The sequence below is a fragment of the Notamacropus eugenii genome, chromosome 5, assembly GCF_028372415.1.
Source record: "Notamacropus eugenii isolate mMacEug1 chromosome 5, mMacEug1.pri_v2, whole genome shotgun sequence".
Taxonomy (NCBI): domain Eukaryota; kingdom Metazoa; phylum Chordata; class Mammalia; order Diprotodontia; family Macropodidae; genus Notamacropus; species Notamacropus eugenii.
In genome coordinates, this window is record NC_092876.1 from 79353617 (window position 1) to 79425522 (window position 71906).

Below are 71906 nucleotides of genomic sequence, written 5' to 3' on the forward strand. Positions count from 1 at the left end.
GAATCACCTAGAACACAAAGGACCATCCCTCATTGCTTTCTGGGAACAACCCCTTACTCCCTCAGGAACAGTTTCCCACTTAGCCAAACCACAGGAAGGTCCCTCCATGTGTCATACTTGCTGGAAAATGGGCTTGAAAAGGCTACCCGCATTCCACTAAGAACAGATTAAGTGTCATTTTATTTCACACAAAAATGTACAAAACAACAGGTGAGTGATTTTAATAGTTTATATTAAAAATCTAAAAGATGTAGCTGAACCATTTCCCTTGGAGTCCAGGTGGGAGTTCTTAAAAACAAGGTTATTTATTGTCTTTGGGTGGACCCCCATTGAGGACTCCCTTATCTTATTTACATGAACATATCATGGTCTTAATAAAGAAGGCTTTTCCTCTTCTACAAACACTTCAATTCAAGCCCAGACCAGAATCCCAAAGCCTCAAAGCCAGAGTCCTCCCAGGTCCACTGCCCAGGGTCCGGACAGTACCAGTCCAAATTCGAGAGAGTACCCAGGCCTTCTATAACATGAGAATCACCATCATGGGTCCAGGAAGAACTGGGAAAGGCCAGGTGAAGGCTGGCAGACAACCTTATCTCAGTTTCCTGGAAAGGCAGGCATAAACCAGTCATATCATCTTCATGGGAAAAAGGGGTGGAGGTCCAGTGGTTCACCCCTGGAGTTCAGTGGGATCAGGACTGGGGGAGACAGGCAGGAGGGGAGATGGTTAAGAGGTGGAGGTGGTGGTGGGGAACTGTTTTTGTTTTTTAAAAGTTTTCCCTTTCTTTATAAAATGAGAAATATGGTCATGGTTTTTTATATTCACATTATGGCAACATTAAAATTCAGCTGAAATTCAAGGTTAAGCCTGGAACTTTGGAGTCAGGACCCTATTCCCCACAAATGCCTCACTGCAGCAGGGCTCGGACCTGTTTGGAGGTGGTGTCATCGTTCAGGTGCCTGGTGGTGTACCTGGGGGAAGATCATAGAATCATGGGATTTAGAATCAGAAAGGATGTGAGACTTCATTGAGTCTAACCCATTCATTTTTCAGATGGGGAAACTGAGGCCCAAAGAGATGGAAGGACTTGCCCAAGGTCATATGAGTAGTAAGCATCAGAACTGTGATTTGAACTCATGTCCTCCTGTCATCAATTCCTGGACCCTGATATCAATTCTTGCCATCGAGGTGGTATAGTAGAGTGCTGGGCCTGGAAATCAGGGAGATCTGAGTTCAAGTGTGACCTCAGGCACGTCCTAGCTGTGTGATCCTGGGCAAGTCACTTAACCTCTGTTTGCCTCAGTTTTCTTAGTTGTAAAATGGAGATAATAATAGTACCTACCTCACAGGGTTGTTGTGAAGATCAAATGAGAGAGTATTTGCAAAGTGTCTGGCATATAGTAGGTGCTCTATAAATGCTTATTCTCTCCCTCCCCCTTTTTCCACTGGATGCCAAAGCCTGGGGAATTATGCTTAAGCACATGTGGTACCTGCCTCCTCTCCATCATAGCATTTCTCTAGAACTTCTCCAAGAATCGAGTGCATGATATAGTCCAAGAGGAGAGGGTGACTTGTAGTCTGTAGTAGTAGTTTATCGTTTGGCCTTACCAGCTCATCCCATTGGAACTGTGGGCAAAGCGCTTCTCTACCAGCCTCAGTTTCCTTCTCTGTTAGGTTGGAAGAAGTCAGCCTATGAGCTGCAGAATCTTAGAGCTAGGAGGAACCTTCATCTGATTCTCTCATTTTTATAGAGAGAGGAAATTCAGCTACAGAAGGGGAGGGGACTTATCTATAGTCACACAGTGGCAAAGCCAGGACCAGACTCTGTTGTCCTGGTCTCATTCCATTGTCTCTGCCTCTCTAGACATCCCTACCCCATATTTACCAGACCTCTGTGCTCTCCCTTGGAGGAGTGATGGGATGGGGGAGAAGATGGACTACTGTATTGTAAACCTTCATTACTATTTCATTAAATTCTTTGAACAAATTGTGTTTTCTAGTTGACTAGAAAAAATAAACTCATTGGTGGGGGCCCATCAGCTAGAATGCATGTAGACTCATAGAGAACCTTAAACTTGGAGTAGCTATTGGGGCACTTCACATGTAAGTGGCATGGAGGAGGGAAGAGGGAAGAGGTACATTAAGTGTCATGATTTTCGGGAACTCAATGGGAATTCCATTTGCCAGTCCCCATCTGGAGTGGAGGATCTGTTTGCCTAGTCAATACTCACCTAAGTGCATTCAGAAGTCCCTCGGTGCTGTTGGAAGGTTGATCCTTTAGAACTTTAATACAGCCTTTCATCTGAGGAGGTAAGCAGTGACACAGTCAGGCCCTGGTGCAGGGGGGAGATGCCCAGTTATCTGGGCACAGATGTGTTTCACAAAGTGTTTCACCCCAATTCTTAAGCCTCAAACAAATCTACAGGCAAATGTGGTGCTAAATGTGGCCCTAAGGGCCCCTCCCGCTAGCATCATCCCCTTTGGCTCCTGTCCCAGCCCTGTTGTCCCCCATCTTGGAATCCTAGACTGCGGGGGGAGCTCACGTCAATCTTGGATGTCTTGGCAAAAGCCCCAACTGGGTGCACGTGGTCGTAGAGGATGATGACGCCCACCATGACACGCATACAGAACAGCAGGGTCTCGGTGTTAGTGAACCGGCTCCTATACTCTCTGTCCAGGGGGGAAGAGGAGGATAAATAACTTGGAAGGCAAGAAGCTAAGTCTTGTCCTGGCCTGACACTGACCCTTCCTGTGGTCCTCAACAATTGTCTTCTCCTCTCTAGGCCTCAATTTTCCCAGCTACACAATGAAAGATGATAAGATCTTGAAAAATTGAAATTGAAGATTTCTAAGTTATTTTTCAACTCTTACATTCTACCAGAAAGTCCTTTTGTCTCTAACATTTTATGCCCTGTGTCTTAATGTTTCCATATTCTAACATATTCTCATAGTTTACGCTCTATGTCTTAACAGTCTAAGTGCTGTAATAGTTAAAATATTGTGCTGTTGTATGATGATAATATAATATGATACAATAATGATAATAGCAATAATAATTTTTATATATTGCTGTCTCATTGGGCCATCACAACAACTGTATAAGGCAGGTTATTATTATCCCCACCTTATAGAAGAGGAGACCGAGGATGATTTACCTAGGATCACACAGCTAGCAAATATTCAAGGTGAGATTTGAACTCAGATCCAACAGTTTTATTTATTGTACCACCTGTTCTAAGTTCTAAGGTTCCTTCTAGCTCTGATATTCAGTGATCTAATGTTTCTGCCAGTTCTGACATTCTATATTCTGAAGTCTTTTTTAACTTGAACATTCTAGCTTCTAAGATCCTGTCCAGCTCTGAAAGTCTGAAATTCAGTGACACTGGAGAGTTAGATGTCAGGGTGTGAGTTCTGTTAAAGACCTTCTACTTCTAGTCCTACCCACTGTGTAGCTCTCTGCTGCTTGGCTGTGGTGGCCAGGCTGACTGAGGGTGGAGGGTGTGGGGTGGGAAGATTGGGTGCTGGCTCTACTCACGGCGTCTCCAACATCACCCGACAGACACAGGCCATGGTACTCAGACAGTCTGTAGTGTCCTCAATGGGGAGCGTCTTGTTCTGGGAGGAGAGAACAGGACTCAGCCACTCCCCCAATTTGTGTCACTCTCCTATTCCCCACCAAATAGTTCTCCCCCCTTTAGGCTCCACACTCTGACCAGGCTGAGGTAATTAATCCACTAGATTGTGAGCACCCTGAGGACAGGGACTGTTTCTGCCTTTCTTTGTATCCCCAGTGGTTAGTACAGTGCCCTCACACAGTAGGCACTTAAGGAAATCCTTGTTGACTTGGCCTTATCCTCTAAAAGCTTCCTCATCACCTCCAACAGTTTCCAACCTGTTGACTCCACCATCTTGTTTCTCTGCCTCTATAGCGCAGTTTTACAATTCACTCCTCCCTGAAAAGGTGTGGCTGTTGATGCCTCCTTGGAAGGGGACAAAAGGTGGTGAGGGGATGTGTGTGTGTGTGTGTGTGTGTGTGTGTGTGTGTGTGTGTGTGTTTATGAACATTATTCAAAAAGAGACAGGGAAATATCTCTTAGTCTCCCAAGGTAGCACCATGCCTGCCCTGGGACCTGTAGTCTTGCCCCAGTGGTCTCCTCTACTCCAAAGACTTTCTTCTTGTTCAGAGATTTTCAACTTTCCCCACCTGATTCAGTGGAGCTCTTACCTCCGATACAAACTTGGTGGTTGCGTTGCTTAGGGTTTTGAGCATGGGGGTGGCTTCTGCGTAGAAGAGAGACATCCGGTTGGCCATTTCATTGTTGACTTCACTCTCAGCATCCAGCTGCAAGACCCAAAAGGGGACGGTGCAAGGTGCAGGTCACACCATGAGACTGGCCTGGGATGAGAGACCATGTAGATCCACCACTTCCAACCCTCCTTCCCCAGGCTTCCTTAGTGGCTCAGTGCTCTGTCCCCAAGGCAAAGAACCAAGCTGTGTCCAACCAATCCAAGGTGAGAAAGGACTCAAGGACATGGATAGATGGGCTAAGTGACTTAGAAGCACAGAACATCAAACCTGAGAGAGACCTTAGAACAGGCAATGTCAGAGCTGGGAGTGCCTTTAGAACCTAGATTATCAGAGTTTGGAGGGGTCTTAGAACACAGAATGTCAGTACTCTAAGAGACCTTGGAGATTATCTCCAACTGCCTCATTTTACAGGTGAGAAAACCAGGCCTAGGAGGGAAGTGGACTTGTCCAAAGTGACTGACACAATGACAGAGCTGAGAATGGAGCTCTCCTGGTCTTTCTCTGACTTTCGTAACAGCTCGACAGGTCTCCGAAGATTCATTCTATGAGTCCCTTCCCCAGCTGACCCTGCCATACTTTTCTCTGCCGTCCTTGGCCTCCTCTCACCTGCAAGTTATTAATGCGGTTTCGGCTGATAGTTCTTCTGTAGTAACTGAAGTCATTCTGAATGGCAGGGTTTGTCATCTGAGAAAAAGAGCAAAGCTTAATGGCCGTTGGTGCCCAGGCCTATGTTCCCTAAAGTACCAGTTTGATCAGACAAAACACCCAACAGCATTGGGACTGGAGTGGAGAGGGGCACATTTGGCTCCATTTTTCAAGGTGAAAAACAAGCAAACACACTATGTGTGTCCAACAGGCCTCTGGGCAGGGCCAGAAAGTTTGCCTTGTTGAACCCTGAGACTATATTAGAGGGTCACACTTAGCATCAGAGCTAGGAGAGACTTTGAAACATAGGCAAGTGATTGTTTCTGGAAAAGACCTTAGAACCCAGAATCTCAGAACTAGTAGAGGTCTTAGAACATATAATATCAGGGATAGGAGGGGTCTTAGAACACACACTGTCAGCATTGGAGAGGACCTTAGGTCACCGAACATCAGAGCTAGAGAGAACCTAAGATAAAACATTAGAATATAGAAAACTAAGGTTAGGAGAGTGCTTTAAGATCTCCTAGCAATTCTAGCTCAGCCTCTTCATTTTATGGGGGAAGCTGAGAGGTCACACACCTAATCAGTAGGGGAGGCTGGGCTAGAACCCAGGTCTCTTGGCCTTAGCCAGGATTCCTTCCACCATGCTGCTGACCCTTCAGTCCAGGGTCCCTCCAGAAGAATGTTGCAGGCACTCAGTATTCCCAGCAAGGGCTGGAGAAGTAGGTTCAGAATGGGTTATTTCAGGGCAGTTTTCTCTAGAAAACTCTGCCCATCCCCCTCTTGGTATTCTCCCCCATGCTCAGGGTCCCCAAGCTTACCTTGAGCTCATCAAAACTGAGCGTGAAGTGTAGGATTTCAGCAAACTGCTTGGCAAGGGCTTGCTCTCTCTCAAGGTGCTGCGTTGGGGCATAAGGGGGGCTGGTGAGGGCTTCCAGGAGGCTCCTCAGGGCATTCTCTGGGCATGGGGAGCATGGGGAGAAGGGAGAACGAGACTGTGTCAGGCTGTTACAGCTCCCTCCCTCCGGACGTCCCCAGCATCGTGGAATCCTCAAACTGGGTGGGTTCCTGGAGGTCCAGGTTCCAGCACCCTCTCTGAGTAGGAATCCATCAGGGGCCACCCACTTTAACTGAGATGGTCAGAACCCTGGGCCAAGGATCATGGACTTTCACTTTAAGCACTGGTTTGCAAGACACTTTACATACATTACCTCATTGGATCCTCACAACTGTGGAAAAAGACGCTATTATTAGCCCCATTTTACAAATGAGGAAACTGAGGCTGAAAGAGATGAAATGACTTATCCAGAGTCATCCACCTAGCAAGCGTCTGGGTCAGGATTTGAACTGAGGTCTTCCTGATTACAAGTCCAGCGCTCTATCACTTTGCAAATCACAAAGCACTATCTAAACACTAGCTCTTACGAGTTGTAAGGAATCTGTCTCAGATGGAACCATCAGTTTATCCATCTTTACTTATCTCAGCCTTCCACCTGCATCTCTTGCACTCCTTTTTACTGTAACAAACACATAGTCTTATTTTGTATACAGCACTATGTTAGGCACAGTGAGGGAAATATAGAGAAAATATAGAGTTTGTTGAAGAGTTCAGAGGGCAGCTAGGCAGCTCCATAGTGCACAGAGCACTGGGCATGGAGTCAGGAAGACTCATCTTCCTGAGTTCAAATCTGGCCTGAGACACTTACTAGCTGTGTGACCCTGGGCATGTCACTTCACCCTATTTACCTCAGTTTCCTCATCTGTAAAATGAGCTAGAAAAGAAAATGACAATAGTTCAGAGCCTGGTAGAGGGACTGTCACAAATACATGCTGTTATTCAGTCATTTCAATTGTGTCTGACTCTGGGTGACCCCATTTGGGGTTTTCTTATCAAAGATACTGGAGTGATTTGCCATTTCCTTCTCCACCCCTCTTACAGATGAGAAAATTGAGGCAAACAGCTGTAAGTGACTTACCCGGAGTCACACAGCTAGTAAGTGTCTGAGGTCACATTTGAATTCAGGTCTGCCTGCTTCCAGGTCCTGCACTCTATCCACTGTGCCACCTATCTGCCCATGACACATAGATGGAAAATGATAATATGTAACATTATGTGAACTAAAAAAAAAGGCAGGGGTAGCAATCATAATCTCAGACAAAGCAAAAGCAAAAATAGGCTTAATTCAAAGGGATAACCAGTAATTACTAAATAGTAATTGTTTCTTTTTTACCCAGGAACCCTGAGGGTCTTCCCCTCCCAGTTTGATTTTTTTTTTATTGAAGGGGCCATCCCTTGAGTAACTATTTAAAGAAGCCTGTTCATTGAATGGGTGCATTTCACTCAAAGTGAGAATGTGATAAGACCTTATCCTGAAAAGGCTAGGGTCTCCCATTGCATCCTGGGCTATCTCCAGTCCTCCTGATGAACATCAGATCACTGAACCCAGATGGCTCAGGAGAAGAAAGTGAGTTTGGTGATCTTGTACAGCCCTCTCTCAAATCAAAGTCAACTGAAACTCATGTCATCATTTAGATGTCATGGTCTTCTCTGAGAATGAGCCTGTGTGATTTTGCTAAATGGTATCATAGACAATGAAGTGATATAAAAAAAAATTTACATCAGTGCCATACCAATCAAACTACCAAATAATTATTTCCTAGAGCTAGAAAAAATAATATCAAAATTCATCTAGGAGAACAAAAGGTCCAGGGAATTAATGAAAGAAATGCTAGGGAAGGTGGCCTAGCCCTACCAGATCTCAAATTGTATTATAAAGCTGCAATCATCAAAACCACTTGGCACTGGCTAAGAAACAAAGGGGAAGACCAGTGGAATAGCTTAGGTACTCAAGACACAGTAGTCAATGAATATAGCAATCTATTATTTGATAAACCCAAGAACCCCAGCTTCTGGGATAAGAACTCACTGTTTGATAAAAATTGCTGCGAAAACTGAATAACAGAGTGGCGGAAATTGGGCATAGACCAACGTCTGACACCGTACACAAGAATAAAAGTATAAAGACTGATACTATAAACAAATTAGGGGAGCAAGGAATAGTGTATTTGTCAAATTTATGGAGAATGGAGAAAGTTTTGACCAAATGAGATAGAGAACATTATGAAGTGCAAAATGGATAATTCTGATTACATTAAATTTGAAAAGTTTTTGCACAAAGCCAATGCAACCAAGATTAAGAGGGAAGCAGAAAACTGGGAAAGAACTTTTGCAACTAGTGTCTGTGATAAAAGCCTCATTTCTAAACTATATAGAGAACTGAGTCAAATGTACAAGAATACAAGTCATTCCCCAATTGATAAATGGTCAAAGGATATGAACAGGCAGTTTTCAGAGGAAGAAATTAAAGCTATCTATAGTTATATGAAAAAATGCTCTAAATCACTATTGATTAGAGAGACACAAATCAAAACAACTCTGAGATGCCACATCACACCTATCAGGTTGGCTAACATGACAAAACAGGAAGTTGATAAATGTTGGAAAAGATGTGGGAGAACTGGAACACTAATTCATTGCTGGTGGAACTGTGAGTTGATCCAACCATTCTGGAGAGTAATTTGGAACTATGCCCAAAGGACTACAAAAATTTGCATACCCTTTGACCCAACAACATCACTTCTAGGACTGTATCCCAAAGAGATCATAAAAATGGGAAAGGGTCCCACATGTACAAAAATATTTATAGCAGCACTCTTTGTAGTGATCAAAAACTGGAAATCAAGGGGATGCCTATCAGTTGGGGAATGGTTGAACAAGTTGTGGTATATGAATGTAATGGAATACTATTGTGCTATAAGAAATGATGAACAGGAAGACTTCAGAGAGGCCTGAAAGGACTTACATGAACTGATGCTGAATGAAAAGAGTGGAACCAGGAGAACTTTGTACACAGCAACAACCACAGTGTGTGAGGAATTTTTCTGGTAGAGTGAGTCCTTCACAACAATGCAAAGAACTAAAAAAATTCCCAATGGACTCTTGGAGCAAAACATCTTCCACATCCAGAGAAAGAACTCTGGAATTGGATCAGAGAATGAAGCAGATCATTTTCTCTTGCACTTTGTTTTGTTTTGTTTTATGGTTTCTCCCATTCATTTTAATTTGTGTAAGCAACATGACTGAGGTGAAAATGTATTTAATAGGAATGCATGTGTAGAACCTATATAAGATTGCATACTGTCTTGGGGAGGGAATGAGGAAGGAGGGAGAGGGAGAGGAAAAAATCCAAGATATGTGGAAGTGATTGCAGAAAACTGAAAACAAATAAAATAATTTAAAATTTAAAAAAAGAAAGAAAAAGGTAGTTCTCAAGGGAAGAAACCCAAGTTGGCTATACTACATGAAAAACAAAAAGTTGCAAATTATGATTAGAGAAATACAAATTAAAGCCATTCTAAAATTCTACTTTTTCATGAGATTGACACAGATGAGAAAAAAAGGAAAATGGATAAATGTTGGACTTTGAGAAAACAGGAATATCCTATTGGTAGACCTGTTTATTTGTTATTTATCTATTCATTTTATAATTAATAGTATTTTCCCAATTGCATGTGTAAAGATAGTTTTCAATATTCATGTTTATAGGATTTTGAGTTCCAAATTTTTCTCCCTCCCTCTCCCCACTCCCTGCTTTCCAATATAGCAGGCAATCTGATATAGATTTTATATGTACAGTCATGTTAAATGTATTTCCATATACGTCATGTTGTGACAGGAAAATCAGAACAAAGAAACAAAAAACATGAAAAGAAAAAAAGTGAAAGTAGTATGCTTTGAAAAAAAATTTACAGTGAATTTCTCTGATGAAGATCTCATTTCTCAAATATATACTGAGTATGGAATTGAGTCAAATTTATAAAACTAAGAACCATTCCCCAATTGATAAATGATCAAAGGATATGAAGAGGCAGTCTCCAGAAGAAGAAATCAAAACTCTCTATAGTCATATGAAAACATACTCTAAATCGCAATTGATTAGAGAAAGGTAAGTTAAAACAACTCTGAGGTGCCAACTCACACCTATCAGGAATGGCAAATACTGAAGTTGTGAACTGCTCCAACCACTCTGGAGAATAATTTGGAACTATGCCCAAAGGGTCATAAAACTGTACATACCCTTTGACCCAGCAATACCACTACTAAAGGAAAAAGAGAAAGGCTTATATGTACAAAAATATTTATAGTAGTTCTTTTTGTGGTGGCAAAGAATTGGAAATGGAGAAGATGCCCATCAATTGGGGAATGGCTGAACAAGTTGTGGTATATGATTGTGATGGAATACTGCTGTGCTATAATAATACTGTAATAAATGATATGCTATAATATATAATATAAATGCTATCATATATAACACATATATCACATATGTTATATATAAAACATATAAATGCTATAATAGAGCTATAAGAAAAGAAGAACAGGATGGTTTCAGAAAAACATGTCAAGACCTATATGAACTGATGCAAAGTGAAATGAGCAGAACCAGGAGAACATTGTACACAGTAACAACAATGTTGCAAGGGTGATCAACTGTGAAAGACTTCGCTACTCTGATCAATGCAATGATCTGAGCCAATTCCAAAAGATTCGTGATGAGAAATGAGAGAACTGACGAACTCTGAGTGCAAATTCAAGTATAACTTTCTTCTTTTATTTTATTGCTTTTTTGGGGGAAATATATTTAATATGAAAATGTTTTGCATGATTTCACATGCATAATTGATATCATATGACTTGCCCTCTCAGTGGAAGTGGGAGGGATTGGGAGGGTAGGAGAGAATATGGAATTCAAAATTTATAAAGAAAAGAATATAAAAAATAAATATTTTTTAAAAAGAAAAAAAATAAGTTTATCAGAGAAGTGCAAATGAAGTGTTTCTGAGGTTGAGGAGGGTATATTGTTACCAAAGAGGGAAATAGAAAAGGCTTTTTGGTCCTGAAGAAAAGAAGACAAAATGAGGTCAGAGGAGTTGGAGCCCAGGCAGGCATGGGAGCATGAGGGATCAATCAAAGCAAGCTGAGCAAAGGCAAAGAGTAACACAGGGAGTGAGAGAGGCAGAAGAAAAGGAGACTGTGGTCAGAGTGGCGTTTCCAAGATCACAGTCTTGGAGGTGACCCAATTCTGATAGCTGACAGTCATGTTGCTGAAATGGGACGGAGAAGGAGGATAAAGAGGTTGGGGAATTGGGATTTCAGGTTGTTCAGGGAGTTGTCCAAACAAATCATGAAGTGCCCAGTATGATGGTAGGGGACAGGGTGGAAAGTCTTTGTGAAAGTTGACCTGGGGGTTGGTAAGTGAGAGCAACCAGAATGAGATACCAGAACATGACAGTATGGGCTTTGAAAGGTTAAGGTTTGATGGAGGGATGGAAATGGAAAAATGGCCTGTCCATTTGACTGTAGAGAGCAAAGAGTGTATCCAGATCTCTCCTACTGGCCTGGGTGGTGGGAGAGGGGAGTGATGGTAGGAGGAGTGGTCTCTTATGAGGTGGAATGTGATAGCCTTAGAGAAAAATAGGTTTCCATCAAAGGAAAACCAGATTGAACAACATATTGGTCCCTAAAACACATCTTGACTTTTCTGTCCTTATACCCTTTGCTCATTCTGTTCCTTCAACAGAGGCAACTAGACAGTGCAGGGGGTAGAGCCCTGGACCTAGAGTCAGGAAAAACTGAGTTCAAATCCTGCCTCAGACACTCACTAACTGTGTAATTCTGGTCAAGTCACTTAACCTCTGTTTGCCTCAATTTCTTCAACTGTAAAATGGAGAATAGTAGTATCTACTGCCTAGGGTTGTTGTGAGAAGCAAATGAGATAATATTTCTAAAGCACTTTGCCAACTTTAAAGTACTCTATGAATGCTAGCTATGATTAAACCAGGAATGACCTTCCCCTACATCCCATCTATGCTGATAGAAATTCTCATCATCCACTGAGGCCCATATCAAATGTCACATTCTCCAGGAACATTTTCCCTGCTCCCTCCCTTAGAAAGTTGAGGTTCGTAGCTTTAGAAGCTATAAGGGACCTTGGGAACAATCCCTTCATCTTACAGATGAGGAAACTGAGGCTTGGAGAGGGGAGAGGCAGCCTCTTGGTTAAGTCCATGTGGGTGGGAAGTGACAGAGCTGGGATGTGAATGAGCCCCTGGTGTCAGACTCTGAAGCCAGCTTTCTTGCCACTGAATCAAGACACCTCCTCCCTCTGACCATCCATAGCAGGGCGTTTCCTCTCCTCGTTACCTTAGTCACATTCACTTTCAGTCTCCTAGTGTGGTTGTGTCCGTGTGGGACCCCCAGCCCCAGTTCTGTTCCCCAACTCCACCCCAATTCACATCCCAGGGCACAGTAGGAGCTCATGGTACAGGTGCTAAATGCCATTCAGTTCATCTGTTGGGTGCCTTCTATGTATTAGGCGTGTAAATGAACTCAATGAGGTTGGCTGGCCCGGACACCAGACATGGAGAGGTTAGAGGGGTACAAGTTCTTGTGTGAAGCTTTCTGGGCTGCTTGGATCCTTACCCAATCGAAGGGAGAATTCATAGAAACGTTTGAGCTTGACCACGAGTGGGCACACTGCGTTCCATGCCTTCTCCTGAAGGGGGAGGTCAGTCGGGTTTTGGATGGCCTGTGAATAGACAGTGAGGAACATGAGGTAGCTTGACTAGGCCCCTCCAAATCCAAGGTTCTGCTTCCCCAGTCACTACGCTTCCACTGTGTGAGCAAGCTGACAGCCCTCTCCATTAGCTACCAAGTACATCCTGAAAGATAAAGCCATTTTCCTCTACTAAACTTTGCCTCGGACCTCTGCAGACAGCAGGCCCCAGAGCCAGGACAGGCTGGAGGGAGCCCATACCTCCCGAATCTCCTGGCCAGCTCCGGTATAGGACTGCAGTTCTGCCAAGATGCCCTGGGCTTCCTCCAGGACGGCGCTGACCTGGTTCCACACAACTGTCTCCGCTTCAGTGGGCTGTGCATCTGTGAGGACCACCCAGAAAGAGTTGCTTCAGTTTCTGGTGCTGTGGGCCCAGAAGGCCAGGCTGCTCAGTCACTAGTGCCAGCATTTTTTTCAGGAGTTAGTGATGTACAGTAGCAAGGTCCCCTAGACCCCCTTTCTTCGCTCACCCCCCAAGTCTGGACTTTAGATGGTTCCCGTGGTTGGGAAGAGCAGTTATGGTAGCTTGGTGGCTCACACCCTGTCCAGAGCTGAGCCCACCTTGTCCTCTGAGAATGTAGGCAGTACCTTCCCCTAGGCTTCCTGCCTGAAAGTGTGGGAGCTATGTCTACAAAGGTCCCCTCCTCTGACCAGGCACTCTCACCATCCCTTCCCTCCTCTGTCGTTACTTAGAGCAGCCCCCCCAACCTGTGGACTGAAAATGGGAAAGGAAACCCTGAAAAATAAATGGAACTGAACAGATTCATGAGGAAGGAACTCAAGTGGCTGGGGAACGTATTTGCTTAGAATGAACCTTCTATCCTCCTACCTCCCCATCTGATGGGATCCTGAAGCCTGCCCCTCTCCCTACAAAGTATCACAGTATTCAACCTCCCTCATCCCACCTCCTCAATCCTCATTACCGCATTGCCACTAAACCTTACTTCCTGCCCAGCCCTGGCTCTGCTTCTCTGGAACAGAACTCTAGGCAGGAGGAAATGAGTTGTGCCTTGCCTTCTGAGGCTCCTACATGGAGAATTAAGTGAAGAACCAAGAGATTAAGAACCTCTTCACAGGAACTCAGTGTTCTTTCTGGAAGGATCTTCCTTTGCCAATTTTCCTCAGTGGGAGTGCCAGGCAGCAAAAAGTATGCTGGCCTGGAGGTCTAGAGGCCTGGGTTCTAATCCTAGTTCTGGCAAGCTTTATGACCTTGGGCAAACCTTTTCCCCATCTGATCTCAATTTCCTTATCTACAAAAAGAAGGTGCTTGTTCTCTCTAAGGTCCTTCTCAGCTCTAACTTTCTGTGTTCTAAGATCCCTCTCAGCTCTGACATCCTGTGTTCTAAGGGCCCTCCCAGTCCTGACATCCTGGGTTCTAAGGGTGCTCCCAACTTTAGCATTCTACATTAGGAATTTGGCTTCCTACTGGATAGAGAACACACTGGTCTGGAGCCTTGGCTACAGTCAGGAAGGGGAAAGAGCCCCTGTCTGGGTACTGGGGAGTCCTTGCCACATGCCATAAGGACCACAGTGACCTAGTTACTTTCCCTTTCTGGGCCTTAGTCTCTTCATCTGTAAAATGATATAATAGTCCTTGCCCATTCACAAGATTGTTGGGAGGCTCTTAAAACCATTACCGTGAAATAGGGGGTTTGAAATTTGGAAATTGTAAAACAATTGTAAATAGCCAGCTTATAGCATGGTCCTGTGGCCCTGAGAAGCTTCTTGAGAAAGTGGCATTGCAGTGGATGGATTGGGGGCACTGCTGACACTCAAGAGGCCTGAGGTGGCAAAGTCTGTCCATCCCTCCATCTGCCCATTCATCTGTCTGGTGGCTTCAGTCCCTTCCTGTCCCTGGGATGGCAGTGAGCATTGGCAGATGAGAACAATGAAAACCCAGAGCTGATAAAGAAGGGAGAGCCACTCTTCTCCTCCAAAGGGGGTAGCCCTCATTCCTTCCCTTTTCCCCGTGGACCCTACCCTACACCCACCAAGATCACTGGAAGTGGGATGACTCTGCTCTGAGACCTTGAGATGGAAGTTAGAGGAAGGCCCAAGTCTTGACCTTGGCACTGATTCACTGTGCGGCCAAGCCAAGTTGTTTGCCCTCAGTGGACCTCACTTTCTGACCCTGTAAAAGTGGGACAAACCCCACTGCATTTTCTGCCTCACAGGATTATTGTGAGGAAAGTGCTTCTGTAAATTTTTAAAAGGACTAAAGAAATAGGAGTTGTTATTTTTGTTAATGACCTGCTTCTTTTCTGGCTCTTGATAAAGAAATCTGTGTGAATTTAAGGAAGTTCTTTCCCTTCTGTGGCTTAGTTTTCTCAGCTGTAAAATGGGGCTAATGACATTTGTCTTATCTGCTTTTGGTGTTGTTAAAAGGGGAAGAGTTTTGTAAACCTTAAAAGTGCCATAGAAATACAAGCTGTGATTATTTGTTTTTATTCAGAGACTGGAGAACAGGTGTCACCCTCAGGTGTGGGGAACCAATGGCCTGGAGGCCACATGTGGCCTAGGTCCTCAAGGGCAGCCCTTTGGCTGAATTCAGACTTCACAGAACAAATCCTCTTCATAAAAGTATTTGTTCTGTAAAAACTTGGATGCAGTCAAAAAGCCACACCCAAGGACCTAGAGGACCAGAGGCCAAAGGCTGCCCACCCCTAAGTCTTGACTGTAATGTGCCTGATTCAGCAGATAGCCCTGCTGATTTATTGGGAGCAGAAAGCCATGCCAGGATCCTGTCTCTGTGGCTCCCCATCCTCATTCCCACCCTTGGGACCTGGGGTGATGTCTGGGTGGGGCTGTAGGAGGCAGGAGAGGCCAGATCTAAAAGCCTGACTGCGATGCTCTGACGTCTTCCCACAGAGAGTGGGCCAAGCAGATGGGGGGAAGCTGTGCAGGGAGGCATTTGGGGTGGGGGGAAGGAAAAGAGCATTAGGCAGGAGTTGGGATGCCTGGGCTCTAGCGCCAGCTCTGCCACTGTCTCGGTGGAGGTCCCTGGGCAGGTGGAGCCCTGCTTCTCTCTGGTTCTCAGTCTACCTTTAAATGAGGGGTCTGGATTAGAAGGTCCTCAGTTAAGGCACCTTCCACTTCCGTCATTCTGGGAAGACTTGATCTCTGGTCTTGGCGCTGCTCTTTTCACTGTGGAGAACATCTTGGGCAAATTCCTTCCCCTCTTTGGTCTTGTGTTTCCTGCTCTGGTCAATGCTGGGGTCAGATTAGATGATCTTTTCCAGTACCAGGGTGCATCCAACCCTAATACATTTTAGCCCCCAAGCGAGTTTCCAAGGCTTCATCTTTATTCAGCAAAACCAAAGCTGTGACTGGTCGTAAAGCACAGCCTTTTAACAAACCTAAGACCTTGTGAGAGGGTTGGACAAAGCAGGAATTCTTTACCATTTTTGTGTGTTTGCTGGACCCATTCTCAGAATGATTTTTAGATTCATAAACTAAATGCTTAGGATGGTTTTGGAATCTTTCCAATGTCAGGTCCACCCTTCAAGGACGAAGATTTGCTGCCATTTCAAAGGGGGTCATGGGGAGAGTCTTGGACAAAGACACAGGTTCTAGTCCTGTCTCTGAGATTCTCTGGTCACATGACCTTTCCCTCCCTAGGCCCCAGTTTCCTTCTCTGCAAAACAAGGGATTGGTCTAGGACCTATATAATTAAGGATCCCTTAATAAAAGAATTTGTTCTGTGAAGTTTGGATTCAGTAAAAGAGCCACACTTGAGGACCTAGAGGGCCACATGTAGCCTCAAGGCCACAGGTTTAGGCGATGCCTCAAGTCTATCTATCTCTACATCTATGATGCTATGAACTACCAAGTCTAACATTCAAGGCCTTCCATGAGGAAAAGAAAGAACAGACTGATAGAGTATTCGGGACCTCTCTGCAGCACTCAGTGATGATGTCAGCTACTTTCTTTATCCCCAGTTCCCTCTTTCTTCTCCTTCCCCTTGGCTTCCCCTTCTTTCTCTCCCGCCCACTTTCGGCCCCTTCCTGATTCCTGCCCCCCCCCCCCCAAGACTGTGGATCTCAGCCTTTGGTTTGGGGAGGAGAGAGAGTTGGACAGAGGAGAGAGAAGAGAGAGAAGGGGCCTGGCGTTCACGTTGCTATAATCCTGGTAGTGGGTGATGGACACAGGGAGAGGATGGACGGTGATCCTTGGGCTCTGTCGTCAGTAAATATCTGGACTCCCCCATCTCTTACCACACCAGTATTATAAAGACCCTGAGGGACTGAGATTCCAAGAAGTAGGGATCTCCTCCCAAAAGCCTTCAGTAACCTTGTTCAAAATAAGACAAGCAGCATTTTTGCTGTGATATAGAAAACAGACTGGAGGCATCTAGGTGGTACCATAGTGCACAGAGCTCTGGGCCTGGAATCAGAATGACCTGAGTTCAAATTCAGTCTCAGATACTTACTAGCTGTGTGACCCTGGGCAAGTCACTTAATCTCTGTTTGCCTTAATGTACTGGAGAAGGAAATGGCAAACCACACTAGTATCTTTACCAAGAAAGCCCCATGGACAGTAGAGTCCATAGGGTCATAAAGAGTTAGACACAACTGAATGATTGAACAATAACAAAGAAAACAGGTAAAAAAGAAACTTACCTAAGATATTAGGACAAACTTCCTAACCATCAAGACAGAATGGTACAGTGGAAAGGTCACTGTATTTGGAGCCAAAAGGGCCTGGGTTCAAGTCCTAGCCCCATCACTTATGACTTATAGGATCCTGAGCCAACTGCTCCTCCTCTCAGGTTTCCTCCTGTGTAAAATGGGGCTGGGAGCTGAGACTAGATGACCTCAGTTCTAGATGGAGGATCCTAGAACCTGCCAGAGGTGTCTCGAAAGACTTCCTCAGGAGGTGATGAGTTATTTCAGAGTGCTTTAGAGGTTGTAGACTGTCTTACATACAAGATCTTGCTTAAACCTCCCAACATCCCTATGAAGTCCTCCAACGTAGGGACCAGACTGGCCCAAGCTGATTCTAGCAAAGGAAAGCAACACCCCAGGGCCTCAGGCCCTGCCATGAGGCTAGGATTCCTCCCTTGGCAAGGAGAGGCTCTCCTCCTCCCTCCTGCCTCCAAGAACCTCTCCAACTTACTTTCAAAATCCAGGAAAAAATGGGGACAGTTCTCGAAATCTTTGCCCAATACCTTTATGAGATTTCCCATGGCCAGCACACCTGAGGGATAAAAAGAAAACAGAGTGGGATAGCAGGCATGGCAGATACTGTCCTGCTCCTCCTCCCTTGTTCCACCCCAGGACTCCCTACCCACACTCTCCAGGGCCCAGCCACACTCCCTCTGTCATAAGGGGACCAAGGATACCACTCTAAGGAGAGATAGTATGGTAAGACACACAGAGCTCTGGACCCTGATCTCCTGTGTATCCTTAGGGAATTACTGGACTCCTTTCAGCCTCAGTTTCCCCATGTGTAAAATGAGGAGTGTTGTCCAGGGTCATCTCTAAGATCTGTCCACCTCTGATATTTCAATCTTTTCTTTGCTACAAACTAGCTGATGACTTGAGGCAGGTCACTTGAATCGCCTTGGCCCTCAGTTTTCCCATTGTAAAATGAACACCCATAAAGTCCCTTTTAGGGATAAATCCTATAAGTCTCTGACTTACGTGTTTTGTCCTCCTGGCCCCTCTTGCCCAGGCACTTTGGGGAGTCACCCACCAGGGTTTTTCCTGTGTCCCCCAAGAACCAGCCTTCCCTGACTTGGGCTGGGAGTTGTACTGGGGAGAGGAGAGGGTGGCTTCCACCACCACTGATGTCTGCCCCACTGACCAAGCCCAGCTCGGAAGGGAAGCTGAGTGCCCCAGGGAGTCGCTGGGCATTTCCTGTGTGACTGTCTCTCCCTCCCCACCCCCCCAACCTCAGCTCCTGATACCTCCCTCCTCACTTCCTCCTGGCCGAATTGAGATGGTGCCTCTGCCTCTGAGACCTGACCAGCCCCTTCTCTCTCAAATCCCTTGGACTAGTTTAGCTTCTGCTGTCTCTCAGACACCTAGGGCCAAGGAGATTGTGAGAGAAAGCCTCCTTCCTCCCTGCCCTTCTGGGCCTCAGAGAGATGAGAGCAATGGGCTCTTAGTGTTTCCTTCCAACTCCCAATCTCTAGGAAATCGTCACCAATCTCAGGGCGGGGAGACACAGGGGAAGGGTGTTGAAAGAGGCGGACTCTGCTCTTTCTCTGTCCTTACTCCAAGAGTCTCCTGGGTCCTCTGAGTCATAAGTGCCAGGAAACCTAGTGTTACATTTTCATGACCTGAGGATACCAGTGTAGTCCATGGAAGAGAGCCCTGGTAGGGCTATAGAAGGTGGGAAACCAGGATTTTAGGGCAACTCTGTTACTGATGCATTCTCTGTGTGACCTTGAGCAAGCCCTTTCCCATCTGTAAAATGAGGGAGCTGGACTAGATATCGACTGGGTCACTTTCAGCTCTGACATTCTATGATTCTAATCTTAATGTGTACCTTAAGTTAAATTCTGCATTTATTACACACCTACTGTGTACAAGGCACCATTGTAGGTACAAAGTACATAAAGACAAACTCTTGGCCATGTCATTCCCCTGATTAAGCAGCTTCCGTGGCTCCATATTACTTCTAGGACAGAATACATGTGCCTTAGTTTGCTATTTAAAACCATTCACAATCTGGCCCCAACCCATCTTTCTAGATTTATTTTCCATTACTCTTCCTTACTCATTCTCTATTATGGCAGTCAACCTGGTCTATTGACTGTTGCCAACATACAACATTTCATTTCCCATACCTGATGTGCTCTGACTTCTCACTTCCATTCAAAACCCAGCTTCAGCTCAGGCCACCAGGTCTTTTCTTCAAACCATTCTACCCCTGCCCTACCCCAAATTTCTCTATAGGTTGTTTGTATATATTTTGGGCAAGTCACTTAACTCTGTTTGCCTCAGTTTCCCTATCTGTAAAATGAGCTGGTGAAGAAAATGGCAAAACCACCGTATCTTTGCCAAGAAAATCCAAAATGGGGTCATGAAAAGTCAGATACAACTGAATGCCAACAATAACAAATACTTATTGATTTGAATTAAACTGAAAAATTTTTAAAAAGCACCCCTGCCCCTCCAGAAGTTTCTGCTCTACCTTATTCCTGATTTTCCTAGCTTCACAGAGACAGCACAGTTTAGCGGTAGGAGCCTTGGGCTAGGAGGCTTGGCCACTTGGGTAGCAGTCCTAGTTCTGTTTCCTCAGTTTCCCCATATGTCCGGGGGATAATAATAATCATTGCACTCTAAATCTCGTGAGGTTGCTGTGGGAAAAAGAGTTTTGTCGATGGTAAACCCTTACCATTTCGAGGTGTGAATCACTACAAATGAGAGTTAATTAGCATCCCTGACAATTACTACCTCTCATAGTAACAACTAGGTTATCACGCCTCCCTCTCAGGGGTGAGACAATGAATGGGGAAGTTGCAAGGTGCTGTGTATGTGTGTGCCCATGTGTGTATACCTGTGTGTGTGTATACCTGTGTGCGCACCTGCCCATGGTATCATCAGGAGCTGTTGGTAATATGAAATGACTGGAGGATCTGGGGATAGAAATATGCTCACCTCTTCATTGGCCACATCTGGATGCACCCCTTTAGATATGATAGGTGAAATACCTGGAATCCTGGTCTGGCTTCCTTCTGTCTCCACTCATGCTGGTGGGCTACCTTTCCAGGAAGCAACAGACTCCTCAGTCTCTGGGGTGGGTCATTGTGGATCGTGGAATTGGGAGCAAGCAGAGCTGAACGCTTTCCACAGACCTTTCCTATCTCCCACCTGGAGGGTGACTTAGGGTATAATATTTTTAAAGCATTTATTATACGAATGCCATGTGCCAGGCACTGTGGTGAGGGCTTTACAAATATTATCTCATTTGATCCTCACAATAACTCTGAGAGGCAGGTGCTATGGTTATCTCCATTTTACAGCAGAGGAAACTGAGGCAAGCAGGTTAAATAACAGTAAGTTTCTGAGTGCAGACTTTAATTCAGATTTCTTTGTCCTAGGACTACCCTTCCTTTCCTTGCTCTCCCTGGAGATTTAACCAGCCAGCCCTAATTATGACAGTTAGCTTACTTTTTAGTCCAGGGGCAACAGAAAGGATCTAGGGTCCACCGTGGTTCCCTTCTCTATTCTATAAAGTTTCTGTCCGACCAAAAGTTATTAAGGCAAATTCAATAACTCTGAGTCCCCAGTTAAGACAATTCCTAACATTCAGACAGAGGTGTGGTTCTGTGCCCTAATTAAAATTTTAATTTAAATTTTGGGGGACTCTTTCTGCTTGATTTTGAATCCTAGACTTGTCACTCAACTCGCTGTGTGATTGTGGACCAGGACCTTCCATTCTGGGCTTCAGAAATTTCCCCTCTAGAGAATGAAGGGATTGGACCTGCTGTGATATTAAAATGGAGAGAATAATCCCTTCCTGGCCTCCCTCGCTTAGCTGTTGTGAAAATGGTGAATAAATAAAGGACCTAGAACCAGAGTCTTTCACCTGGCGTTTGCGAAATTAAAAAAAAAAAAAGATTTGGATCACTGTATTTCAATAGATTTGGCTTCCTTTGTGGTACTCTTTCTTTTATCTTATATATTTTAAAACACCATTCTGAGAAGGGATTCATAGGTTTCGCTTGACTGCCAAAGGGGTCCATGACACACAAAAAAGGTCAAGATGCTCTGAGTTAGAGCAAGGAAAGGCTTAGAGGTCATGCCATCCTCATTTTACAGATGAAGACACTGAAGACCAAGGACTTGTTTAAGATACCTTGGCTAATAAGTGACAAAGGAAAGAGTCAGACTCAGGTCTTCGGACTCCAAGTCCAGGGTTCTTTCCATTGCACCACACTACCTCTCATAAATGTGAGCTCTCAGTGTGACTGCTTTGGAGGAGGCTAATTTGTCCCTTCCTTCTTCTCTGCAGTTGAGGAAAGGGCAATATATTAGTCTTCATTCATCTCTCATCTCAGCCAGTCCCTTCTTATGTCTGGTTCCTCTTACACAATGCTTTCTTTCTTTTCTTCTTTTTTTTGTTGAGACAATTAGGGTCAAGTGACTTGCCCAGGGTCACACTGCTAGTAAGTGTCTGAGGCTGGATTGGAACTCAGATCCTTCTGAATCCAGGACTGGTACTCTATCCATTGTACCACCTATTCCTAATTAATATTCCCTCCTCGTTGATTTCCAGTCTCCCTCCTTTCTGATCAGTTCCTCTACCTGGCTATTCTCTGTCCTTCCTACCCAGTCTCAGTTCTTAGCTCGATGCTCTTTCCTATTTTTGGTTAGTTCCTCCTCCTGGTCAGTCACCTCTTCTGACCCATCCCTCCTGGCTAGTATCTCCTCCTAGTTTATCTATGTCCCTTTCCCTGGCTATTCTCTTCTCTTGGGCAGTTCTCCCTGCTACCAGTATCTTCTGGCTGCTCTCTGTTCCTCCTGGATAACCTTCCTTCAAGATAATTGTCCTCCAGCCCAATCTCTGTCCCTCCTGGGCAATTCCTCCTCTCCTACCTATCCCTCTCCCTGGCTGATCCCTGCCCTCCTGGCCATTCCCTGCTCCTGAGCACTCTCTGTTCCTCCTGGGCAGTCCCTCTTAGTCTGCCCTTCTTCCTGACTGGTGTCTTCCCACCTTGGTTTTCCCTCTGCATGGCCATTCTCTGTTCCTGGATGCTCTCTGTCCGTCTTGGCCAATCACCGCTTCTGACCCATTCCTCTGACTTAGTGCCCTCTTCCTGGCACATCAGGCCCCCAGTGTTTGTTGAAATGAATTAAGACATAAAATTATTTGTTGTTTCCTTGTATCCTGATTCCTCTTCCTCCTCCTTGGAAAGCCATAGCCTGCCTTGGTGTCCCCTCCCCATAACCTGCCTTTACCCCTGCTGCCTACTCCTCCTCCAGGTCTCACCTCAACAGAAGCCACTTCACACAGACACGACAGCGACAGGGAACCCAGCTGTATGCCCAGCATTCACCACTTCCTCCGTTGACAGGGGGCTGGGGAAAGAGCAGAGGGGAGGGCGTCATCACAAACCATCCTGCTTAGAGGTGGGTCTGTGCACAGACACACACATGGCACACATGCATATATGCATGCATATACACATGTATAATGTGTGCATTACATACATATGTATATATTTCATATTACATTATATAATATAATGTAAGGTAAGGTAATATACAATTACCTTACCTTACCTTACATGAATGACATTATTATATTATATTATACTGGATTATATTGTATTATATCATATTATATTACATATCTCCCACTCAAACATGTCTAATTACATACTTATATTTATACACACACAGGGTGTTCCTGAGCTGAAGGTCTTAATACTTAAAGCTGCACTAAGACTTTTGGGACACCTTGTATTTCTATGCACACATGCATGGGTGCATACACACATGTACATATGCATACACACAAATATATTTATGCATGTATACATGCACATATATGACTCCTATAGCTCTTTTGAGTTCACCAAACCCTTGCCTCCAGGGTTGTACAGTTAGGGAGGCAGTCAAGATTGAGATCCAGGGTATCTGATCCCTACCTCCATCACACCCCAGGGGAGCTAAAAGGCTGCTGGCCAATCAGCGGACCCACACTGGGAAGGGGGATGGGCAGTGCTTCCAGACCTGAGGCATTCCCATCCATCCCTCAGGGTCAGTTGAGATGCTCCGGCAGGCAGATGTAAGGTGTTCTGGGGAGCTGAAACCGCAACGACCAGGTGAACGCTGGTCAGGGATGCTGGAGAGGGGATCACTCCTTAGGGTTGGCCTGGACTAGACCCCCTGTGAGGTCCCTTCCAACTCTGAGATTCTGATTCTAGGGCCAACTCTGTTTGACCTTGGCCAAGTCCCTGCCTTCTCCCTGGAACTCAGTTTCCTTTTCTATTTTTTTTTTAAAAGGAGAGGTGTGGCATGCCACATATAGTGCCAGATATGTTCGCTGGTTTTGTTTAACTTTTTTTTTAAGGAAAAGGAGATGAATGTAACTAGAAGACATGACTGCTATAAAACCAAAAAACATCAGTAAAATGTAAAAAGCTATAGAAAAAAGGGGAAGTTGGAGAGTAAAATGATTCCTAAGGACCCTTCCCACTCTGAAGTTCTTGAAGTCCTTTCATGTTGATTTCCAGTCTCCACTTTTCTGGCCAGTTTCCCTACTTTGCTGCTTCTGGAGGTTCAGGATCTTACTGGTGTATGCATTCTCTACATGCCCCTGTCTTAGGTCTTGGTAGATGGGCTTCATGAGTAATAGTGGAAGAAAGCATCGGTAATTAATAATGATGATGATGATAGCTGATATATATGTAAAATATAACATCTTTAAGACTTGCACTTTATAGATATTTCAGTTGATCCATATATAATCCTTGAGATGTAGTTGCTTCCCATTTTACAGATGAGAAAACTGAGACAGAGGTTAAGTTACTTGTCCAAGGTCACACAGCTAATAAATGTCTGAAGCTGGATTTGGACTCAAGTCTTTCTTACTCAGGGTTCAGTCCTCTATCCACTGTGTCATCTAACTATCTAAATCCTGCCATGGGCAGCCTTTGGTTTATTGACCTCTCAGAAATTGGTCAGGCTGCTCCTGGGGGTCCAGATAGCTCCAAGGCTAAAAGTCTAACAAGACTTGGGTTCCCCTGGCAGAACCAGAGAACCCAGAATCACCTCCACATCATAATGAGGCATCGGAGGAAGATTGAAGTGACTTTTTTTTTTAATGCTCGAAAAAACTTGAGCCAGGTGCTCTAAACTGGGACACAGCTAGAGCCTCAGTTTTTCTCCTCTATAAAATGGATCTAATGAATGATTATCTTTTTCTGCCTCCAACTAGAGGTAGAAGAATCCCCTCGGCCAATGAAATTGGCCTCCTTGTCATCCTCCACATACACCCTGAACCTTCCCCTGCTGGTCTCATGACTTTTCCTGTTCCAAAGCCACTCCTTTTTGATATATGCCAAGGGAGTTGAAAAGATACCCTGTGCCATGGGAGATAGCAGTTTGGGAGGCTGGGGTGCGGAATTAGGAAAACATTCACAGAAGAGGGGGAGATCTGAACTTTGAAAAACAGAAAGGTTTTTTAACTGCTCAGCCCAAACTGTAACTTTGCCCTAGATTTCCCAGCTCTCCATATCCCACTCCAGACTCAGGTTGAGAAAAACCAGCCTTGGTGGAGAGTAGAAACAGGGGAATGAAAGGTGCGCCCTGACTTGGGGGAAACAGTTAAGGGGTCACAGGCAGATTCCCAATCAGTTCTGCCTTGTTCCTCAACTTTATAACTCCCCTCCCACCATCCACATAGCCTCTATGTTATGAGTTTATAATTTGGGGTCACAGACACCCAAGTGACCCATGGATAAATTTCAGGGTGAGATATGTGAACATGGGAAAAAATTACATCTTTATTTTCACAAACGTCTAACTGAAATTTAGCGTTTCCTTCAATGATTTAAAAACATGATTCTGAAAAGAGTGCCATAGGCTTCACTGCCCAAGGGCTCTAGGACCCCTAAATGCTTCAGAATCCCTGCTCTAAGTTTGATTCCCTCTCCACAAGGTTGCTTGTCTCCAGCCCTTCCTCTCTGCTCCTACATCGAGCACCCTACTATCTCAGGTCCTCATCTCATCACTTCACACCTCAATATGGCAGCCCTCACTTTGGAGGGATATTGACCAACAGAAGCATGATCTGAGGAGGTTAACCAGGATGGATCATACTTAGATAAAACTTAGAGATGGAAGAGATTTTAAGGATCCAAAGCAATCACATAACTATTAAGAAGAGCCAGAATTCAAACCCAGCTCTTTGGATTTCAGATCCAGAGGTCTTTCTACCACATTGCATTAATGATGTCATGGGAGAATCAACTACGGGATCTAGGGATGTTCTAAGAAGATGAAAAGGTTGGTTGTGACAGAAAAGGCGAGGGAGGGGGCCCCGTGATCCATCTGAATGTGAATAAGAGAAGGAACTTTTCTTGAATGAGAAGCCCATACCTTTCTCCCCATCCCCTGCCCTCCCTGGCTTCCTCAACCCCTCCTCCTTTCCTCTACTCTCTCCTGGCTTCCTTCAAGACTCAGATAATACCCCACCTTCTGCAAGAAGTCTCTTTGGACTTCCCTTAACGTTAGTGCTTTCCCTCTGTGGATTCTCTCCAGTTTACCCTCAGCATATCCTGTTTGTACAGAGTTGTCTGCATGTTGTCTGCTCCATTAGACTGTGAGCTCTCAGTAGGCAAGGATTGTCTTTTGCCTTTCTTTGTACCCCCAGCACTTAGCTCAGGGCTTAGCACATAGTGGGTACTTAGTAAACACTTATTGATTAACTGACCGACCATAGGGAAAGGAAGTATGACTGTGTATTCATACACCAAACATTTACTGATTCCCTATTGCATGCAAGGGTTTATGTTGGACTCTGCCATGGTGAGGGCAGAGATGTTATGATCAGATTTTCTCTTTTTGGAAACTGAAATTCTAATAACAATGAAATAATGATTCCTTAGTGCGTTTAGACTTACAAAGCACTTTTTCCACGACAACTTGGTGAGTGATAATGTAAGTTAAATTATTCTCATGTAAAAGGTAAAGAAGGTGAAAACAATAAATGCTCCATATGGGGTCTAACTAGGGCAGAGGGTGAGGGGTTTGGCATTTCTCTGGTGTGAGATACTATGTCTCTATTAATGCAGTCTACTGCATTTAATTACAAATTTTACCTGCTATATTGCACTGTTGACTATATAGGACACTAGGACCCTCAGATCTTTCTCTCAGGAACTGTCTAGTCATATCTGTTTCAATCTGTACTTTGGCAGTTGATTTTTTAAAAAAAAACTCACAGGTAGGACTTTGCATTTTTAACTAATATGTTTCTTCTTAGATTTGGCTCACTGTTCTTGCCACATGAGCGTTTCTGGATCTGTCTGTGTCATCTTCCAATGAGTTAGCTACCCTTTCCAGTTTAATGTTCTCTGAAAATTTGATAAGCATGGCACTTATGCCTTTATCCAAGTCACTGATAAAAACGTTGATTAACCCAGGGCAGAGGACACATTACTGGGGCGCTCCATTAGAAACATCCCTCTGGCTTATGAAAGGACTTTATTAACCTTAATGCATTATATGAATGTGAGTTGTTACCCATTAATTGTGATTTCTTTTGGTCTAGTCATTCACCCAGTTTCCAGTTCACCTAACTGGACTATCATCTGTGTCCCATCTGCTCCATATTGTCCACAAATCTCATGAGAGATTTTGTCAAATGACATTGAAATCCACACAGACTCTACCTAAGATAATTCTCTTATCTATCACTCTACTAACTCTGGGGAGAAAAGGAGGTGTGGTTATTCTGGGATGACCTTTTCCTGATGAAAACTCTTAGTGATGACTGCTTCCCTTTCCAAATATTCAAAAACAATCCTTTTGCTATCGTATCCTGGAATTCTATTGCAATCAAATTGGCTTAGAGCACTTCATCAGGATCTCTCCTTTGGCACAATCCCATTCTGTCTCATCATACTTATCTGTGTATATGCCATACTGCAACTCCCTGCCACACCTCCATTTCATTCATTCATTTATCAACAAAGTCAATTTGAGGAAGGAAAGGAGGGCAAAGGAGTAAACATTTATATAGCTCTTACTATGTGCCAGGTTCTGTGCTAAGGGCTCTACAAATACTACTTTATTTGATCTTTACAACAACCTTCTGAGGTAGGTGCTAGTATTATCCCCATTTTACAGTTGAGAACACTGAGGCAGAGGTTAAATTACTTGCCCAAGGTCACACAGCTAATAAGTGTTGGAGACTAGCGACATCTGAGTGTTACAGAGGGAAGTTATCAGTTTGGAGAAGGGATCTGTTAAGGAAGGGGACATATATAATGGGGGAGAGGGTTTCTAATACTGGATAATTAGAAACAAATCTCTTGTATTGGGCTTATGGGAGAAAAAAATCATATGAAGGAACCTCAAAGATTGTTTAGTCTAATGATCCAGGGAGCCTGCGACCTCGAGGCAAAGCAGAGGTTCTTACCCCTGGCTCTAATCCTTACCTCTTCCACCCTCCCCCCCCCCACTTTTTTTTAATAGTTGAGGATATTGGAGGTCTGGCAAGGAGAAGAAATTTGTTGAAGATCAGACAGGATTTGAGCCCAGGTCACTTGACATCCAATCTTATGCCCTTCCCACTCTAGCCCAATGGACCCCACTGTGTTGGCTCATTGTCGGAGTAGAGGAGGGTCCTTCTCTGGGTCTCTGGTGCTCAGAGGTATTTTCGGTTCATTAGGAAAGGAGAATAGGGGAAATAGCTTTGATAATGAATATAGAGTTGGAAGAGAATTCAGAGTTTACCTGGTTCACCTCTCTCATTTTTACTGATGAGAATGTGAGTTACCTTTGGGTCAAATCAGTGGAAGGAGGAGACCCTAGCGTTTGAGACACGGTGAGTCTCCAGCTGTCTTGGGGTATGGAGGGAAGTCATTGGAGGAGAAGCAATTCCAGAGGAAACCCAGGACCGCCAAGGGGCATTTAGCATTGAGAAGGAACAAACCTCAGAGCCCAGTCTCAGGGCTACCAGGGTGGATGCCCTGTCAGTCCCTCATCTTACCAGCCTCAGCCCCACCTTGGAGCTTTGCCTCCTGTGGGCAAAAGGCAGCAGTGATGACCTCTGATTCCTCCCTGACACCTGCAGAGACTGAGACCATCCTCCTCCAGACAGACAGGCAACCTCCTGGAGGCTAGCTAAAGGACAGCTTCTCCCTCGGTCACCTAATAATAACGAGAAGAATTCAGTCCTTTCTAAAGCACCTGAAGGTTACAAGCCTCTTCTGGTGAGACAGCATGTAGTGGTCAGAATCTTGGCCTTAAGTCATAAGCTCATAGGATTTAAGATTGTAAGAGACTTTAGACCTCATCTAGCCTATCCCATTTTATGGAGGAGAAAACTGAGACCCAGAGAGGTCATGGGATTTGCTCAAGGTCACACAGATAGCAAGAAGCATAGCTAGGATCTTAGGATCATAGAATTTAGGGCTGGGAGGGTCCTTAATCCCCCTTCCCCTTTTTGAAAAAAGATTAAATGACTGGCCCAAGGTCATACAGGTATTCAGTAGCAGAGTTGAGATACTAATCTAATGATTTCCAAAGCTTCTTTCTAGTACATCTTGTTACTCTTTCAAGAGACTGGGGTTCAAATGTTGGCTTTAATACTTCCAAGCTGGGTGAACTTGCATGAGGCATTTAACTTTTGTAGGCCTCAGTTTACTTATATGTAAAATGGGATAATAATATCTTATGCTATTCCCTTCCTCCCCCTTCAAGACTGTTGTGGGGGGAGGGGAAGGAAGTACTTAAAAAAATCTTAAAGTGCAAAAGAAATTCATGATTTTTTTCCTGAGCATCCCCTATGGGTGTTTGATCAGACGCCACCCCACGGGAACCAGCTGTCTGCAAAGGCAATCTTCAAAAGCAGGAATGCAATGACAGTAGACTCCACCTGGAAATGTTGGGTGGGGGGTGGGGACAGGATGGTTCCCATTGAATTGGGCACCTCCCACCCCTGGGTCACTGGACCCAGCTCTGGCCCTCTCCTACTCCAAGGGAAGACCTTGCCTGAACCCAAAGACAGCTAGGTCAGCAGGTAGGCAAGGTCCTAAATGAAGGAACCTGGACCTGAGATATCAGCTCAGAGCAGGCAGTAGGGTGAGGATACAGCCTTCGATGGCAGAGAGAAAGGAGAACTACCACCACTGCTGAAGATAAGCTCCAAGAACCCATGGGGAGGACTACTTTGGGGGGACAAGCTTGAGGACCCCTTCTTTGTGCCTCTGGAGCAGGACCCAACCTCTAGCCACCTTTTATCCCTTCATATTTCACCCTCCAATCCTTATCCCTCCATCACTGCATCCCTTACACCCTATCCCTCCACCCTCCATTCATCAGCCCCCTACTCTCCATCCTTCCTCCCTCCATTCCTCCTTCAACCCCTTAATCCTCCATCCCTCCACCCTTCATCCTTTCATTCTTCATTCTTTCATTCATCCATTCTCATTCCCTCCATCTCTCATCCCTATACTTCTCTGTCCCTCCACCCTTCCAATCCCTCCCCTTCATCCCTCCATTCCTATACCCCTGTATCCCACCATCCCTCATCTCTCTATGCCTTCACTCCTCCATCCCTCCACTCCTCTCTATCCCTTCCCTTTATCCCTCCATCCCTCATTTCTCCATTCCTATACTCCTCTCTCCTCCACCCTCATTCCTCTACCTTTTATCCATTCTTCTATCCTTTATCCCTCCACCCTTCCATTTTCCATCCTTCCATCCCTCCATCCCTGCCTGCCTCTGGACACTCAGTAGCTGTTCATGCACCTTCAGTCACCTTCAGGACCTGCAGTAGATCCAAGCTTCTTTTGACTTGGGGCAGAAAGCATGGCTGGTTACTGTTCCCAGTGAATCTGAGCCAAGCCCTTCCAAGTAAGTGGCAAGAGTTGTCTCCGGGAGCTAAATATAGCAGAGGGACCAGTGGGTGGGTGGATAGGTGGATGGGTGGGTGGATGGATGCATGCACAGATGATGAGATGGATGGATGGATAGATGGTTGGGAGGATGGATGAATGGATGGAGAGATGGGTACACGGATGGATGGATGGATGGATAGATGGATGGATGGGAGGATGGATGGATGAAGCGGCAGACTGCTATAGATCATGAATGGAAAAACTCGAATGTGACAGTCCCAGAGATGTAGCGGCATGTTTCTCCTTCCAGAACAGAGAAGCAATTTTCCGCAGCTCCAGGTTTCCGACGGCCCCATTTCTCACCAAGCTCCTAGCACTGGGCACAGACAGACCCTCTGGTGCCTGGGACCCTGTCCCCGTCCCTGGCTCCTACCCTCCTTTCTCACCCACCTCCCAGGAATAGGTGAGCTCCTCACCGCGTTGTTCTGGGGGGTGGGCAGCGTCCAGGACCCGGGCGGGGAAGACACAGGCTTCCTACCGGCTCTCCTCCTGCCCCTCTGCAGATCCTGAGAGGAGTGTCTGCGAATGGCAGCGCTGCTGAGCTCGCGTATGTGTGTGAGTGTGTGTGTGTGTGTGTGTGTGAGCGTGTGTGTGTGTGTGCGCGCGCGTGTGTGCCCCGGGCTAAGCAAGCGCCCGCCCCGCACCCCGCACCCCGCACCACCACAGCGCGCTAGGAGAGGGCTCCCCACCCCTTCTCTCCCTCTGACGCTGCCTCTCCCACTTTCCCTCCTAGACGCAGCCTCTGCGAGCAGCTGCTGCCCTCCCTGGAAGATGCCTCACAAAGCCCCCATAGACCTCGGCTCCCCACCCCCCACTCCCCAAAACAACCAGCCGCGACGCGCGCTGCTTAACTCTTGCGGTGCCAGGAGGACCTAGGGCTTGGGACCACCGCACAGACTTGAGGGGGCGGCTGGCCCACTCCCCAGATTTGAACGCCTAATGCATGAAAGGAACTCTGGGCTTGGAGTCTGGACTCTGAGGGTTCGAGTCCTGTCTGTGACATTCACGGGCGGTGTGACCTTGACCCTCTCTGAGCCTCAGTTTCCCCATCTGTGAAATGAAGAAGAGATTTGTACTACCTACTTCACAAGTAGAGAGAGATAAAGATTACTCCTAGTCAGACTAGGAAAACCTGTGCATTGGGAGGGGAAAAGAAGGATGCTCATCAGTGCTTTTCTTTAGAAAATTTCATTTAATTTTCACAACTTTAGAAAGTAGGTACTACAAATTTTACAAATGAGGAAACTGAGGTAGAGGTTAAGGTACTTGCCTAGAGTCAAATGATTAGTGTCTGGAGTAGAATTTGAATTCAAGTCTTCCTGACTCCAGGCCCCAGTACTCTTCTCTACTGTGTCTCCAATCTGGCTGTCTCATCCTTTGCACTGGGATTGATTTTCTGCAGACCTTTGGGGACAAGATGTTTCTGGCTTGCTGGGGTGGGTTGGTCAGATTCTCAGAGCGTGGATGGGGTCATGTTCCTACATGACTAGTAGCCACTAACTCCTGGTGTATAGCCTTGGCCCAGTGTCTTTTGCTTAATAAAGTCAGCATCAGTTAATTTAAAGAGGCTGGGCCTGGGTCAGCAGCTGAGGTTCTTCCTGGACCTTGGTACTTTGAGGGGATTGGTCTAGTTGGATGACCTAGATCTCACATCCTCTCTTCTACCTATAAATCTATGGTTCTAAGTGGGGACACGTGAAACCCTCAATCTGTGCCCCTCTGTCACCAGCTAAAGTCCTGGGCTTGCTAAAGAATCTCTCAGCCCCTTCTCAGTAACTGGCCAACAGGACAGAGGAAAGTTGCCATTGGTCAGCCCTTTTGCCAATCATAGCTATACTAGTTTTGTTTCCATGGAGATATCCAATCAGAGGGAGAATTCAGAGCCATCTACATCAATACTGACACCAATCGCTTCTCATTCCTGGTTCCCTCATCTCCCATCCCTGGAGAAGGGGTGGGGAGTCATGGCCTGAGGGGTCTGAGGTCAGGAATATGAAATTGGGCTAAGAATCCCATGTCCAGGGGAACAGACAGGCAGGGCCTGAGAGAACATGTCCAAAGGATCACAGCTTCCCTGGCCTCCTCATTCCCACGAGGGTGGGAACTCCTTTCTGGGTTGCAGCCTTAAGTATTCCCCCTCCCTTCATTTTGGGCACCCCCTAATCCACTGCCAGGCACCTACAAGCGCTTGGGGGGCTAACCATGGCTTCTTTCTTCAGAGTCACTCTCCATTGTGGGGAAGAAAACCCACAGCAATTGAGATTCCAGATTCCTTGGGATGAGCAGGTTTTTGGAATTGTTATTCTGGAATTTGTGAGTTTGTCTTCTCTTCCTAACTCAAATGGCATCTCCCCGAGCCTCCCTGACTCCCCCTAAGGAGTCATGATTTAGAACTTTGCCCAGCTAGTACCTATGGAAAAGCCTTTGTCTATGAAGCATCAGTGTTTTTAAAATATTTACTAACTTGAGAGTACCCTTTCCTGAAGAGCATGTACCCTTTCCTCTAGGTCCCTTCCACAATCTTATTTAATGCAACAAACATTTGTTTTGTGCAAGACCCTGGGCTAAGACTTTGTACATCATTGCCCCTCACACACTTTATGTGCCAATCAAATTGGTCTATTTCCTTTTCCCAGTGTTTAGGATCACATCTCCCATCACCATGCCTTTATGTGGATAATCCCTCTTTACCTGGAATGCGCTCCCTCCTTTACCCATGCCTCTCATCTCAGACACTTCCCCACTGTGTGATCCTGGGCAAGTCACTTAGTGCTGCCTACATCGCTGATCTCATCACCTTCCCCCTTGACACAGCCAAAATCCAGTTGCAGATTCAAGGAGAGAGCCAGGGAGCCATCGGAGCTTCCTCACCACTGCCCCATATTGGGGTGTAATGGGCACCATTCTGACCATGGTGAAGACTGAGGGCTCTAGCAGCTTGTACAATGGGCTGGTGGCTGGGTTGCAGTACCAGATGAGTTTTACCTCTGTCCACATTGGTCTCTATGACTCTGTCAAGCAGTTCTACACCAGGGGATCTGAGCATGCAGGCATTGGGAGTTGCCTCCTAGCAGGCTGTACCACAGGGGCACTGGCAGTGGGCATAGCCCAAACCATAGATAGAAGGTATGTTTCCAGGCCTAGACTCGTGTAAGAGGCAGCCAGAGATACCAGGGTACAGCGAATGCCTATAAGACTATCATCTGACAGGAGGACCTTCGGGGATTATGGAAAGGAACTTCACCCAATGTTGCCTGCAATGCTATTGTCAACTGTGCTGAGCTGCAGACCTATGATCTCATCAAAGATGCCCTCCTGAAGGCCCGCCTCGTGACCTTCACATGCCCCTTCACATCAGCCTTTGGGGCTGGCTTCTGCACCACCTGTGGACGTGGTCAAGACGAGATACATGAAGTCTGTCGAGGGTCAGCATGTCAGTGCTGGCCACAGTGCCCTCACCATGCTTCAAAAGGAGGGAGCCCAAGCCTTCTACAAAGGGTTCATACCTTCCTTCCTATGCTTGGGCTCCTGGAATGTAGTGATTTTGTCACTTAGAAACAACTGAAATGAGCCCTGATAGCATCATGCATTTCCCAGCAAATTCCCTTCTGAGTCCTCTCCTGCTAGCTTTCTACCTTATACCCCTCTTTGAGTCCAGACCCCATCCTGTCTCTCCTCCCTCCCATTTTCCTCCATTCCTCTCGTCCCCTGCATTAGCACTGAAGGCACCCCCTGCCCTCGTCTCTTAAAGTTAGTCCCATTTAAACCTTCTCCATCAAGCCTACTTCTGCCATTGTAACCTCATTGAGGAGGAGGAGGAGGAAGGGAGGGAGGGAGGGAAGGAGGGAGAGATAGAGAGACACACACACAGAGAAGGGGGAAGGAAAGAAAGAAAGAGGAGAGAGAGAGTATTGCAGAGTTGAGCATAATACTGAGGTTTTGTACCTCAGTGACTGGGAGGATGGTGGCGCCCTTGGAAAGGAGAAGTGTTTGAGGGGAAGATAATGAGTTCAGTTTAAGACTGAGATGGCCAAGAGGCAGTTGGAGATTAGAGGCTGGAGGTCAGAAAAGAGGTTAGGCTTGGATGAATAGATCTGAGAATTAGAGATGATAATTTAAACCACGAGATCATCAGGTGAAATAATATATAGGGGGAGGAGTTTCCCAGGGTGACATCCACCATCAGCGTGTATGACCTGGAAAAAGATCCAGCAAGAGAGATAGAGAAAAAATGGTTAGATGAGTAGGAGGAGAACCAGGATAAAGATTGTCATGAAAACCTAGATGTGATGATTATAAAGGCTTGAGACACATAGTTTCTGGGTAATTTAATTATTCTATTAATAAGGTGAGCGGTTTATTCATAAAAGGATGACCATTTGGCCATCTCTCTTCAACCAAAGACAATCATGGTGGGGTGGGCTCACAGTTTATATGCCCTTGGAAGAGTAGGTGTTCCATGAAGGGCTACAGTGGACTCTGACTGGACAACACAACGGAAGGTAAGCTATGTGAAAATGAAGAGTTAAGAGTGACATGTCCCCTTGGACTGAGAAACTATCTCTATACCAGACCACTCCCAGCGTTGGGCTATCTGGACAAAAGGATCCATCTCCACCAAAGCTTGAGTAGAACAGGTGGGTTTCTCCACCTTAGATTAAATTCCATGTAAGGCTGGGTGGGGTCTGACCAAAACCAGGGGAGTTAATGTAGTTAACTTTAAATTAAGACTTTGGAAGAAGGGCAGAGCTCTGAATCTCTCCAAGGTATTGGTTGCTAATAATCATTTCTCTCCCTAAAGAAAAGAGGAGTCAGGAGACCACTTAGGAAGGTCCTATAGTCACTCAGACAAGCGGTTAGTTAGAAGAGCTGTGTTAGGATGGTGAGACTGAGAAGAGAATGAGAATATCACCGCATTGGCAGGCAGGCAGGACATTGTAGAAAGAATGCTTCCTTGGAGTTAAGGTTTCCTAGTGCGGACTCTTAATAGCTGTGTGACTGTGAGCAGAATACTTCCCTTCCTGAGCCTAGTTTCATCCTCTGTTTAATTGGGGTAAGGAATGCTCATACTACCTGCGTCCCAGGAAAAGCATCTTGAAAACATTCACTTGCTACAAGAACCTTTTATGATTACGGTCATTGATTACCAATATCGGCGGCCATGTGGTTTGATGGATAGAGAGATCAATGAACTTAGGGTCAGGAAGACATATGTTCAAATCCAGTCTCCGACTTTTACTACATGTAAGATGTGCACATGCTAGATGTGGGGCAAGTCACAAAGACACCATCTCAGTTTCCTCATCTGTAAAATGGGAATAAAGACCATGCCATCAGAGAAATAATGACATGACTTGCACTTGACTTTGTTTTGAGTGAGGGAGGGCTGTGCGGGCAGCTAGGTGGTGCAGTGGATAGAGCACCAGTGCAGGAGTCAGGAGGACTTGAGTTCAAATCTCACCTTAGACACTTGATATTCACTAGCTGTGTGACCTTGTACAAGTCACTTAACCCCAACTGCCTCATCCTGGGTCATCTCCAGTCATCCTGATGAATATCTGCTCACTGGATTCAGATGGCTCTGGAGAAGAAGTGAGGTTTGTGACCTGCACAGCCCTCCTTCACTCAAAAATAAAGTCAAGTGCAAGTCATGCCATCATTTCTCTTATGGTACGATCTTCAGCAACAAAGGATAAACACCCAAAATGGGAATAATAAGCCACTTATCTCACAAAGTTGATGTGGGGATCTAATGAGATATTATAGGGGTAAGGGGAGGAAATAAACATCAGTATAGCACCTATTTATGTGCCAAGTACTTTTTATAGATTTTCACAACTTTGCAAGGTAAATGTGACTATTATGTCCATTTTACAGATGAGGAAACTGGGACAAACAGAGGTTAAATGACTTGCCCAGGGTTACTGAAGCTCGATTTGAAATCAGGTTTTCCTGACTTCAGACCCAGTTTTCTCTCCACCAGACTTACTACCTAGCTGCCTCTAATATATTCAAAGTGCTTTAACAATCCTTAAAGGACTGGGCTCATGATCATAATAGTTGTTTTCTGGGTGAGGAAACTCTCTTTAACAATGCAAGTTGACATTTTCTCTAAAACTTAAGGTCTTAGAGAATTGTCCAAAATGCCAAGAAGTAAAGTGACTGGCCCAGGGTCGTATGACCAGTATGTGTTAGAGGCAGGATCTCAACCTAGATCTTCCAGCTTCTAAGGCTGGCTTTCTATTTACTAGTTTCATATACTGTGTTGTCTCTCTGCAAAAGGTTATTGCTATTATCATAAATAATAATAAAATGAGGGGTTAGGTCCCTTTCAGCTCTAAATTCATGCTCCTACATTCACTGGAGACACTGTTAGTGAGCGAATAAGCATTTATTGAGCACCTACTTACTATGTGCCGGGTCCTGTGCTGAGCACTGGAGATACAAAAAGGTAAAAGACACCCCCTGCCCTCAAGCAGCTCACAGCACAATGACTGTGGGATAGTAGGAAGTGCACTGGATTTGGGGGGGGGGTGTCAAGCCCCAGCCCAACTATTGACTCTCTCTTAAACAGAGCATATCACTTCTCTGGTTCTCAGTTTCCCCATCTGTACAGTGAAGGGGCTGGGCTACCTGATCTCTGAGGTCCCTTCCTGCTCTGGATCTCTGATCTAGGCACCCATCACCAGGGCCCTAGGGGACATTCACTCACACCTTAGTCCTACCTGGGCTCTCCTCAGGACCGAGGCATGAGGGTGACAGCTTCTGGATACAGCCTTTGCTGTTCTCTCCCTCCTTTCCCTCCCCTTTTTCCATGCCCAAGGAATGAGTGTCTGGCAAGAGGAAAGCTTTTAGTGAGCAGAGGCTGCTAGCAGGCCAGAGAGAGCCCCTGGGCTACAGCTGAGAGCCGAGGATGGAAGCTGGGCAAGCTTTCATTGGGAACTCTTCCAGCCAGCTCCTTTTTTCCTCCAAGGCCTTGAATGGTGGGGGCACAAGACAATAGAGGGGAAGGACAGAGCCTGTCGGGCCTATCAGGAAACTGTCTGCAGGAAAACCAGGTCAGATGCTGGCAGGACATTTTTTTTTCCTTGCAGAATCAGAAGCATAGAACATCAGAGCTGTAAAGAGACCTTAGAATACAGCATGCCAGTGGTAGAAAGGGGTTTATAGAGCTTCTCCTCCAAAGCCTCATTTTACAGAGAGGGCAAGTGATCTGCCCAGAGTTGCCCAGCTAGGAGACCAAGACTTGTAGAATCAGAGAGGCTGAAAAATTAGAAAGGACATTTGGGAGCAATGAGGTCAACCTATATCTGACCATGAACTCTTCCTCCATTAAGAAATTCTGCACCTATGGTGTGACCTGGTCCCCTTGGCCAGCCCTTCCCAGAATCATGCTTTTAAAATTATACAATAACATACATAGGATTGCAAAAGAAACTAATCCTACTGAAATGCAATTAGCAAAATACGATTTTTTAAAAAAGCAAATACACAAACCCCAGGTTAAGAATCCTCATCCCACAAAATCCCTGATTCAGGATTATCCAGTCTCTGCTTGAAGATCTCCAATTAAGGGAAATCCTTTGCTTTCTATTCTACTTGATTTTTAAGAAGTTTTTACAAATAAAAAGCAATAGTAATGACAACTAATGTTTATATATGACTTTAAAGTTTGTAAAATCTCTTTCATTTTATCCTTTTAACACTCTTGGGAGGTAGGTCCCATGATGGTTCCCATTTTACAGATGAGGAAACTGAGACAGACAGAGGTTAAATGACTTGCCCAGGGTCACACAGCTAATAAGTGTCTGAGGTCGAATTTGAACTCAGATTTTTCAGACTCCAGGACTAACACTCTATGACACCACCTAGATGCTTATCAAGCTTCATCATGCTTCTTTATATCCCATAGCTCCTAATCCTGTCTGGAGCCAAGCAGAACAAATTTAATTGTTCTTCCTCAAAACAGCCTTTCCAAAACAATGAGAGTTGCCATGTTCCCCCTCCTGAGTCTCCTTTCTCCAAGCATCCTATGTCACTTCAATCGACATTTGTAGGGCTTGTTTCTCTGCTTCCCCATGAGCTTGGTTGCCCCAATCATGTTCTAGCTGGTCTGTGTCCTTTCCAAAATGCGATGTCCAGAAGTGGATCCAGTTCTCTAGATGTGATTCCCATGAGCAACCTCAGCCTCTCTTAATGCAGCCCAGAAGAGCGCTAACTTTTGGGGCTGCAAGATCAGCCAGGACAGGACGTTGGAAATGGCCATTTGAGTCACTGATGGATGGTTCCCGGTTCTTTCCACGAATGATAGTGCTGGTGTGATTGCTGTTTTCAGAGCTAGAGTTAGCAAGCTAGGGGGAGGAAGAAGTAGGAGGGTGCCCCAGGCTGGTATAATAGCTAGCAATAATAGCTGGCATTTATATCGCTCTTTACATATATTATCTTATTTGATCCTTACAAGAATCCTGTGAGGTAGGTGCTATTGTTAGCTCCATTTTACAGCTGAGCAAAATTAAAGCCAAGAGAGATTAACTTGTTTGCCCAGGGTTACATAGATATTAAATATTTGGAGCTGGATTTGAATTCAGGTCTTTCTGGCCTCAAGGATAGCATACTATCTACTATGCCACCAGACAGAAATTATATAGACACTGTGAGACCAGGATGAATTAAAGTGAATGCTCAGAAGCCAAGGTCATAAGGGAGGATGTCCTAGATAGAGCCATAGGCAAAGTGGTGCAGAGATGGTCCCCTTTATGGGGAAGAAGGTTGGATGGTCACTTGTGTGTCAGCAAGGACCCTGGCATGCGCAGGAGGGTCTGCCATACAGGTTCTTAGATCAGCTTTTCGAAAAGGAAAGCAACTTTTGAGAGGTCAACAATATACTTTAATCAAGCACGTATATCATTCCTTTAGTTCAGGGGAAAATGTAAGCCTCCTGAACTTCAGAGAAAATACAAGCAGAAATTGCATACAGAAAGAGCAAAAGACAGGACTTCCAACTGTCTGACCATAAGCAATACATACATCACAGATCAACAGACAGATCCCATTGTCTGACTATTACATACATACATAATTACCAGAGAAAGAAGCACCAACATCTGGGTTTTCAAAGCGGGGGGGGGAGGGGGGAGTGCGGGGGGAAGGGGGTCCTTAGTGGCTGCCCAGAGTCTCATCTGGCCAAACACTTTCTTTTTTTTTTAATATATAATTTATTTATTTTTCAGTTCTTAACATTTACTTCCACAAGAATTTGAATTCAAAATTTTCTCCTCATCTCTCTCCAGCCCCCCACCCCAGGACAGCATATACCCCATCCACTCCTTCCTCCAGTCTGTCTTTCGCTTCTATTACCCACCCTTCTTCCATCCCCTTTCCCCTCTATTTTCCTGTTGGGCAAAATAGATATCTATACTCCATTGCCTGTATAGCTTAATTTCCAGTTGCATGCTAAAACAATTTTTAACATTCATTCTTAAAGCTTTCAGTTTCACATTCTCTCCCTCCCTCCGCACCCACCCTCATCGAGAAAACAAGCAATTCAATAGAGGTCATACATGTGTAACAATGCAAAGCACTTCCATAATATTTATGTTGTAAAAGACTAATCACATTTCCCTCTGTCCTATCCTGCCCTTCATTTATTCCATTCTCTCCCTTGACCCACAATAGTATTTGCTTCTGAATATCCCTTTCCTCAATTTGCTGTCCCTTCTATTATCTTCCTTCTCCTATCCCCTTCCCCCTTGCCTTCCTGTAGGGTAAAATAGATTTCCATATCCAAGTGAGTGTGTGTTATTCCCTCCTTAAGCCAAATCCCATGAGAGTATGGCTCAATTATTTCCTTTCATGTCCCCCCTCTTCCCCTACATTGTAGAAGCTCCTTCTTCCCTCTGATGTGTGTGTGTTCATCCTTCATTGCTAAAGACCATGCCATCAAAGAAATAACGATATGACTTACACTTGACTTTATTTTGAGTGAGGGAGGGCTGTGCAGGCTCCTCCAGAGCCATCTGAATCCAGTGACCAGATATTCATCAGGATGACTGGAGATGACTCAGGATGAGGCAATTGGGGTTAAGTGACTTGCTCAAGATCACACAGATAGTGAGTGTCACGTGTCTGAGGTAAGATTTGAACACGAGTCCTCCTGACTCCTGTACTGGTGTTCTATCTACTGCACCACCTAACTGCCCCTTCTTCCCTCTTATATAAGAGATAATTTACTACATTCTACCTCTTCCTTTCTCTTACTCCTAGTACATTCCATTCAACAGTAAATTTTATTTTTTTTAGGTATTCTTCCTTCATATTCAGCTCACCATGTGCCTTCTGTCTATATATATATATACATACATACATATATATGTATATGTACACATATACACATACACACATGTATATATACATACCTACACATATATAATATACACATACATACATACCCATACACACTTACATATTTATATTCCCTCTAACCACCCTAATACTGAAAAAGGACTTATGAGTTACAAATAGTATCTTTCCATGTAGGAATGTAAACAGTTCGACTTTAATGAGTTCCTTAAGGCTTCTCTTTCCTATTTACCTTTTCATGTTTCTCTTGATTCTTGTATTTGAAAGTCAAATTTTCTATTCAACTCTGGTCTTTTCAACAGAATGCCTGGAAGTCCTCTACTGAAATTCCATTTTCTTCCCCTGAAGTATTATAATCAGTTTTGTTGATGATTCTTGGTTTTAATTTTATCTCCTTTGACCTCTGGAATATCATATTGCAAGCCCTTCTATTCCATAGTGTAGAAGCTGCTAAAACCTGTGTCATCCTGATTATATTTCCACAATACTTGAATTGTTTCTTTCTGGATGCTCGTAATATTTTCTCCTTGACCTGGGAATGCTGGAATTTGGCTACAATATTCTTAGGAGTTTTGCTTTTGGGGTCTTTTTCAGGAGGTGATCAGTGAATTCTTTTCATTTCTATTTTACCCTCTGTTTCTAGAATATCAGGACAATTTTCCTTTATAATTTCTGGGAAGATGATGTCTAGGCTCTTTTTTTGATCATGGTTTTCAGGTAGACAAGCAATTTTTAAATTTTCTCTCCTAGATCTATTTTCCAGGTTAGTTGTTTTTCCAGTGAGATATTTCACATTGTCTTCTATTTTTTCATTCTTTTGGTTTTGTTTTATAATTTCTTGGTTTCTCATACAGTCATTAGCTTACATCTGCTCCATTCTCATTTTTAAAGAACTATTTTCTTCAGTGAGCTTTTGAACCTCCTTTTCCATTTGGCTAATAAAGCATTCTTCTCCTCGTTGGCTTTTTGGACCTTTTTTTCATTTGGGTTAGTCTACTTTTAAAGGTGTTATTTTCTTCAGCATTTTTTTGAGTCTGCTTTAGTAAGCTGTGACTTGCTTTATATGATTTTCTTACATCACTCTCATTTCTCTTCCCAATTTTTCCTCCACTTCTCTTACTTGATTTTCAAAATCCTTTTCGAGTTCTTCCATGACCTGAGACCATTGCATATATTTTTTGGAGGCTTTGGATATAGAAGCCTTGACTTTGATGTCTTCCTCTGATGGTATGCTTTGTTCTTCCTGATCTGGAAGGATGGAAGAAAATACCTGTTTACTGAGAAAGTAACCTTCTATAGTCTTATTTTTTCCCTTTTTGGGGCATTTTCCCAGCCAGTTACTTGACTTTTGAGTCCTTTGTCAAGAGGAGGGTATACTCTAGGGACCTGTAAGTTCTCAGTTCCTCCAAGGTAGCACAATCAAGGGGGAGGAATTTACTCCTCTCCTGGTCTGCACTCTGATCTGGGAGCAACCACAAACTTTTCTGCCTAGAATCTGCGAGTAGTAGAATTTCCTCTCCACAAACACTTCCAGCTCCACCACAGTTGAGCTCCTCCTAACTCTAGGGCCACCACTCAGGACTGAGACCCAGATCTGCTGCTTGATTCCCCCAGGATCTTAGGCAGAGGCCTCCCAAAATGGATGTTGCTGTTGCAATGGCTGCTGCTCGTCTGGGACCAGGGCTAGGGCCAGACTTGCTCCCTTCTCACTCAGGTGAAAGAGCTTTCTCACTGACCTTTGAAGCTGTCTTTGGCATTTGTAGGTTGAGAAATCTGGGAAGCACTACTGCCGCCTTGAGGCCTGCTCCAATCCTGTCTGTGCTGTGCAGCCAAGTCTGGGCTGCACTCCATTCTGGGCTTAATATGATAGGCTTTCCTGTCAGCCTTCCAGGTGTTCTTGGGCTGGAAATCTCTTTTACTCTGTCATTTTGTGACTTCTTCTGCTCTAGAATTTGCTTAGTCATTTTTTGCAAGTATTTTATGGGCTATGACTGGACAGCTACAGGAGGTCTGTCTTTCTACTCTGCCATCTTGGTTCTGCCCCTGGCTAGACACTTTCAATGAATAAACCCCAAGACAAAACCTCACTTCAGAGTATAAATATACTTTTCAGAGCTATAGGGCATCACAACCCTTGAGAACCAGTGCCTCATTAACAAAAGGTGTGGGCCTTCCTACAAAACAAATCTACCCCAATCAAATTTCCCTTAATAGGCAGGCCTATTAGTGAGTGGGGATCTTTAACTTTCATAATGAACATTATAACTTGTCAGGGATGACAGAGGGAGAATTCCTGTATGGGTATATCATATACTAGGTTCCCTCTGAGCTCCCTTACAACTTTGTGATTCTATGATTTTATGAATTCAAATCAATAACTTATTTGGTATTCAAAACCCTTCACAACCTAGGCCATTGTGTGCCTTCCTCCACCTTTTTGGTCTTCTTATACATTTTGTTTCTGTGTATTCTTCAATCCAGTGACACTGGTCTCCTGGCTCTTCCTTGAACAAGACACTTCATCTTTAGGCTCTGGGCATTTCTTCTGACTGTCCCCCATGCTTGCAATGCTCTCCTTCCTCATCTCTGCCTACTGGTTTCTCTGGCTTTTTTCAAGTCCCAACTAAAATCCCATTTTTTAACAGGAAGCCTTTCCCAATTCCTCCCTTTTTTTTCCTTTGAGGCAATTGCAATTAAGTGACTTGCCCAAGGTCACATAGCTAGTTAGTGTCAAATGTCTGAGGCCAGATTTGAATTCAGGGCCTTCTGACTCCAGGGTCAGTGCCCAATAGCTCTTAATTCTAGTGCTTTACCTCTGCTAACTATTTTCTTGTTTATTTTGTATATAGCTTGTTTATACATAGCTCCCGCATCAAATTGGGAGCTACTTTTGCCTTTCTTTGTATTCTCCCATGCTTAGCACAGTGTCTGACTGTAACACCAATGTGATACCTACAGCAGCTGCTATAAATACACATGTGTATCTCCATGTTTGGTTTGCAAAATATAACAAACTCTCCTCCTCCAAGGCAAAATCAAAATATTTATTTGAACCATCCTATTTGGGATACCAGAAGGCAAGGTTTAGTAAGGTACTCATCACCAATCCAGGGAGTGCCAACATTTCTCTCTTTCAAGCCTCCCTGAAAGCAAGTTCTTCCCTCTACCTGTTTCTCTCTTAGCTCACACTTTTCCCTCCAAGAAATAGGATATATACTGTTTCCAATCAAAGACTCAGCCCTTGGTTGGTTTAGAGAAGCTTGGAAATCAACACTTACTTTGGGAAGATGTGGGAATCCCTGTGAGCCAGGGCCTAATTTCCCCTGAGCCACGGTTCCATGTGAGGCCTATTAATGGGTGGGGAGGGTCTTATATCCCATTAACATTACACTGGCACACAGAAGGAACTTAATAAATGCTTATAGATTGTCTGACTATTGCGTGTTTACTAGATACCCTAGGGGAATTTTCACCTGTAGTTTTATCCTTTCCTGGAATAGAAAATTTTCTTGGGATACTCCTTCCCCTAACTAGGCAGGAAGAATTTAAGGATGCCTGGCCAGGAAGTTGGCAGCCTGGAATTGTGAGCCTTGTCAGATCTCACTCTGCCATTGTATCCCAGTCCTGATAACAGGGTAATTCTCTTATTCCTCTGTGACTGACTCACTGTCTTGTCTGATTCTAGGAAATTGGTCTCTATTTTAAGACACAAACACACACACGCACACATATACAACCACTTACACTCACACATATACACACACATTACCAGGTACTCCATCTTCTCTAAGACTAGAGTCCTATCTTGTCTCCAGCCCTAGCATTTTAGAATCATTGAACAGTAACCATTCAATAACTCAGTCAACAAGCATCTATTAAGTACCCACTAAATGCCAGGTACTTTGCTAGATTCTGGGTTTATAAAGAATGTAGCAATTCCTACCCTCAAGGAGATGCTGTTCTAATGGGGGAGACACAAGGGCATATATCAGTACAGAACGAATAAACTTAAAGAGAATCCATTACAAATAGATACAAGGTACTTGTGAGGTGAGGAAAGCCTTCATAGAGAAGGAGAAGCTCAAGGTGTTTCACAAAGAAAGGGATTCTTTGAGGCAGAAATGTCCTAGGCCATCCTATTACTGTCAGAGAGGTGGGAAGGTTAGAAAGAGGGAGACCGAGTGAGGGAGGGGATTTTAGAGCAGTGCACCTTGGGGTCCCTCATGCCTGGTAGCCTTTCCCTCAATAAAATTGTGTTGCATTGTATCATATGTAGATGGGGAAGTCTTATGTGCGAGCTTAGGCCTGAAGGACCCCAAAGAATGAATGATTCAAATAATTATATTTTCAGCCCCACAAACCCTTATTAAGCACCGACTATACCTAGAACTCTGTACTTGGTTCTGGGGAGATAAGGGTGAAAAAATGGAACAGATCTTGCCTTCAAATAATTTACAAGCTAATAAGAAGGACCCATTGTATATTCAAATAATTATAAAAGGCCATGGAGGAGCAAGCCTGTAATTCCTGCTCCTAGGGGAAGGGAAGGCTGGTGAATCCCGGGAGCTGGAGAATCCTGAGCTGCCCCAGGGGGAAAACCAATCAGACATCCTCACTAAACCTGGCACCAGTATGGAGAACTCCCCCTCTCCCCCCAGCCCTGGAGCAGAGGCCACCAGGCTGCCTAGGAAGAGACAACTTACCCAGGTCAGAAACACAGAGCAGGTCAAGCTCCTTTACTGGTTGGAAGTGGCATCAGGTCTGTGGGTAGCTGCTGTATTTCCAGCCTGACTGAGATAGGGAGACCCAGTTTCTCTGTATTCTCTCTGTACGGACAGATAGATAAATAAGTAGATAGATAGAAAGATAGGTAGATAGGCACATAGATAGATAGAGGATAAATGATAAATATAGATAGGTAGATCACAAATAGATAGGTATAAATAGATGATAAATATAGATAGATGATTGTGTTTGTCTTTCAGATTATAAATAGATATAAACAGATGACATAGATAGATGATAGATTAGATAGATGATGGATTAGATAGATAGACAGACAGACAGACAGACAGACAGACAGACAGACAGACAGATAGATAGATAGATAGATAGATAGATAGATAGATAGATAGATAGATAGATAGATAGATAGATAGAAAAAGGTAAATAGATGGTAGTTGGTGGGTAGGTAGGACTAGCATCTTTGGTGTGAGGGCTTGCAGAGTCTTTTTCAGGGCTGCTTATCCACCTTTGGTGTCCATCTGTCACACAGCTCTCATCTGTGGCTCCAAAAAGCTGTCATGTGCAGCGGCCACCCCCCTGTATAACTATTTCAGCAGACAGGCTTTAGCCGGGTTGAGGGTAACTGACAGATCTCAAACCTGTTGGTGAGTTGGGGGATGTCTACCCCAAGCACGTGAAAACTTTTCCCTGCAGAATGGGTGGCTGAGAACAAGGCAGGTTGAACAGGTGTGCTTAGAACTTGGTCAGACATCGAAGGAGCCAAGGTCATCCACTGCATCCTGAGTTATCAACAATCATCTGAATTTTTGTCTTTTTTTGGTGGGGGGAAGGCAATCAAAGTTAAGTGTCTTGCCCAGGGTCACACAGCTAGTAAATGTTAAGTAAGTCTGAGGGTGGATTTGAACTCAGGTCATCCTTACTCCTTGATTTTTTGTCTTGCCACTGGATTTCAATCCTACAACACCAGGGCTATTCCTGATTCCGGATTTGTGCTGTGCTCTCCAGGGATGGGCAGGTGTTGGGAGGATGACATGAGCTCTCTCCACCATTGATGGGAAGTCAATGTATGCCGGTCAGCAGAACCAAGACAGGGTGAGGAAGGAGAAGAATGGAGGCTAATGCCGGGACCCTGGAGTTCCCTCCCTAAAGGAGAAACTTCCTGCCCTTTAACTGGGCCTGGAATGTTAATGCATTCTAATGCAACTAATGTCTCTAATAGGGTCACCTAGAGTATTGACAAGGGAGTGGGGGGGAGTGCTCAGGGCTCCCCTCTCCATGCCCCTGAACCTGGCAGCTAGGTGGTGCAGTGGATAGAGCCTTGGACCTGAAGTCAGCAAGGCCTGAGTTCAATTCAAATCTCAGACGTTTACTATCTGTGTGACCCAGAACAAGTTACTTAACTGTGTTTCCTCAACTATAAAATGGGGGTGCTAATAGCACCTACATTGAAGAGCTGTTGTGAAGATCCAATGAGACAATATTTGTAAAGCCCTTAGCACAGTGCTTGACACATAGGAGAAGCCTAATAAATCTTTTTTCCTTCCTTCTCTGGCCTGGGACTTATGCCATTTAGGGTCAGCGTGGGATCAACTATGAGATGAGCACTCAAAGCTCAGTCCAAGCCCTCCCCAGTCTCTGTTCTCCTCCACCTTCCAGTCCTACTTTGCGTTCTAGCATCCTGTCTCTTCTGTTAACAAACTCACCAGCATCCTAGACCTCTCCCTTTGAAATGTCTTCTGTTTTCTGGATTTACTCCCCTAGACCCCTTCCCCAAAGCTGACCCCTCTTTCTCTCCCTCCCCTCCTTCTTTCCCTCCCCTCCTTTCCTCTTTCCCCTCTTTCCCTCCCTGTACCAGGGCTGGAGAAGAGCTGTCATAGACCTTGCTCCCACAGCAGACCCTTCTCAGACCCTTCCTCTGCTGGCCATCACTGGCCAAGTCACTCCCCACCCTCTGAGGTCACTCCATGCCCCTCTGCTCCACCTGGAAATGGAATTTGTCCCAGGGCCAGAAACCTCATTTTTCAGCTGAGCCCTTTAATCCTCTGTTTGTGGCAGATGGGGAGACCTCTATTGAAGGGTTGCTCTGGGGGCACCGAGGAAGAATGTGTATCAGGCTGTGACCCTAATGTCTGATTCTATGATCCAAAAGGGAAGGGGGAGACTCCAGGGGAAACAGGAAGCAAATGAAGCTTGGAAACCACCCTGGGTAATGTAAGGAATGCTGGATTACAAGAAAGAGGCTGGAACACAGGGATCTTAGGGATCATAGGCTACATCTGGAAGGGATCAGGAAGGAAGGAAGGAAGAAAAGACAAAAAGAAGGGAAAGAGGGAAGAAAAAAGAAAGGGGAGAAGAGAGAAAGGAAACATTTATTAAACACCTACTATATGCTAAGTACTTTATAAATGTGATCTCATTTGATCCTCACAACAACCCTGGAAGGTAGGTGCTATTGTCATCCCTGTTTTATCACTGAGGAAACCGAGGCAAATAAAAATTAAGTGACTTGCCCTGTGTCACACAACTAGTAAATGTCTATGGTCTGATTTGAACTCAAGTCTTCCTGACTCCAGACCTATCTACTGTACCACCTAGCTGCTTCTCAGACACCATCTTGTCTGACTATAGATGGGAGGCCCAGGTAGGTTTTTACAACTTGCCCAAGGTCACCTAGGTAAAACATGTCAGAGGCAGCATCTGAACCTAGATCCTTTGACTCTAGAAGTAGGGCCTTTTCCATAGTACCAAAAAACTTCCCTCTCCCAAAGGGAAACATGACAGAGACAGCACAGAATGGGGAGAGACTGGAGCTCTCTGTATTCCATATATAAAAGTCCTTTTAAGTATGGAAAGGAGGGCTATGGGTGTGACTTCTGAAATGCCAATGGATGTCTCCTGGCCCTGAATGGAGACATTGTAAGTGAATATTCTAAGAATCAGCCTGGGAGAGGAGGTGGGTGATGGCATGGGGGGAGGGCTGAGCAGTGCTGAACTTGCAGGAAAGAACATATGCTGACACAGGGAAAGAGGAGAAAGCCAGCATGCAGCAGCAGATCTGGGGTGCGAGGCTGGGCTTCAGAAGAACCTGAGACAAGAGTGAGACAAAAGGAGGACTGTCCAGTCCCCTTCAGGCCAGAGCCCATAGCTCCTGAGTTGGAGCTAGGAGATCTTTGGAGAGGAATGCCCTGGAGACACAGGTCAGGTATGCCATGAACCCTACTGTGAACTTGTTACATATAGAAATCTTTGACCTCTCAATGCTCTGACCTACAGGAGTGTTAGGTAGAGGGAAGGCAGAGTGGAAGAGTAGTAGAGAGGAAGAAGAGGAGAGGAGGGGAGGGGGAAGAAAGGGGAGGAAGAGGAGACTAGAAATGAGGAAGGGTCACTGACTTCAGGTATTCCTGGCTTTGTATCCCTCCACCTGTGATGATCACAACCCCTCCACATCACAAGAGGCAGATGAGATGAAGTAGAATGACTGAGTTGGAAAGGACATAGACTGTTAGAGCTGGAAGAAGCCTTGGAACAGAGAATTTTAGAGCTCAGCAGTAACATGGCAAAGCAACTAGAAGAGCCAGATTTGGGGCCAGGAGGACCTCACAATATTACTAGCTTCATTTTCTGCATCAATTAAATGAAGTTGGGGCTGGGGCTGGGGAAGGTGGACTCAGTGGTCTCCAAGAGCCTGTCCAACTCCAAATCTATGGTCGTATGACTTTAGACTTGAGTCTGGGAGGGCCCTTAGAACACAGGATGTCAGAGCTGGGGGAAGATCACAGACAAGGAAATAGAAGCCCTAAACAGGGAAAGGGATTTACCGGAGAACACGCAGTGAGCCATCATAGAACACAGGGCTCTTTTTCTTGGAAAACACAAAGTGCTGGAAGTGTGTGGTCTAAAGCCAGTCAAGGGGAACCCAGATCCATTTCAAATCCAAGATAGCTATTGGCATTAGGCTGAGTCCATTGGGGACCTTAGTACCGGTTCAGTCCTGTACTAATCTAGGGGGCCCAGGGGTTTAATGCAAAGATCTCCAACCTGGGAGTGAGGGGACTCTCAGATGGGAGTGAGGGAACTCTCAGCTGGCTCTGCAGCTTACTACCTGTGTGATCTTGGGCAATTCCTTTCCCCTTTCTGGGTCTCAATTTCTTTGCTACAAAACGAGGGAGTTGGACCAGATGTCCTCTCTAAGATTCCTTCTAGTTTTTAAGAGTTTGTCTAGAAGCTTAGAAGCAGGAGCTCCTATTATCTGCTCTATAGAGCTCTCCGTTTAACTGAGGGTCCACAGTAGAGTAGTATGCTTGGGGGAAAAGCTTCCTCTCCTCATTTTTCAGCTTTGTCCAAAGTGTGACCAACAGCGCCCTCTGCTGCCCACAGCCTCACAACCCATCCAGGCAGCCTCCAGCCTCTGAACCTTCCCTGCAATTCCTGTACCCAGGCCCTGAACCCCACCACCTTCCTCCCTTCCGTTATGCTGAACTTGGGTTGAAAAAATAAACTTCACAAGTGCAGGATAGGGGAAGCATGGTTAGAGGGCAGTTTTTCTGAAAAAGATGTGGCAGTTTTAGCAAACTGTAAGTTCAGTACGAGTCAGCAGTATGATGTTGGTCAGTGGATATGCATTTATTAAGCTCCTACTATGTGCAAAAAGATAGTCCCAGCCTTCAAGGAGTTCATAATCTAGTGAAGAAAATGCCAATAACAAAAATAGCAATATTAATAATGATGATTAAAAATAGCATGTACAAAGCTCCTACTATGCGTCAGGAACCGTTTCAAGCACGTTGCAATTACTATCTCATTTTGTCCCCACAACACCGCTAGGAGCAGTTGCTATTATATCTCCATTTTACGACTGAGGCAGAGGTTAAGTGATTTGCCCAAAGTCACACAACAGTATCTGAGGCTGGATTTGAACTCAGGTCTTCCTGACTCCAGGCTCAGCATTCTTCCCCCTGCATCACTTAGCTGCAACAAGCAAACAAATTTGCACAAATTATTTACACTATAAAGCTACATACGATATAAAGAGGAAATTAGCAGAGGGATGGCACTGGAATTAAGAGGGATTTTGTTTAGAAGGTGGGATTTCAGCTAAGCTTAAAGGCAGCCAGGGAGCACAGTAGGTCAAGTAGAGGAGCAAGAGTATTCCAGATATGGGAGACAAACAATGAAAAAAGTGGACAAATGGAGTATTCTGCTGATGGAATACTGAGGAAGCCAGTGTCACTGGATCAAAGAGTACGTGTTAGGGAGAAAGGGGTGAGGAGATTGGAAAAGTAGGAGAGGACTAGGTTATGAAGTGCTGTGAGTGCCACGCAGAGCATTTTGTGACCTGTGCTTTAGGAAAATCCCTTTGGTGGCTGGAAAATGGATCCAAGTGGGGAGAGACTTGAGACAGGCTGACCCAGCAGCAGCTAGTGCAATAATCCAGGTGTGAGGTGATGAGGGTCTGCACTAGAGCAGTGGCAGCATCCGAGGAGAGACAAGTTAAAAAGGTAAAATCAACAGGCCTTGACAACAGATTGGATGTAGCAGCCAAAAAAAGCTATTATGCTCTGGAGTCGCATTAAAAGAGGCATATTTTCCAGGAATAAGGAAGTAGTCGTCCCTCTGAATTCTGATTTGGTCAGACTTCATCTGGAGTATTGTATTTAGTGCTGAATGCTGTTGTTATTGACATCCCAATGTTGGGGTCAAGGTACAGTATGTTCAAGTGTGTTTGAATAGCCCAATATGAACTTGGAAGGCTCTACCACAGAGCAGGCACAAATAGCCCATTTGAACATTTGGAATGGAGATGTCTAGATTTGTGCATCTCGTGTTTCTCTTGAGCGGCTACAATTCTTTGCTCCTAGAATACAGTACCTTCTTTAACGTGGGCACGGCACAGTGGGTGGTCTTATGCCAGGTCTCCCATGTCTCACAATCAATACTAAAATTCTTCAGAGAGACTCTGAGAGTGTCTAGTACATGAACTCAATGTGAGCATTTGCCTTGTCTGAATTCTCCATAAAATAGTCTTTTAGGTAAATCTGCATTTGGCATCCAGGGTATGTAGGCAGCCCATAGGAGTTACACCCTCTGTCACAGAGTTTGAATGCTTGGCAGTTCAGTTCAAGAAAGGACCTCAGTCTCCATCGTACAGATGATCTTCAGAATCGTCCTAAAACAATTCATATGGAAGCAGCTCAGTTTCCTGGCATGGCGTTGGTACACTGTCCAGGTTTCACAGGCATGCAACATTGAAGTCAGCACAACAGTTCTGTAGACCTTCAGTTTGGTAATCAGTCTAACATCTCTTCTCTCCTATACTTTCCTTTGGATCCTCCCAAACTCTGAGCTAGCTCTGGTAATGTGTGTATCAGTCTCATCATCTACGTGAACATACACTTATAAGTGAACTTATCTATAGCATTCCAAATTTTTGCACTCACTGTAACCAATTGTTCCATGTATGGATGATGTGGTGCTGGCTGGTGGAGAACCACTGGGTTTTTTCATGTTAATTGCTAGGTACAAATTAGCACAAGCAGCAGAAAATCAATCCATATTCCGTACACAATGTTCATCTCCCTGACCCAGGCCTTTAATACTGTCAGTTGTAAGGGTTTGTACCAGATCATGGAGAAAGTTGGTTGCCCAAATCAGTATTATTATCAGTATTGTACACCCCTTCCATGACAGCTTGCTTGCGCGGGTTCTAGATGAAAGCTCTCATGCTTTTCTAGACACCAATGCAGTGAAGCAGGGCTGTGTGCTTGCTCCCATGCTTTTTTAACCTGATGTTTCCCATGATATTGTCAGATGCCTTCTATGAGGACAAAAATGGCACCAAGGTGAGTGTACTGATGATAAATTATTTAACTTGAAAAGAGTACAAGCCGAGATTAAAGTGGAGGGAGAGTTGGCATGTGACGTTTTCTTCACAGATAATTGTTTACTCAATGCAGCCTCAGAAGCTGAGATGCAACAGTTTTGAATGACAAAGTTTAAGAAGGACATTGATGACCTGGAGAGCATCTGGAGGAAGGAGGCCAAGATAGTGAAGATGTTGAATCCACATATAAAGATCAGTTGAAGGAAATGGGGGTGTTTAGCCTGGAGAAAAGATTCAGGAAGGATGTGAGAGCTGCCTTTAAGTATCTGAGGGCTGTCACGTAGAAGGTGGTCATTGTTCTATTTGGCTCCAGAGACCAGAATCAGAAGCAATGAGTGGAAGGAGCAAAGACAAACTTAGGTTTGATGTTGGGACGGTTTCCTAACAATTCAAATTGTGCCAGTGTGGGTTGAGATGCCTTCAAAGGTGGTAGTAAAGTGCTGCAGGAGAGGGAGTGTGTCATCTCCCAAAGCAGATCCTTCCTCTTCTGCCAGCCCACAAAGGCTGGCCGATCACTTGATGAGCATACGGAGTAGTAGGGAGTCCTTTCCAGTATGGGTTGTGTTCATGGGTTATGCCTGCTAAGGACCTATCTAGCCCTAACATTCTGTGAGTCCAGGAAGAGAATCCATGCTGCAGACACAATCCCAGGAGTGGGGGACTCTGAAAATGTGTGGTAGAGTGAAAGAAACCCTAGATTTGAAACCAGAAGCCAAACATAGTACATAGAAAATTGGACCTGTCATCTGGAGACCTTAGGTTCAAAACCTGCTTCAGATACTTCCCAGGTGTATACTGTTGAGTAAAGCATTCAATTCACTGAGCCACTAGCTGTTGCTAAATTCTTTTCTAGCTCTAAATCTATGATTTTTTGGGGACAACTAGATGGTCCAGTGGATAGAGGACTGAGCCTGGAGCCAGGAGGATCTGAGTTCAAATCCAACCTCAGACACTTACTAGCTGGGGAAATAAATAAATCTATGGTTCTGCTTGCCAGTCCTGTGAGTTTGGGTAAATCATTTAATCAGTTTTTCCATCTGTAAAATGAAGAGATCTTTAAGTCAGGGGATGGGGGAGAGGGGTGTGTTATGGGAGTGGGGAACAGTTTATAAAAAGTAGAAAAGAATCCTAGGATTTAGGACTGGAAGTGGTCTGGGAAATTATCTGACTTAAACTTATCCTTTTTCAGATGAGGAAACTGAGGCACAAAGAGATTAAGAGACAGCATGGAAGGACTTGAAGTCAGAGGATCTGAGTTTGAATTCTGGCTCTGCTACTTACTAGGTAAATGACTTTTGGGTCTCAGTTTCCCAATTTTTAAAATAAGCATTTGGGGCTAGAGGTATCCCCTATAAAATGAAAATTCTTAAAGGGCAGAGAATGTGTCATTTCTATCTTTGTATTCCCAGCACGTAGCATAGTACCTGGCATACACTAGGCAATTAATAAATGCTTATGGAATTGGGTGCAGAGTTTCTTTCTGGCTTTGACATTCTTGCTTTGTCATTTTGAAATCACAAAGTATTTTCATCACAACCTTGTAGAATAGAGGGAATGCAAAGTTTTTGTTGTTATTATTGCTGCTTAATTATTTCAATCATGTCCAACTGTTTGTTACCCCATTTGGGGTTTTCTTGGCAGAGATACTAGGGTAGTGTGCCATGTCCTTCTCCAGTTCATTTTACAGATGAGGAAACTGAGGCAGACAGGGTTAAATGACTCACCCAGGGTGGCACAGCTAGGGCATACCTGAGGTCAGATTTGAACTCAGGTCTTCCTCTCTGCAAGCCTGCTACTCTACCTACTGCCCTATTTTATAGATGAGAAAACTGACTCTGAGATGTGACCTGACTTGCCAGAGATCAGCAGCTAGAGAGAGTAAATGTTAGAATGAAGATTTGAACTCAAGTCTTTGGACTTGAGATCCAACAATCCTTCTATTAGCCCAGGCTTCACTGGCTACATGTTCCCCCTAAAGTGTGCCCCTGCCCCTGCCCCTCTGGGATCACAGGATCGCAGATTTAGAGCCAGAAAAGATCCTAGAGGTCACTGAGTCCAAAACCCTCCTTTTACAGATGAAGAAACTTAAACCCAGACAGGTTAAGGGACTTGCTCACCATCACACGGTCACTCAGTGTCTGAAGCAAGATTCAAACTCTGGCCTCTCAACTTTAGACCCATTGCTCTCTATTTCCCAGAAACTGACTGCATCTTATAGGAGGAAACCCAGCCTCCATTCCTCCAAGGACCACTAGAACAGACGCTCAGTCTCCACTCATGGTGGGGGCGGCAGTGTGTGGGAAGTATGTCGTCTTTTGAGACCCAAAGTGGGAGGAAGGGAAGTGCTGAAGTTCATAGAATTAATCCGTTGATCAATAAACGTTGATTACGTTTATTGTTTATGATACAGGCTGACAGAGCCCTAAGGGCCCTCATGTTCCCTCCCCTCATTTTACAGATGAGGAAACTGAGGCAGCATGAGAAGAGACTTGCCCCAGGTTTCACAATAAATTAATGGGGGAGCTGTGACAAACCTAGCTAGACTTTCTCCCATTCCTCTGTCTGGAATGCACCACCCCGCTCCTTCAATCTCTAATTACTGAAATGAATTCTTCAAATGTGCCCCATCTAGGAAGATGTCCTTTATCCCCACAGCAGGAGGTGAGCCCTCCCTCCCTCAGGAACCATTACCTCCCTGTGTGACCTTGAAGTCACAAAGTGTGTTGTTTTTACCTCTCTTATGCACTCATCCATCATCTTCTCTTTTGTGTTATGGTTTTTTGTGTGTGCATCGTTTCTCTTCCTGACTGGTCTGTGAACTGCTGAAGAGAAAGCAGGGACCATATCTCAGGCGTCTCATTCATCTCTGCCTCCTGGCTCAGTGCCTGAAACAGGTGTTCCTTAAATCAATGTTGCTTTCATCTGACTTGTCAAATCGGATGCCCCCTCACCCCACCCCCAACCCCCTGATTGTGCCTCCCTGTGGTCCTAGCCCAGGGCTCTGGGATCAGATCCTTGAGATGCAGGAGAAGCTGAGGGCTCTGGGCAGGTGTCTGGGCTGGGGCCCTCTATCACTGTCTGAGACCTTCCAGATGGGTTCAGTGTAAACGCCAGGGTTTGCTTGTATCAACATTCCGAGCACTTCCCCCAGAGGAGACAGACAGGATGCAGCCGTCTGGGTGCTGGGAGGGAAAAGAAGGGGAGGGGAGAGAAGGGGAGGGAAGGGGATGGAATGGATGACCTTAGGGACTGAGGAGGAAGGAAGGGCTAGCTTGGTCTGCAGTTTACTGTCTTTGGTAGCCCTGTCCCCTGGGGAAGGAGAGGAAGAACAGAACCTTCCATACTGTGGCTGGCATCTCCAAATTGTCCTCTGTCTCAAGAGCAAACATCTTTTCTTAGCTGGAATGGGCCTATCCTCCTGGAAGATGCCAACTCCCTTCAATACATGGGTATTTTCCCTGGCCATCCCCCATGCTGAGAATGCTTTCCTTGTGTCCCACCTCCTGGCTTTCCATCAAATCTCAGCTAAAATCCTACTATCTACAGGAAGCCTTTCCCATTCTTTAATGCTAGTGCCTTGCTTCTGTTCATTATCTCCAATTTACTCTGTCTAGAGCTTGTTTGTACATAGTTGTCTGCATGTTGTCTCCCTACTAGACTGTGAGTTCCTTGAAAGCAGGGACTGTCTTTTGCCTTTCTTTGTATCTTTAAGGCTTAGCACAGTGCCCGGCACATAATAGGTACTTAAATATTTAACAACTTATTGATCAGACATCATCTACAACTATTCTACCCAAATTCAGGCACCTTCCATGAACCACCCCATCCCCCTACCCCTCCATCCTCCATGCCATCCATCCATCTATTCATCTTTCCATCTATTCAGTCAAGGGGCTGAAGTCATCCTCAGTTCACAGGCCCCCATACTTCCCAAACTGGACTAGAATGGAAATTTCTAAGCAAGAGCCTGAAGGACAGCAGATCAGGGATGCTAATGAAGAATGTAGAAATGCCTGCTCTCTGCTGCGCAACTGGACATAAAGCGGATGACAGTCTCAAGGACCTGGAGCCAGAAGCTAACCCTCTCATTTTGTAAATGAGGAAACTGAGGCCCAAGGAAGTTATTGTAGCAAGATCTAATGTCTTCTGAGGTCCCTTCTGGCTCTGAGATTCTGTAAATCTATGACCTATATTCTTCTAATACTACCAGACCCCATTCTGAAATAGTACCTCCCTCCTCCTAGCCTTCTCTGCCTCTCCAAACTCTTTTTCTCTGACTGCTTGTAGTGTGCTTTCTGGGCTGCTTCCTGCCCTGCTGCCCTCAACCCCCCTCCTCTGCTCCAATCTTTTAGGGAAGGGACCCAGGACATAAGTGCATTGAGTCCCTCTTTTCTCAAGAAGCAACATGGGAGTTGATGCAAAAAGGCCTGGGCCAGAAAGTCAGGAGTCTGGACTAGATTTTTGGGTCTGACATAAGTACTAACTGTGTGACCTCAGGTAAGTCATTTCCCCATCTGAGCCTGTTTCCTCTTTTGGGATAATGGGGATAAGAACACTGGCACTGCCTACCTCACAGTGCTACTGAAGCGAGTTACTTTGCAGGCTGTAGAGTGATTTCTTCTTCACATCCATCCTTTTCTCCCCCCTTCTCTGCTCCCCACCCTTCCACTCCCACCCCCTGACACATGGGCTTTCTAGGCAAAGGAAATACACAGCCTCTTTAAGGCTCTAGGTCACCGAGAGATTTCTCTGGGCTCTGGCAGTTTCCATAGCAACAACTCAGTTGTTTCTGAGAAGGAATTGCTTTGAATCTCTATCCCTTCTTAAAGCCATAGATGAGCTCCTCCCTTGGGGCAATAAGGTGAACGTGTGTCGGTTAGGGGAATGATGAGGAGGGGCAGGAGAGGTGTAGACAAGAGAGAAGAGCAGGCTGTCACACCAGGTCAGGCAGAGGAGGAGGGAGCAGTTAGTCAGACCTGGGCGATCAGATCCCCATTGGCAGCTCTGTCTACATGACTCAACAGTATCTAAGGACTTGACAGTTGAAAGGGACCTTAGAATAGAAGAGACTTTGGAACATAGACTGTCAGAGCTGGAACAGACCTTAAAACAGGGAATGTCAGGTCTGGGGAAGAATTTAGAACCCAGGATGTCACATCTGGGAGGAACCTTAGAACACAGGATGTCAAATTGGGAGGGACCTTAGAACACAGAATGTCAAAGTTGGGAGGGACATTAGAACACAGAATACTGTTAGAACTAGAAGTAACCTTAGAGATAATTTAATCTGCTTCCCTCATTTTTATGGAGAACAAACCAAGCCCAGAGAAGGGAAAGGACTTACCCATGCTTACACTTCGAGTCCATGGTGTAAGTAGAGCTATAACTCAGGTCTTCTCTGGCCCCTGCCCCCCGGGAAGCCCAGAGCTTTTCTATCACACCATCCAATCTATCACAAGTGTGCAAAAAAACACTGAAAATGAGAATTGGCCACACCAGCAGAACCCCAGATGCCCAGACCTTAAGGACTGGAAGGTACTTCCAAGGTCGCCCAACCCAAATTCCCTGCGTCTGCAGCAATTCCCCTGATGTTCAGAGGGTGAGCTGCTGAGGTCTGTTTGAACGATTCCAGGGACTGGGAGCTTACCGTCACAGGGTCCTTTTTATTTCTACAAAGTAAGCAGATGAGATACAGAAGGGTTGCCTGATGATACAATGAATCCATCAGCAAGCATTTATTAAGCATCTACTCGGTGCCCAGCGGTGCAAGCACAGAAACAAACAAGAGCTTACATTCTATCAGGGTTTAGCAGCCCTTCAGATCCCTGAGCTGGCAGCGACCCTAGAACATAGAAGTCAGAAGGTGGGAGGCACTTAGAAACCTTCACTTCCGTCCTTTCGCAGATGGTGACACTGAGGTCCAGAGAGTGACTTGGAGTTACACGTAGCGTTAGGGGCTGGGTCAGGATTAGAACCTGCACATCCTGCGTTCCTTACCTCCCCAACACTGCTGCCTCCAACGGAAGTCCCTAAGTCTCCCACCCTCCTTTCCTCTTCCTGCTGAGATTTTGCTGATTTTATCAATGGACGTGCAACTGATCTGCAACCCACCCCTTAGAGACTGGGACTCTCTGAGGTTACATGACTTGACAGAGCCAACAGACAGTTTGCGTCAGTGTAGAACTTGAACTCAGGTCTTCCAGACAAGCTCCACTGACTCTCCTGCCTGTAAATGGGCAGAACTGCGGGGGAAGGCTCCCCAAACTTGCACTGGCCCCTTTCCAGTCTTCAAGCGTCTCCCTAACCTCCAAGGGACTCCCCTGCTTCCTAGGCTGAGCCTAAGACCCGGCACGTGGCAGAACCCAGGCCAATCCCGGTCCCGATGGGGCCAGACCCCCAAAACGGAGGGGAGCGGCCTTCAAGGCCCCAACCTAGGCAGGCTTCTCCTTCCCTTACAGCCCGCCTCCCCAGCCCCACCTGAAGGCCACTCCTGTCACTCTTCTCCAGCTCAGCCAATCAACATCCTCGACGCCGGGCTTGGGGCGGGGTCCATGCAAATCAATGTCTCCTCCGAGGGGCCCGTAGTGATACACTGGATTCGGAGGCAGTCCCGGCGGGGAACCAGGAGCTTCTAGTCTGTCCGCCTGCCCTCTTGTCCGTCCGTCCCGCCCCCTCACCACCCCTGGACCCCCGAGACCCCGGTACCTGGGACCTGTCACCCTCCTGAGGGGTAAGGATCGACAAACCCACCCCCAGAGACCAGCGAGAACGAGGAGCATCCCTCCCCCCAGGTACTGCAGTAGGGATGGAGGGGACAGGGGTCGGGGGGAGGGTACCTCCCTCATGCTCCCATCTTCCCTGGGCTCCGGCTCTTCAATTGGAGGCTGTTACAGAAACCTGCCTCCATCCTTAACCCTAACCCCAAATCCCACATTCGCTTCCCCTTGTCCCCTCAAACCCTCATTCCCTCGTCCACATTTTCTCATCCTTCCTTATTTTCCATTTTCTTCCCCATCTTCTTATCGCTCATCCCTCATCCTCCATCCCTACATGCCCACATCCCATCATCTTTTCTCCTCCTAATCCCACATCCTCCCATCCCATCCCCTCATTCCCTTATATCCTCATTCCCTCATCTTCTTTCCCCCTCCCCACCTATCTGTCCGCTCCCATCCCCACATCCCATCCCTTCATTCCCTTACCCCTCATTTCCCCCATCCCTCATCCCCATTCTCTATAGCCCATTTCCCATCACCTCATCCCTAATCCCTTATCCCCTCCTCCTCTATTCCCTCTCCCTGATCTTCTATCCTTTATTTTTCATCCCCTCATGCCCCTTCCCCCTCCTTCCAGAGGAAGCTCTGCCCTAATTCCCCATTCCCTCCCAGTCCCACTTTGTCCCTGCTCATTAGCTCAGGCAATGGGGAGTAGGAACAAGCTCAGCATATCCTGTCCCACCTGCACTGAACCAAGGTGGCCCCTTCAGCTTCAGGACAGGTCAGGGCTGCAAGACAGTTTTTCCTACCCACCCACCAAGACCCATCCTGTAGTTCTGGGGGGGGGAAGTCCAGCGGCATCTGACCAGTAGAAAGGTCCCCCTAGTCAGGGGGCAGCAGGTACCTTCCCAGAGTAAAGTGTTGGAGGGGAGAGAAGGAAAGGGGTTTTCTTCACCCATGTGAGCTCTTTCTATACTTTACCCTCACCAGGTGCCTGGCACTGAAGACACTCATAACCACTACACACACAGAGATAACTCCCCACATACATATACTTCTCACATGCCTCTTCCCTACCACACACATCCCACTTCGACTCCACCCATACCAAACACAGAACCCATACCTCTTATATGCACAACCCACACTACCCACCCCAAACCACCCACACTTGCTTTACCCCCAAACACATACCTTTTACACATCCCACACACACATTCCATACAGACCAAACACAAACTCCAGCTCCTCTACACACACAGCCCCCACACTACTCCCCAACATATCTGTGGCCCCACATCATCCCCCACTCTATGCACGTAGACACACCCTACCCCACTCTCATATATATGTGTGTGTGTATATATATGCTAGGCACAGATCACCATAATCTATCCATGGCCCTATAAATATTGTTCTTTCCCATATGCTGTTACATACCCAATATAGATACCATATAGCTACCTGCCTCCCACTCCTAACCTGTATATGCCCAAAAGGGACCCTCCTTCTTGTTTACTTGCACACTTATGCATGTGTACACAGACAATCACACACACATCTCTATCTCAGAGCTGGAAGGGGCCTCAGAACACCATACCTGAACCAGAATTCCCTATAGACTTTCTGAATCCCAAAGCCAGAAAGGACCTTGAGTTCAGCACCCTGCCTAAAGCACGATCCAACTGGACACACTTAACCCTGACTCCCAGAGAGCCACCAGGCAGCCACATGCTTCAATTCTGAGTTGTCCTGGCAGTGATTCTGCAATCGGTCAGATAACTTGAGTTCAAATTCTACCTCTTATTACCTGTGTGATCTTGGACAAATTGCTTACCTTTCTTTAGCTTCATCTGTAAAAGGAGATGGGGTAGTCTAGATGACCTCTAAAGTTTCATCCAGCTCTAAGACTGTGATCTTATGATCCCCACAGGGCTTCAGTTTCCTCAGTAAAATGAGGGATCAGTGATCTCTAAGGAACTTTCCAAACCTAAATCCCCTGAGCTCCTAGTCTTTCATGAAGAGTAGGTTCCAGGCAGAGAGCATAAGCTACAAACTCTGATTACCCTGCTTCCATCCTTGCCTCTGAGACCAACTAGGGAATTGAGATATTCCTTTGGACTCTTCCCTCTGTCTCTTGCATGATACCCCATACCCAATCAGTCACCAAGACCTACTGAATTTTCCCTTGCAAGATCACTTCTATCCATCTCCTCCTCTCTGCCCTCACAACCTGCCCCTCTCTTCCAGCTTTACCACTTCCTTCCTGGGCAAGAAGTCATATTGTGCCATCCTTCTGGTCTCTCATCTCTCCTCTCGGATCTATCCTGACTTCTTTCAGAATTATCCTCTTCTAGGTTGGGGGTATTCCAGTCACTTCCTATCTCAAGAAAGGCATGAAAGGGAGAGAGCACAGAAATGAAAAATCAGGAGACTTGAGTTCAAGTCTCATCTCTGCTCCTGACTTGCTTTGTGACATATGAAAGTCATTTTCCCTCTCTGGGCTTCAGATTTGTTCCTCTGTAGGATGAACTCTAAGGTTCTTTCCCAGTCTGACATGGCATGTTCCACCCCTGACATCCTATATGCTTTAAGGTGTCTTGAGGCTTCAACATTCTGCATTCAATGTTCCTTACAGCTCTGACATTCTGTGCGATAAGGTTCCTTCTAGCTCCAATGTTACATGTTCTAAGATTCCTCCCAGCTCTGAATTCTACATTCTAAGTTCTAAGATCCCCTCTAACTCTGAAATTCTATGTTATAAGGTATCTTCTGGCATAAACATTCTGTGTTCTAAGGTTTCTTCGAGCCCTGCCATTCTCTGTTTCAGACCCCTTCCAACTCTGATATTCTATATGCTAAACTACCTTCTGGTTTTCACTTTTTATGTTTTATATCATAAGATTCCCTTCAGCTCTAGAATTCAATATTCGGTGTGCTAAATTACCTTCAAGTCTTGACATTCTAGATTCTGTGTTATATGAACTAGATAATCTCTAAGGTCCTTTCCAGTTCGAAATTCTATGTTCTAAGGTCCCTTCTCGTCATGTCACCCTAGGATCTAGAAATCTAGAGATGTCTGAGTACACCCCAAGAACGGGGACCTCACAAGATATCCCCAGCTACTTTGAGGCCAAAATAGAAGCAGGGGTAGACAGGCAGCTGGAGGAGAGGATGCCATTGATCATAGATTTGGAGCTAGAAAGGATTTTCGAGATCATCTAATTCAATTTCTGCATTTTACAACTAAGGAAACTGAGGCTGAGAATAGTTAAGTGACTTACCCAAGGTCACACAATTGGGTTTCAAACACAAAACTATTCATTTCTATTTCAACATTCATTCACCTAAACCATTCTTGGGACTTGTCTTTACTTACCCTAATTTTGCCTGGCTTCTCCCCTGGACTCAGGCATAGGGATTTCTATCCCTGAGACTTCTCAGGGCTAGTGTAGAGGGGGAAGCCATGGCCTCACTGGCCCTTCTCTTTCCCACTCCTCACTGCCCCCTCCCAACTTCTCTTGCTTTTCCTGGTTCATACATTCTTGATGTAGGGGGAGGAGTAACTGGACTATCTTCAGTATAATTCTCTTCTTTTTAACAAGGAAAGGAGTCCTTGATGCAATTGTTGGGGAGGGGGAAAGAAGAAAACCTTCCCCAACCCCAGGGATCCCACTGCCCATGGCAGAGAGAGGAGAGACAATCTCTGGACCAGTGAGCTGCCGTTGCCATGGCAACCTCCTCAGCACCAGCTTCTCTCTGAAGCTGGGTGAGGGTGAGGAATCGCCCCCTCCTTCTCTCTCTCTGGGCTGCCTGCTCCGCTCTGGATCACAGCCCACCCAGGCCTAAGAGGAAGAGGGGGTGGTCCACCCAGCATGGCAGAGGGTCAGACCAGGAGGCTGGTTTGTGAGCCTTGGGAGGGAAAACAAAACCAGGAAGATGACTGAGTGGTGGTAGGAGAGAGAAAGAGAGAAAGACAGAGAGATAGAAAGAGAGAGTTAAATAGAGATAGAGAGATAAAGACAGAGATAGTAATATGGAGAGGTAAATAGAGATATAGAGACAGAGAAAGACAGTGATAGAGAGAGATAGAAATAGAGAGAGATAGTCATATAGAGAGATAAATAGATAGATGGAAATAGAGACAGAGATAGAAAGAGGTAGTGATATAGAGAATGCTGTTGGAAAACTCTCTGCCTGAGCAAAGCTCTGAGCACTGGCCCCAGCCCAGTCACAGACGGGCTCTGTGCCTTTGAGTCAGTTCCTGTCCCTTTCAGGGGCCTCAGGTCACTCACTTCTGAAATGGATATGATGGTCCTGCCTTCCCCCTGCACCACGGGATAGACAAGCGACTGCTTGTAATCGCATGGGTGGCCCAGGTAGTAAGGCCCTCATTCATCAGTCAGCAAGCCTTTATTAAACATCTGCCTTGTGTCTGGCACTGGGGATATAAAGACCAAAAGGGGGCAAGCCTTGCCTTCATCAATGTTGTATTCTAATAAGGCAGTGTGCAGGCATCTGCCCATAGACAGAATGTCTTGTTAATAATAACAGTAGTTAGCATTAATGGAACACTTCACAGTTTCCATGCCATGCCACATTTGATCCTCCCAACAACCCTGGAAGGTAGACGCTATCATCAGCTGCACTTGATAGCTAAGGCGAAGGGTAAGTGACTTGCACAGGGTCACACAGCTAGTAAGTAACTGGGGCAGGATTCCAACTCAGGCCTTCCTCACTCCAAATCCAGTGTGCTCTCTCCATTGTACAAGCTAAACTCAAGGTAGTTTTGGGAGGGAGGGTACTAGCTGCTGGGGCTTCAGGAAAGACCTCGTGTGGCAACTGGTGCTTTGGCTGAGTCTGGAAGGAAATCAAGGTTTCTAAGAGGCTGAAGAGAGGATGGAGGAGTGAATTCCAGGCAAGAGGAACAGTCACTAAAAAGGCAAGGAAGCAAGAGATGGATTGTCATGTTCAAGCCCCAGCAAGAGGCACCAGGGCTACAGCAAGCCCTGAGGTGCGAGAGACTTTTACTTCACCAGCCAACACACATGTGCCTTTTGCAGGTCTGTAGTATATATATCTTGTGCAAGGCCCTGTGGGAACAGAGGTGTGAGATACAGAGTCTGCCTCCTGCCTCAGAGGAGATTCCAGTCTACCTGGGGAACCAGAAGGATCAGCTCTGCAGCAGCCCTTGAATGAGTCAAACTGATGAGGGAGGGCTTCAGGATAGGAAGGCTCCGATGGAGGCCCTTTCTTGTCCTGACATTCTATGTTCCAAGGTCTCTTCCAGTTCTGGCATTCTCGGTTCTGAGGTCCCTCTTAACTTCAACATTCTGTGTTCTAATGTCCTTCCCAGTTATGATAGCCTGAGATCCCTCCCAGCTCAAACATTCTATGTTCTAAGTTCCCTCCCAATTCTGAAATTCTGTATTCTAAGGTCTTTCCCAGTTCTGATATTCCATGTTCTAAGATCCCTCCCAGTTTTGATATTCTGTGTTCTAAGGTCCCTCTTAGATTCAACATTCTATTTTCTAAGGTCCTTCCCTGCTCTGACATTCTATATTTCAAGCTCTCTCCCAATCCTGACATTCTATGTTCTAAGATCCTTCCTAGCTCTGACATTCTCTGTTCTAAGCTCTGACATTCTATGATCTAAGGGTCCCCCTCATATTTGATGGTCTTTGTTCTAAAGATCTCTTCCAGTTCTGAAATCTATGTTCTAAGCTCCCTCTGAGTTCTAACATTGTTTTAAAGACTCTTCCAGCTTTGATGTCCCATATTCTAGGGTTCCTTCCAGATCAAACATACTAAGTTCTAAGGTCCCCCCTAGTTATGACGTTTTATGTTCTAAGCTTCCTTCCTGCTCTTAGAATCAGGTTCACAGGATTACAGCATCATAGATTTAGAGCTGGGAGGGATTTTAGAAACCATCATATTAAAGGTGAGGAAACTGATTGAGGGAGATTAAGTCACTTGTCCAAAGCCATCCAGCTAGCAAGTTTCAGAAGTGGGATTTGCATCAGAAGTTCCTGGCCCTGAGGTCAACACGGTCCACCACACCTCTCTGCCTTTCCTTTGATTTTGTGATTCTGAATACTAAACTGAATAAGGCTGCCTCCTAGTGCAATGAGCCTTAAAACAAGGGAGAAATTGGGACATCTAGGTGGCATAATAGACAGAGCACCAGCTCTGGAGACAGGAGGGCGTGAGTTCAAATCCAGCCCCAGATACTTATTAGGTGTATGACCCTGGATAAGTCACTTAACTCTGATTATCTCAAAAAAAAAAAAGAAAGAAAGAAAAGGGAAAATCTATGTAGACTGGAGAAATAAAGGAAGGCTTCATAGAAGAGATGGGATTTGAGCTCTACCTTTAGACAGAAAGACTTAAAGAAACTGTGGGAAGGAAGTGACTGACAGCTTGGTCAGATGGGGAGGAACTGTGTGAGCAAAGACCCAAGGTTGGAAATAACAATGGCGTGTGTCTGGGCTAAAAAGGAAATGTGAGCTAGAGTAGAGGGTTGGTGTACAGGGAGAAAACATAGAGGGTGGGGTAGGGGTTCAGACTCTCGATGGCCTTGAATACTTGAGGGTCATCAAGGGGGTCTGAGTAGGAGAGGGACATGGCAAAAGCAGGACATTGGGGAAATCCACGTAGCATCATGTGTGGAATGTGTGAGAGACAGAGAACCTGAAAAAGGGAAGGCCATCTAGGAGGCTGTTATGGAAGTGAAGACCTGGATTAAGATGGTGGCCATGGGAATGGAGAGAAGGAGAATTCAAGAGTGATTTCCAAGATGGTGGATTATATTTAGGTGATGAAGGAGGGAGAAGCACTGAACCTGATTAAAGCTTTCAGAAGATGGTGACCTTTATGGTCAAATGAAGCTTGATAGTGGGATAGACTGTCCAAGACATCCAATCAAGGTTTGAGGATCCAGAACCAGAGCTTTTGTTTGATAAAAGGAAAACCTTCCTAACAGTTCCATTTATTGGGAGGTAGTGAATTCCCTGTCACTGGAGGCTTTCAAGCAGAGTCTTAATGACTTCTTATTAAGGATATAAATAGGGGTTAGATGATATGATCTCTGGGGTCCTGTCCAGCTCTACAATTTTGTGACTCACATTTTTTTAAAATTTTGCTTGCTTTTAGTTTTCTATATTCATTTCTATAAGATTTTGAGTTCTAAATTTTCTCTCCCTCTCTCCATATCCCCCTCCCCAAGATAGCATGCAATCTGATATAGGCTATATATGTACAATTATATTAAATTTATTTCCACATTTGACTCATTACTTCAAGGGCAGGACAGGAAATCTGGAGTTTAGAAGAGATTCAAGACCATAGAATGTACGAGTTGAAAGGGATCTGAGTGGTCACATGGTCCTCAGAGAAGCCATGGCTTGATCAATGTCACAGAACAAGGTAGAGGCTGAGATTTGAACCAATTTCCCCTGAGTCTCATCCAGTTTCCTTGCTCCGTTCTAAGATGCAGGGACATACTGAGGGCACTAACTAGGATGGGATGGAGAAGAAGCTTTTGCCACAGTACTGAAGGCATCAGAGAAGGGGAAGTGGCCCATAGGAAGTGACAGTGGGGACAGTTTGGAGAGTTTGGTCCAGGCTCAGATCAGGGACTCCGAGTCCAGGAAAGAAGAGAGATTCTGGTGAGTCATTCATGAAAACACATACACACATACATATGTAGAGCAGCACCATGTTACATGGTGAATATATTAGAGTATATTCCAAAATTGCAAATAAAGGGCTATGGGAGGTCTCAGTGAGAAGGAATTTACCAATCTGAAGATCAGGGAAGGCTTCCTGGAGGAGGTAACAAAATCTGGGTTGGATATGGGTAAGAATGGGTAAGAATTCAACATGTGAAGAGAGGGGAGGGGGCATGCACAGCAGTCAGTAAAAGCACAGAGGGGAAACCTCAGTGCACAGTCAGGAAACAAAAAAGAGACCAGTCCAGCTGGAGCATAATATGAGTACAGGTGAATAATATGAGATAAAACCAGAAAGGTAGAATGGTTATAGAGGGCCTTGAAGGCCATGCAGAAGTGTTTGGACTTTAATTGGCTAGCAATAGGGAGCCATTGAAAAATTTGGAGCAGAGAAATTACATAGACCAGCCCTTAGCACAGTACCTGGCACATAGTAGGTGCTAAATAAATGTTTGACTTATTGATTGACTGGCAGGTCTGATTTATGGATAAGAATGAGGGGTGGGCTGGAGGGAAGGAAGGGAAGAGGCAGGAAGACCATTGTTGTCATCCAGGCAGATGCTAATGAGGACCTGTGCAGGTCAGAAACTATGAAAAGGAAGAGGGAGGGATGGCAGTTATATTTCTGAGGTAGAACTGGTGGGACTTGGTAACTGATTGGATATAGGCTGGAAGTAGCTGGAGGTCGAAGGTAGAGAATGGGAATAGGAGATAGGCTAAGGATAAAGGGGGACTTGTCTGGAATATGATGTGGACTATGGGTCCAGGGGAAGGAGAAGGCAGTGAGAAGTCAAGGAAGACAAGAGGAGGGGGTTAGGCCTGGAGTTGAGGAAAGGTGTGAGTGGCCATAGATAGAGTGGGTGGACCTAAAGGTAGGGTGTAGAGGGAGGGGAGGGAACCATCAGAGGGGGAGGCAAAGAGGAGGCTCCTGGTGAAAAGAGGAAGAAGGCCCTGGGGGTGTAGGGGAGAAAGGATCCATTAACTAGGAAAATGGAGAAATAGTGAGGGCTGAGCTCAGTGCAGGGGAAGAGAGGGATGGATCCATAGACACAGACAGTAACAGACAGACTGTGACAATACATGTGTATGGAGACAGAGAGAGAGGGAGGGAGGGAGGGAGAAATGGGAGAGAGAAAGAGAGAGAGAGAGAAGAGAGGAAGGGAGGGATGGAGGGAGAGAAGAGAGGAAGGGAGGGATGGAGGGAGGGCGAAGACAGAGACAACAGAGACAGAGATTGAAACAGAGAGAGACAGAGACAGAAAAAGACAGAGACAGAGAGAGATAGAGGCAGAGAGAAACAGAGAGAGAGAGAGAGTTATACTTATGATCTTACTGCATGTTTATCCCTGAATATACACACGTGTATATTTATAGACAGACATGCAGACATACATGTAAAGAGTTGTCTGAGCACCCCCAGGGGCACACAAATGTTCTCATTGCTATACATAGAGACAATACGTATGTGAGCCCCTCGTCCAAACCCATGTACCTGCCCCACACTCACACACACGCGCACATCCCCTTTCATTCCCTCACATTTACACACACAAATACACATCACAGGCATCTTCAGGCACACACAGATGTGAGGCACACCCCAGATACACATGCACACATTTTTACATTTGAACATTTATGAATATACACCTATGTTCGTGTTCACACCCCCTTATATTCAAACACATTCATTCACCCATCAATCAACCAATGCATGAGCATTTAGCAATGTGCCCAGCACTGTTCTGGGAGGTATAAAGAAAGACCGAAAGGGACCATGCCTCGCCTCAAGGAGTTCACGTGTTACTGGGGAACACAGTGTCAGTAAAGGAGGTGGAGAAGGTGCCAGCAGCTAGAAGGGAATTAGGGAAGGCATCATGGAGGAGGGATCACAAGCAGAGTTCAGAAGGATGGAAGGGATTCTAGGAGATAATGATAGATCTCATTAAAATAAAAACTCCCTGAGGTCAGGGACTGCCTTTTTTTTTTAACTTGTATTTTTCTCCCAGGCACTTGGCACAGAGTAAATGCTTAATAAAGGCTCACTGAATAAGAAGTAGAGGGAGGTAGAACTACAGAAATTAGAAGACATAAGTATGATGTGTCCATGTGTATGATATTGTGTTTTACATACACACACTCATATACAAAGGCACAGGGACCTGTGACAACTTTGATTTGAGGAAACTCTCTGTACCAGGGCAGGTTAGCACCCTGCAGTCTTAACATGCTGAGAAATTAACTGTTTGGTCCAGTCAGACAATAGCTATTTATTAAGCACCTATTATGTGCCCAGCACCGAGCTAAATGCTGGGTATTGGGTCTAACAGTCAGTATGTGTCACAGAAGGGACTTGAATCCAGGTTTTCCTAGCTCTGAAACCAGGTCTCCTGTGCAGAGATATACATATGCCTGCACGCAGATCCATGCATATGCAACACACGAACACATGTTCATACATGTAAACACAGATAGCCTTCGATGCTCCTCCACAAGTAATACACATGTGTGTGTATGTGCATCTGTGGCCTTCACATGTTCGCTACCGTATGCACACATAGAGAACCACGGCAGAGTCAGGTAGGAGGAGGCACCTACATCCCTGTGGCAGGTGGGGAAAGATTCCACAGCCTAAAGCTCCAGATGGGAAAGGAGCCCCTGGGACTCATGACCTCTCCCTGCCCCTAGCTGGTGTGAACTCATGGCCCCTGGACACCCTGGACATAGATTAGGTAAGTACCTCCCACCCAGACCCTCCTTTCGCATGGCCCACCTACCACTTTCTGAACCTCCAATCCTTTCCAGGCTTTTAAGAAGAAGAAAAAAAGACTGTATTTCAATAATGCTTTACCATGGGCCAGGCACTTTTCTCACCTTGGGGCATAGGTTCATTAGGCCCATTTTAGAGAGGAAAAGAATGAGGGTCAGAGAGGCCCACATTGGGGCAGTCAGAGTCTTTTGGGCCCACTTGCCCAAAGCCACACAGTAAGCTGTAGTATTGGAATTTGAACTCGGGCCTTCTGGCTGCACATCCACAGTTCTTTCCACTGGGTATTCAACCTCACTCTTAGTCCCCAAATTCAAGGCCACCCCTCTCAGCCCCTTTGGCCCTTGGGGAAGTAGAGGTGGTTTTGTTTAGACTCCTTGATTTCTGGGAAAAGTCACTTCCCTCCCAGACACCTGAATCCCAACTTAGTCCCCAGAACTGGCCTTCGGGTCAAATTCCCCCCTTTTTGGACACCCAAGCCCTGACTTGCTGTCCTAGGAGACTTCAGCTCTCCAACATCTTCCTTTCCCCTGAAATTTAGTTCAATTTAACTCTTTAGATATTATCTAGCACCTACTGTGTGCAGGGCCCTGCAGCCCTGCCTTGGCTGCTGGTTTACAACCTACAGTCCTAAGAGAGGCTGGAGGCTAGGGACCCAGAAAGGCTGTAAAGCTTAGGGACTGCTGTGGTCAGCTCCAAAACCTGTGAGCTCAGAAGGAGAGATCTTTCCCAGGAGGGTGTAAGCAGGGAAGGCTGCCTGGGGGAGGTGGCTCACACACAGAATATAAAGTTGACCAGGGATTAGCACCACCTGAATACTGATGAGCTCTGCTATTTCCTCCTGTAAAGACTGATTAAGATTTCAACAGGTAAAGAGAGGGAGGTAGGGCAGTCCTAACTGAGGGGAAAATACAAGTTGGTTAAACATGACATTGAACAGGTCTCTTCCTCTCAGTTTCCATATGTAGAAGAAAAGGTTAGATCAGACCAGGGGTGGGTTCCTGACCTTTTTTTGGACCCCATGCCCCGCGGCTTGCTTTAAATCTTCTCATCTTTCTGTCCAATAGGAAAAGAAATAAATATATATTTATAATCATTTATATATAGATCATTACATTATAATATATTATATAATAATATATATTTATAAATATGTAGTTATAACAAGGTGCCACAGTTGATAGAGTACTAGACCTGGAGTCAGGAGGACCTGGATTCAAATCCAGCCTCACACACTTACTGGGCGAGTCATTCGGCCTCTCTGTGCCTCAGTTTCCTCATCTGTAAAATGAGGATAATAGTAGCACCCACCTCACAGGGTTGTTTGAGCACCAAATGAGATAGTGCTTGGAAAGCTCTTTGGAGATCTTTAATTTGCTATAGAAATGTGAATTACTGTGCTCAGACCTTCTAGGTGCACACATCCCCCACCTTGGGAAGCCCTACACTGTGTGACGATCTCCAAGCTCTCTCTCAGCTCCAAGGTCTATGAGTCCCAGATTCCAAGCACTGCAGTTAAAGGGACAGCAGTGGGTGTGTAGCTGAAAGGAAACTGGACTCAGAGTTAGGAAATCTGGGTTCAAATCTAGATCTTTCCACCTGTTCACTGTGTGACATCGAACCGGCTGCTCCTCTTCTCAGAGACTCAGTTTCCTCATCTGTAAAATGAGGGACTGGACAATTTCCTCCCTCCCGGGGTGTTTGGAGGAAAGGCAGTTGTAAAGAAGATCTAGAAATGGGAATCAGTTATTCTCAAGCTTCTCCTACCCCCCTGCTAGCACCTTCTCCCAAAAACCGGTCTCCCAGGAAACGTCTCCCCCCAAATCATTCCCCAGAGAGAATTCATCATACTCTCGTGATAACAAGTGCCAGAAAGCTCCCCACACCACCCCCACAGCTCCTCCAACTTCCCGTCAGCCTAGACAAGGCAGGAAGGCAAGAAGGTACTCTTGACACTAAGTACAGCTGGTGAAGTCCCAGAAGGTAAGTCACAAAGTAAGCCAGATACAGAACTCTGTCTCCAGGCAGCCCCCAAAGCAACCTTCTAGGCTTTCTGCTGCTAAAACAAGACCAGGGACTACCCTGATTCAAGCTCAATTCTCCCTCCAGGGGCCCGACATCCTGCCCCCCACACCCCTCAGCTCTATTGGCTGAGTCAGGACTCTCCCAAAGGAGCTATTAACTCATTGTGTGACATTGAAAAAAATGCCTTCCCTTCTTTGGATCTCAGTTTCTTCATCTGTAAAATGGAAGATCTAAATACTTATGTTCCTATGAGTGTATGGTGAGTTCCCCTCCTTGTCCCTCCCCACTCCTCAGATGTTGTGAAAGGTAGGAGGGTGGTTGCTGATGATAAAGAAGCTCTCCATGGTCAACTGGACGTCCTGGAAACATCTTCACTGCCCCTAACCTTCCTCGCTGCCTCTTGCTGACCCCTCCCAATGCTCCCTACTGCCTCCAACCTGCTCTAATGACCTCAGTACCTCCCACTGC

The 71906-nt window shown here is 45.4% G+C and overlaps 1 protein-coding gene and 1 pseudogene across 1 annotated transcript; one reads left to right on the forward strand and one right to left on the reverse strand.

Moving 5' to 3' along the window:
* Positions 1-201: 201 nt before the first annotated feature.
* LOC140504673 (CYFIP-related Rac1 interactor A-like) lies at positions 202-18454 on the reverse strand. The gene is made up of 11 exons (XM_072609941.1): positions 18271-18454; positions 17744-17824; positions 12830-12951; positions 12496-12601; positions 5774-5910; positions 4914-4991; positions 4224-4340; positions 3534-3613; positions 2542-2668; positions 2230-2300; positions 202-969 (listed from the first exon to the last, which is right to left on the reverse strand). Exons 2-11 carry the CDS (start codon positions 17811-17813, stop codon positions 906-908), a joined length of 972 nt encoding a protein of 323 aa, XP_072466042.1. The 5' UTR covers positions 17814-17824; positions 18271-18454; the 3' UTR covers positions 202-905.
* A 14457-nt stretch (positions 18455-32911) lies between these two features.
* LOC140507501 (dicarboxylate carrier SLC25A8 pseudogene) lies at positions 32912-33780 on the forward strand (annotated as a pseudogene).
* The last annotated feature ends 38126 nt before the right edge of the window (positions 33781-71906 follow it).

What these genes read in the sequence shown, in the direction of transcription:
- LOC140504673 (XM_072609941.1), bottom strand. Translation starts at nt 17,813, where the DNA reads ATGGGAAATCTCATAAAGGTATTGGGCAAAGATTTCGAGAACTGTCCC. An exon ending in CTGGCCAGGAGATTCGGGAG is followed by an intron (nt 12,602 to 12,829) that starts GTATGGGCTCCC and finishes GTCTATTCACAG; the next exon opens with GCCATCCAAAACCCGACTGA. An exon ending in CCAAGACATCCAAGATTGAC is followed by an intron (nt 2,301 to 2,541) that starts GTGAGCTCCCCC and finishes TTACCTCCTCAG; the next exon opens with ATGAAAGGCTGTATTAAAGT.